Source organism: Cupressus sempervirens, chromosome 1 (genome assembly GCF_028749045.1).
Source record: "Cupressus sempervirens isolate cs-2001-9-10 chromosome 1, ASM2874904v1, whole genome shotgun sequence".
Lineage (NCBI taxonomy): Eukaryota > Viridiplantae > Streptophyta > Pinopsida > Cupressales > Cupressaceae > Cupressus > Cupressus sempervirens.
In genome coordinates this window covers 606197835-606262610 of record NC_143118.1, presented here as the reverse complement: position 1 = coordinate 606262610, position 64776 = coordinate 606197835, and the positions used below count along the sequence as shown (strand labels likewise).

Here is a 64776-nt window from a genome sequence, read left to right as displayed (position 1 = left end):
ACCTTTTAAGCTAGGGAGAGAAACTCATTGGTTGCATCAGTGTAGCGTGCGTGTGGCCTAGAACATCTAAGGGCATCATAGACCTATTATTACCTCAAACTTCCATAGCCTAGGAGGCCATAGTCCCTCTAAGAAGTTGGCCACGAAGGGGAACCTCCGCGTAGCTAGTTAGCAGGCTGAGGTCTCGTTTGTTAACAGAATTAACTAGACAAATCGCTCCACCAACTAAGAACGGCCATGCACCACCACCCATAGAATCAAGAAAGAGCTCTCAATATGTCAATCCTTACTATGTCTGGACTTGGTAAGTTTCACCATGTTGAGTCAAATTAAGCCATAGGCTCCACTCCTGGTGGTGCCCTTCCATCAATTCCTTTAAGTTTTAGCCTTGGGACCATACTCCCCCCAAAACCTAAACACTCTAATTTCTTAGAAGGTGCTGGCAGAGTCCTTAGAGCAACATTCGCCGATGCCTGGTCAGCATTGTTTATGGTTGAGACTAGGACGGTATCTGATCGTCTTCGAGCCCCCAACTTTCATTCTTGATTAATGAAAACATCCTTGGAAAATGCTTTCATAGTGGTTCGTCTTCCATAAATCCAAGAATTTCACCTCTAACAATGAAATACAAATGCCCTCAACAGTCCCTATTGATCATTACTCTGGTCCCAAAGGCCAACGGAATAGGACCAGACTCCTATCACGTTATTCCATGCTAATGTATTTAGAGCGTAGGCTTGCTTTGAGCACTCTAATTTTTTCAAAGTAACAGTGTCGGAACTGCGACCCAGCCAATTAAGGCTAGGAACATGCCACCAGCAAAAGGGACGTAAGGGCCAGTACACACCTAGAAGGTAGACCGACCATGATGACCCAAGGTCCAACTACGAGCCTTTTAACTACAACAACTTAAATATATGCTATTGGAGATGGAATTACCATAGCTATTGGCACTAAACTTGCCCTCCAATGGATCCTCATTAAGGGATTTAGATTGTACTCATTCCAATTACCAGACTTGATGAACCTAGTATTGTTATTTATTGTCACTACCTCCCCGTGTCAGGATTGTGTAATTTGCGCACTTGCTGCCTTCCTTGGATGTGGTAGCAATTTCTCAGGCTCCGTCTCCAGAATCAAACCCTAATTCTTCATCACTTGTCACCACCATGGTAGGCCTCTATCCTACCATTGAATTTTGATAGGGCAAAACATTGAATGAAGCGTCAGCAACACAAAGGCCGTGCGATCCGTCGAGTTATCATGAATCACTGAAATAGCGGGCGAGCCCTCACCAGCCTTTTATCTAATAAATGCATCCCTTTTGAGAGTCAAGATTTGGTGCATGTATTAGCTCTAGAATTAATACGATTATTCGAGTAGCAAAGTACCATCAAAGAAACTATAACTGATTTAATGAACCATCTGCAGTTTCACACTCTGAAATAGTTCATACTTAGACATGCATGGCTTAATCTTTGAGACAAGCATATGACTACTGGCAGGATCAACCAGGTAGCTTCTAACAATGAGGGGACCCCCAAGACCTGCTACAGCCAAGGGATGCCCATTACAATAGGAAACCAAAATTTTCATTCGCTCTATCATGCATCCAAACATAATCCACCACACAAGCAACAAGAATGATGTTCACAGCACATGTAGGACTCACAACGCTCAAATATTTTACACAAGAGGAAAGTGTCCCATCGTCGACCAAAGAGGGCCGAATAGGGAGCCTCGGTTCACAGGAACCTAGGAAGAACATCCCGTATGAAACCCTTTACCCTTGAACTCACTGTCACCACTACTCAGAAAGAAGCCTCGAGTCTATACGAGATGCACCGCACATGTAGCCACCTTAATTGTAAGGCCACTCAGAGACATCCATTTCCCAGGCATATGCCTCCTACATGCTTGTTGAGGTGCACCCATACATAAAAAATCCTTCTCAATCACAACAAACATTTTACCATGACAAAGAGCCGGTTGCCAAATTGCCAACAGAGACCATCGTGCTGAAGGGGGAAGGTTCATGCGAGTCAAAAACATGGCTGGTTATGCGATTGGCGGGGGCATCACTATGCACGTGACCACCTCAATTATAAGGCTACTCAAGGGAATCGTGTATAACACCCCCTCCACACATTTATAGGTGATGAGAGCCCGCCCGCATACACGGACATGTCTAACCTCTGGAAAATATCTCCTTTCCTAGCATAGCCTCGCTAACCATTCCCCATGACACGTGATCTACCAGCACAGGTACAAAAAAGTTCCTATGGGTAAACACTCACACTAGCATTGTTGGACAAGCTTCAATCTCATGCACATGCACATACCAAAGAACTACACCATGAGGGAACCACCTGCGAGCACCCACATCTCGGCAAAAAGCATTCGTGTGATTTCTTCCCCTAGACAGACACATTGGGCCTACACTTGTTGGAGCATTGCAAAGATGAGCGCTCTGGTTTGCAGGAGCCTATGAAGAACATCTCGTACGAAACTTGTTCCCCCAAAATTCTTGAATCACAAACGCTCGCAGCAGAGTCATAATGCAAAGATGTACACCGTGCACGCAACCAAGTAAGGACACTCAGAGACATCCATTTCCCAAGCATATGCCCCCTACATGCTTTTTGGTGCACCCTGTATAAATGGCCATACTTCGACAAGCCCTCCTAGAATTTCACATCTGAAGAGAGATGAAACACCTTGGGATTTTTGTCCATACAATGCAAACACCGAATGCTCTCTTTAGGGGGAAGTTGAAGAAGAGTATCTCCCACAGAACCCATGACCCGCAACCATTCAGAGCACACAGGTAAGGACAGGGCATGGAGAGTTTCCACATCCAAACAAAAATTATTGGTAATACTCTATGCTTCTACCAGCTCGGACCACAAAAGCTGTCACGACAATGGCATGCACTTCTGTAGGATGAGATAGTGAAGACACGAGCATGCACCGAGAATGCACTAGCAAATAAATTATGCGGCAACCAAACCTTTCGCCGGCCCCCCTCTCAATCCTAAGGCTCTACCAATTGGCAAAAACTTAGGGTGGAGAGTGGACGTGTCTTTCTTGAACACCAACACTGATTCTATAGGGGAGGGTCGCCAGAAGCTTTTGTTATCAAAGCCTCCCATTGTAGTCGTGATAGGCACACAAAAATTTGCTGGAACGCCAAGTACCCACCTCATGGCTAGACAAGGGCTCACCATTAGATCAACTTTGAAATGGCTGAACAGACGTGGTGTAGACTGCCAACTGCTGCCAAGTCTCTTTCAAAATTGCGTCGGTCGAGTGATCGAAGAAGGTGATCTAAGAGAGGGTCCAAGAGTAGCCATTCGTTGGGGGATTTGCACCGATGGAAAAAATTTATGCAATACCCAAGCAACACCGTACAGAGGTGCTAGACGAGGGCTACCATTTTAGATCAAGTTTTAAAATCACCAAGTAGATGCGAGGAGGGCTGGCAACCGCTGCCAAACCTTTTTCCAAAATTGTGCTAGCTAAGTGACAAGAAAACATGATCTAAAGGAGAGTCCAGGAATAGCACCCTCAAGGGTGGGCTTCATGCCGCCCTAATTGATCCAACGTTGACATCCACTATTTAAAAATATGACATATCCATCCGCCTTGACAGCAGCATTGAATCAATGAGAGGGGCATGGGAGAGGCTTGCGGCAACCACCTCTCCCATTGTAGCCACGATAGGCACACAAAAAATTTCTAGAGCGCCCAACACCCACCTCATGGCTAGACAAGGACTCACCGTTAGATCAACTTTGAAATCGCTGAACAGACGCACTGTAGAAAGGCAACTGCTGCCAAGTCTCTTCCATAATTGCATCAGTCGAGTGGTCTCTTCCATAATTTCCAAGTCTGTAGAAGGGTAGGCATTCATTGGGGGATTCGTGTAGATAGCAAAAATTTATGCAATACCCGAGCAACACCGAACGGAGGTGCTAGACGAGGGCTCCCATTTTAGACTGAGTTTTAAAATAAAAAAGTAGACGAGGTGAGGGCTGGCAACCGCTGCCAAACCTTTTTTCAAAATTGTGCCAGCTGAGTGACAAGAAAACATGATCTAAAGGAGAGTTGAGGAATAGAACCTCGAGGGTGGGCTTCATGCCCCTCTAATTGATTCAACGTCGGCATCCACTATTTCAAAATCTAACATTTCCATCCGCCTTGACATCGCTGTTGAATCAATGAGAGGGGCACGAGAGAGGATCACGACAACCACCTCTCCCATTGTAGCCAAGTCTCTTTCGTAATTATGTTGGTCGAGTGATCAAATAAGGTGATCTAAAAGAGAGTCCAAGGGTAGGCATTCGTTGGGGTATTCAGGCTGATAGCAAAAAATTATGCAATACCTGAGCAACACCAGACAGAGGTGCTAGACGAGGGCTCCTAATTTAGATCAAGTTTTAAAATCACCAAGTAGATGCGGTGAGGGCTGGCAATAGCAGCCAAACCTTTTTCTGAAATTGCACCAGTTGAGTGTCAAGAAAACATGATCTAAAGGAGAGTCGAGGAATAGCACCTCGAGGGTGGGCTTCATGCCCATCTAATTGATTCAATGTCGGCGTCCATCGTTTCAAAATCTGACATATCCATCCGCCTTGACATCGACATTGAATCAATCAGAGGCACACAGGAGAGGCTTGCGGCAACCACCTCTCCCATTTTAGCAGTGATAGGCACACAAAAAATTGCTAGAGCACCGACCACCCACCTCATGGCTAGACAAGGGCTCACCATTAGATCAACTGTGAAATCGCTGAACAGACGCGCTGTAGAATGGCAACCGCTACCAAGTCTCTTCCGTAATTGCGTCGGTCGAGTGATCCAAGAAGGTGATCTAAGAGAGAGTCCAAGGGTAGGCATTCGTTGGGTGATTCATGCCGATGGCAAAAATTTATGCAATACTTGAGCAACATTGGACGAACGTGCTAGATGAGGGCTCCCATTTTAGATCATAAAATCATCGATTAGATGCGGTGAGGGCTGGCAACCACTACCAAACCTTTTTCTGAAATTGCGCTAGCTGAGTGACAAGAAAACATGATCTAAAATAGAGTCTAGGAATAGCACCTCAAGGGTGGGCTTTATGCCCCTCTAATTGATTCAACATTGGTGTCCACTGTTTCAAAATTTGACATATCCATCCGCCCTGATGCTGGTGTTGAATCAATGAGGGGGGCACGAGAGAGGCTCGCAACAACCACCTCTCCCATTGTAGCCACGATAGGAACACAAAAAATTTCTAGAGCACCAAGCACCCACCTCATGGCTATAAACAAGGGCTCACCATTAGATCAACTTCAAAATCGCAGAATAGACGTGGTGTAGAATGGCAACCACTACCAAGTCTCTTCCATAATTGCATCGGTCGAGTGATCGAAGAAGGTGATCTAAGAGAGGGTCCAAGGGTATGCATTCATTGGGGGATTCCCCCAGATGGAAAAAATTTGTGCAATACCCAAGCAACACTGGATGGAGGTGCTAGACGAGGGCTCCTATTTTAGATCAAGTTTTAAAATCACCAAGTAGACGCGATGAGGGCTAGTAACCGCTGCCAAACCTTTTTTTGAAATTGCGCCAGCAGAGTGACAAGAAAACATGATCTAAAGGAGAGTCCAAGAATAGCACCTTTGAGGGTGGGCTTCATGCCCCTCTAATTGATTCAATGTCAGCATCCATCATTTCAAAATTTGACATATCCATCCGCCCTAACACTGACATTGAATCAATGAGGGGGGCACAGGAGAGGCTCGCAGGAACCACCTCTCCCATTGTAGCCGCGATAGGAAAACAAAAAATTTTGCTAGAGTGCCCACCACCCACCTCATGGCTAGACAAGGGCTTGCCATTAGATCAACTTCAGAATCGCTGAATAGACGTGCTATATAACGGAAACCGTAGCCAAGTCTCTTTCGTAATTGCGTCGGTCAAGTGATCAAAGAAGGTGATCTAAGAGAGAGTCCAAGGGTAGGCATTCGTTGGGGGATTCGCACCGATAGCGAAAAATAATGCAATACCCAAGAAATAGTGGACGGAGGTGCTAGACGAGGGCTCCCATTTTAGATCAAGTTTTAAAATCACCAAGTAGATGTGATGAGGGCTGGCAATCGCTGCCAAACCTTTTTCCGAAATTGCGCCAGTTGAGTGACAAGAAAATATGATCTAAAGGAGAGTCAAGGAATAGCACCTTGAGGGTCGGCTTCATGCCCCTCTAATTGATTCAATGTCAATGTACACCATTTCAAAATTTAACATATCCATTTGCCTTAACACCAGCATTGAATCAATGAGGGGGGCATGGGAGAGGCTCGCAACAATGACCTCTCCCATTGTAGCCACGATACGCACAAAAATTTTTTTGCTAGAGCACCCACCACCCACCACTGCCAAGTCTCTTCTATAATTGTGTCGTTCAGGTGATCGAAGAAGGTGATCTAAGAGAGTGTCCAAGGGTGGGCATTCATTGGGGGATTCGAGCCGATAGCAAAAATTTATGCAATACCTGAGAAACACCGGACGGAGGTGCTAGACGAGGGCTCCTATTTTAGATCAAGTTTTAAAATCACCAAGTAGACGCAGTGAGGGCTGGCAACCACTGCCAAACCTTTTACTAAAATTGTGCCAGCTGAGTGTCAAGAAAACATGATCTAAAGGAGACTCAAGGAATAGCACCTCGAGGGTGGGCTTCATGCCCCCCTAATTGATTCAACGTCGGCATCCACTGTTTCAAAATCTGACAAATGCATCTGCTTTGACACCAGTGTTGAATCAATCAGAGGGGCAGGGGAGAGGCTCGTGGCAACCACCTCTCCCTTTGTAGCCACGATAGGCACACAAGAAATTGCTAGAGCGCCAAGCACCCACCTCATGGCTAGACAAGGGCTCGCTGTTAGATCGACTTTGAAATCACTGAACAGACGCGCTATAGAATGGAAACCCCTGCCGAGTCTCTTCTATAATTGCGTCGGTCAAGAGATCGAGGATGGTGATCTAAGAGAGAGTCCAAGGGTAGGCATTTGTTGGGGGATTCGTGTTGATAGCAAAAATTTATGGAATACCCAAGAAACATTTGATGGAGGTGCTAGACGAGGGCTCCCATTTTAGATAGAGTTTTAAAATCACCAAGTAGACGCGGTGAGGGCAGGTAACTGCTCCAAAACCTTTTTCCAAAACTGTGCCAGCTGAGTGATAAGAAAACATGATCTAAAGGAGATTCAAGGAATAGCACCTCGAGGGTGGGCTTCATGCCCCTCTAATTGATTCAACGTCGACGTCCACAATTTCAAAATCTGACATATCCATCCACCTTGACACTAGCATTGAATGAATGAGAGGGGCATGGGAGAGGCTCGTGGCAACCACCTCTCTTATATAAGCTATTAGTGCGAGGCTCGCTCTACATTAGAAATTAGCGAACACACGGACAACTGCCTTAAAAATCCAAATCCTTGAAAATTCTTACCAAATAGCCATCCACAACCCAATTTTTTATGAGGTCGGTAGAGGATCAAAAGATTGTCATCGGTTAGGAGATGTGAGTTCATGGAGCCAAGGGACTGAAATGGTCATCGAGCTCATCCAATCAACTGGATAAATTTCACCTTGAAGGGGCCCAATCCAAAAGTTTCGAAGGTCATCTCCTACAACTGTCAAGAACAAGGCCCATTTTACATGCAAACTCTACTACTGTGCAAACATAGGTTGCAATTAAAGAGAAATTGCAAGGCCATCACAATGGATTGAGGCCAATGCTCCGACTAAGTCAATTTTCTCTTGCAATCACCATGCCGCCGATCATTGAGATCTCCCCATTCACTTGTGATGCAATGCACAATCCAAGTGCTATACGCGAGCTCACCCTTGAAAGACCACTCTCCAAGACATCCCCTGATGACACATTGGAATGAAAACCACTGTCGAACCATTCCCAATGTTGTACTGATTGAGTTGGCACAAAGGTGACCTTAGGGAGCTCCCGCATAGCAATCGGGATGTGCTTTCATACACATCTCTCACAAAAACCAATGTTAGCTATGAACAAATTTAGAATCCAAGGCTTGTATCCATCAATATCATCAGCACTGGGTCTATATATTCAAAGGCCACAGAGAGGTTCCAAATTTGTGCCGATGAAGTGAGAAAGAAGAGCAGCTTTGGGGAGTCCCACATAGCAAACGGGCTGCTGCTTCATTCTTCTCTTATATAGATTTGAGGTCATTGATTTTGTTTGGAATCCGAGGCTGCATTCATCCTTGCTCACACAAGCAATGGCTCTTCTCATCGAATGGCCATAGGGAGCTTCCGATTACAAAGGCTCCCTTGTCACTCAGGATGTGCAGCCCAACTACTAGATGACGGCTTGTCCTTAGAATGACAACCGTTGCTGAACCATTCCAAAAAATTTGTGCCAAAGAAGTTGTTGGAAAGAGAACCACTCTGGGGAGAGATCCCTCATAAAGAAAAATTAGGATGGTTTCATGGCCCTCCCAATAGAAATGATACTGGTGCCAATATTCCAAATCTGTATAATGTGTCTTTCTCGAACACCAGCACTAATTCTATTGGGGAGGGTCACCAAGAGCTTTTGTTATCAAAGCACCTATTGTAGTCGCGATAGGCACACAAAATATCGCTAGAGCACCAAGCACCCACCTCATGGATAGACAAGGGCTTGCCATTAGATCAACTTCGAAATCACTGAATAGATGTGCTATAGAATGGCTACCACTACCAAGTCTCTTCCGTAATTGTGTCGGTCGAGTGATCCAAGAAGGTGATCTAAGACAGAGTTCAAGGCTAGGCATTTGTTGGGGGATTCGCGCCAATAGAAAAAATTCATGTAATACCTGAGCAACACCGGACGGAGGTGATAGATGAGGCCTCTCGTTTTAGATCAAGTTTTAAAATCACCAAGTAGACGCAGTGAGGGCTAGCAACCACTGCCAAATCTTTTTCCGAAATTGCGCCAACTGAGTCACAAGAAAACATGATCTAAAGGAGAGTCGAGGAATAACACCTCGAGGGTGGGTTTCATGCCCCTCTAATTGATTCAACGTCGGCGTCCACCATTTCAAAATTGGACATATCCATCTGCCCTAACACCTGTGTTGAATCAATGAGAGGGGCATGGGAGAGGCTCACGGCAACCACCTCTCCTATATAAGCTATTAGTGTGAGGCTCACTTTGCATTAGAAATTAGTGAAAAAATTGACAAGTGCCTTAAAAATCCAAATCGTTGAAAATTTTGACCAAACAGCCAATCCACGATCCAATTTTTTATGAGGTCGTCAGAGGAGCAAAAGATTGTCATTGGTTAGGAGATGTGAATTCATGGAGCCAAGGGACTAAAATGGTCCTCGAACTCATCTGATCAACTCGATGAATTTCACCTTGAAGGGGCCTAATCCAAAAGTTCCAGAGGTCATCTCCTAGAACTTTCAAGAACAAGGCCCATCTTACATGCAAACTTTGCTACTGTGCAAACATAGGTTGCAATTACAGAGAAATTGCAAGGTCATCACAATGGCTCGAGGCCAATGTTTGGACTAAGTCAATTTTATCTTGCAACCACCATGCCACCGTTCATAGAGAGATCTCCCCATTCACTTGTGATGCGACGTACAATCCAAATGCTAGATGCGAGCTCGCCCTTGAAAGAAAGACCACTTTCCAAGACATCCCCCAATGACACATTGGAACGAGAACTGCTGTCGAACCATTCCCAATGTTGTGCCAATCGAGTTGGCATAGAGTTGACCTTAGGGAGCTCCTGCATAGAAATTGGGATGTGCTTTCGTACCCATCTCTCACAAAAACCAATGTTAGCTGTGAAAAAATTTAGAATCCAAGGCTCGTATCCATCGATATTGTCAACACTGGGTCTATCTATTCAAAGGCCATGGAGAGGTTCCAATAAGAGAAGCTCCCCTGCTCACTCGCACAAATATCCCAAATGCTAGACACAAGCTCTCACCCTTAGCATTGCTCTCTAGATTGCCACAATGACACATTGGAATGACAACCGCTGTCGAACATCTCCAAAATTTGTGCTGATGGAGTGAGAAAGAAGAGCAACTTTGGGGAGCCGCGAATAGAAAATGGGCTACTGCTTCATTCCACTCTTATATATAGATCCAATATCGTTGATTTCTTTTGGAATCCGAGGCTGCATTCATCCTTGCTCACACAAGTACTGGATCTTCTCATCGAATGGCCATGAGTAGCTTCCAATTACAAAGGCTCCCTTGTCACTCGTGATGTGTAGCCCAACTGCTAGACGACAGCTCACCCTTCAGATCACTGCCTAGGCAACCACTACAATGGCATGATTGGAATGACAACCACTATCAAACCATTCCAAAAATTTTGTGCCAAAGAAGTTGTTGCAAAGAGAACCACTCTGGGGAGAGAGCCGTCACATAGCAAAATTGGGATGGCTTCATGGCCCTCCCAATAGAAACGATGCTGGTGCCAATATTCCAAATCTGAATAATGTGTCTTTCTCGAAAAACACCACTGATTCTATTGGGGAGGGTCACCGAGAGCTTTTTTTATCAAAGCTCCCATTGTAGCCATGATAGGCACACAAAAAATTGCTAGTGCACCAAGCACCCACCTCATGGCTAGACAAGTGCTTGGCATTAGATCAACTTCAAAATCGCTAAAAAAACACACTGTAGAATGGCAACCACTACCAAGTCTCTTCCATAATTGCATCGTTCGAGTAATCATAGAAGGTGATCTAAGAGAGAGTTCAAGGCTAGGAATTTGTTGGGGGATTCGTGCCAATAGCAAAAATTCATGCAATACCTAAGCAACACCGGACGAAGGTGCTAGACGAGGGCTCCCATTTTAGATCAAGTTTTAAAATCACCATGTAGATGCGGTGAGGGCTGGTAACCGCTGCCAAACCTTTTTCAAAAATTGTGGCAGCTGAGTGACAAGAAAACATGATCTAAAGGAGAGTCAAGGAATAGCACCTTGAGGGTGGGCTTCATGCCCCTCTAATTGATTCAACGTCGGCGTCCACCATTTCAAAATCCAACATATGCATTCACCCTGACACCAGTGTTGAATCAATGAGAGGGGCATGGGAGAGGCTCATGGCAACCACCTCTCCTATATAAGATATTAGTGCGAGGCTCGCTCTGCATTAGAAATTAGAGAACAAACTGACAACTGCCTTAAAAATCCAAATCGTTGAAAGTTCTGACCAAACAGCCATCCACGACCCAATTTTTTATGAGGTTGTTAGAGGAGCAAAAGATTGTCATTGGTTAGGAGATGTGAATTCATGGAGCCAAGATACTAAAATGGTCCTCGAGCTCATCCAATCAACTGGATGAATTTCACCTTGAAGGGGCCCAATCCAAAAGTTTTGGAGGTCATCTCCTGGAACCGTCAAGAACAAGGCTAATCTTACATGCAAACTCTGCTACTATGCAAACATAGGTTGCAATTAAAGAGAAATTGCAAGGCTGTCACAATGGCTCGAGGCCAATGATCTAACTAAGTCAATTTTCTCTTGCAATCACCATGCCACCATTCATAGAGAGATCTCCCCATTCACTTGTGACATGATGCACAATCCAAGTGCTAGACGCGAGCTCACCCTTGAAAGACCACTTTCTAAGACATCCCCCGATGAGACATTGGAATGACAATTGTTGTTGAACCATTTCCAATGTTGTACCAATCGAGTTGGCATAGAGGCGACCTTAGGGAGCTCCCACGTAGAAATTGGGATATGCTTTCGTACCCATCTCTCACAAAAACCAATGTTAGCTGTGAAAAAATTTAGAATCCAAGGCTCGTATCCATCAATATTGTCAGCACTGGGTCTATATATTCAAAGGCCACGTAGAGGTTCCGATAAGAGAAGCTCCCCTGCTCACTCGCACGAACATCCCAAATGCTAGACACAAGCTCCCGCCCTTAGCATCGCTCTCCAGATCATCGCAATGACACATTGGAATGACAACAGCTATTGAACAACTCTCGAATTTGTGCCAATGGAGTGAGAAAGAAGATCAACTTTGGGGAGCCGCGCATAGCGAATGGGCTGCTGCTTCATTCTACTCTTATATATAGATTTGATGTCATTGATTTTGTTTGGAATCCAAGGCTACATTTGTCCTTGGTCACGCAAGCAATGGCTCTTATCATCAAATGGCCACGAGGAGCTTCTGATTACCAAGGCTCCCTTGTCACTCATGATGCGTAGCCCAACTGCTAGATGATGGCTCATGCTTTAGATCGTAGCCCAGGCAACCACCACAATGGCACCATTGGAATGACAACCACTATTGAATCAGTCCAAAAAAATTTTGCCAAAGAAGTTGTTGCAAAGAGAACGACTCTAGGGAGAGAGCCCTCCCATAGCAAAATCAGGATGGCTTCATAGCCCTCCCAATAGAAACAATGTTGGTGCCAATACTCCAAATCCGAATAATGTGTCTTTCTGAAACACCAGCACTGATTCTATTGGGGAGGTTTGCCAAGAGCTTTTTTTATCAAACCTCCTATTGTAGCTATGATAGGCACACAAAAAATTGCTAGAGCACCAGGCACCCACCTCATGGCTAGACAAGGGCTCGCCATTAGATCAACTTTGAAATTGCTGAACAAACGTGCTGTAGAATGGCAACTGCTACCAAGTCTCTTTCGTAATTGTGTTGGTTGAGTGATCGAAGAATGTGATCTAAGAGATAGTCTAAGGGTAGGCATTCGTTGGGGGATTCATGTCGATAGCAAAAATTTATGCAATACCCGAGCAACACTGGATGGAGGTGCTAGACTAGGGCTCCCATTTTAGATCAACTTTTAAAATCACCAAGTAGACACGATGAGGGCTGGTAACTGCTGCCAAACCTTTTTCTGAAATTGTGCCAGCTGAGTGACAACAAAACATGATCTAAAGGAGAGTCGAGGAATATCACCTCAAGGGTGGGCTTCATGCCCCTCTAATTGATTCAACATCGGCGTCCACCATTTCAAAATCTAACGTATCCTTCTGCCTTGACATCAACATTGAATCAATGAGAGGGGCAAGGGAGAGGCTCGTGAAAACCACCTCTCCTATATAAGCTATTAGTGCAAGGCTTCCTCTGCATTAGAAATTAGCGAACACACCGACAACTACCTTAAAAATACAAATCATTGAAAAATGTGACGAAACAGCTATCCACAACCCCATTTTTTATGAGGTTGGCAGAGGAGAAAAATATTGTCATGGGTTAGGAGATGGGAATTCATGGAGCCAAGGTAGTGAAATGGCCACCTTTTGGAGATCGGGCAAAATAGCTCAGCTCAGGTGGAATAGCTCAGGTAGGATGACTCGACAATACCATTTGCCTCGGTGCCTTTTTTGAGGTTTACTTGAGAGGAGCGGACACAATGTCAACCTTGATCATCTAGGAGTCTGAGTAGGATGGCATGGTAACAATGGCTCAGCATTTGGAGTGTCTATGGCAGCTGGATGGGATTCAAATTCATGGAGCCAAGGGAGTGAAATGGTCATCGAGCTCATCCCATCAACTGGATGAATTTCACCTTGAAGGGTCCCAATCCAAAAGTTTCAGAGGTCATCTCCTGGAACTGTTAAGAAAAAAGGCCAATATTACATGTAAACTCTACTACTACGCAAACATAGGTTGCAATTATAGAGAAATTGCAAGGCCATCACAATGGCCCGAGGCCAATGCTCTGACTACTAAGTCAATTTTCTCTTGCAATCACCATGCTGCCATTCATAGAGAGATCTCCCCATTCACTTGTGATGATGTATAGTCCAAGTGCTAGATGCGAACTTGCCCTTGAAAGGTCATGTTCCAAGACATCCTGATGACACATTGGAATGAAAACTACTGTCGAACCATTCCCAATGTTGTGCCGATCGAGTTTCCATAGAGGCGATCTTAGGGAGCTCCCGCGTAGCAATCGAGAAGTGCTTTAGTACCCATCTCTCACAAAAACCAATGTTAGCTAAACAATTTTAGAATCCAAGGCTTCTATCCATCGATATCATCAGCACTAGGTCTATATTCAAAGGGCACAAAGAGGTTCCGATAAGAGAAGCTCCCCTGCTCGCTTGCACAAACATCCCGAAATGCTAGATGCAAGCTCCTGCCCTTAGCATCACTCTCCAGATCACCACAATGACACATTGGAATGACAACCCCTTTCAAACAACTCTCGAATTTGTGTCGATGGAGTGAGAAAGAAGAGCTAGATTAGGTCGATGAAAATGGCTAAGCTAGATTGGGTTGGCCAGCATGGCTCGCCCAGATCGGGTCGGCCAACATGGCTCGACCACCATTTTTCGTCGAGAGATTTTGATATTAAAGCTCCCATGTAGCCGTGATAAGTACACCATGACAAATTGCTAGAGCACCGAGCACCCATAGCAAATTGCCATTATACCAAGCAATGCCGAAGTGCTAGACAAGGGCTCACATTTAGATCAAGTTTTAAAATCACCAAAAAGACATGCCATGGACTGGCAACCGCTGCCTCACCTTTTCCAAAATTGAGTCATCGAAAAACATGATCTAATAAAGGAGAGCCGAGGAAAAGCACTCAGAGATCACTTCATGCCCCTTTCATTCATTCAACATCAGCATACACTGTTTGAAAATCCAACAATCCAGTCTGCCTAGACACCAATGTTGAATTAATGAAAGGAGCATGGGAGAGGCTCGTAGCAACCACCTCTCCTATATAAGCTATTAGTGTGAGGCTCCTTCTACATTCAAAATCTATGGTAGCACAGAAAAATCCCTTAAAAATCCAATTGAATGAAAAATGTGACCAAACAGCCATCCACGACACTGTTTTTGGAGCTTGGCAAGATCGGGTCGACGAAAATGGCTCGGCCAGATCGGGTCAACCAGCACTGCTCGCCTAGATCAGGTCGGCTAGAATGGCTCACCCAAATTGGGTTGGCCAGCATGGCTCGGCCACTATTTTTCACTGAGAGCTTTCGGTATTAAAGCTCCCATATAGCCAAGATAAGTACACCATGACAAATTGCTAGAGCACCAAGCACCCATATAAAATTGCCATTATACCAAGTAACGTCGGAGTGCTAGACAAGGGCTCATGTTTAGATCAAGTTTTAAAATCACCAAAAAGACACGCCATGGATCCGCAACCACTGCCTCACCTTTTCCAAAATTGAGTCATCGAAAAACATGATCTAAAGGGAAAAGCACTCAGAGATCACTTCATGCCCCTTTCATTGATTCAACATCAGCATACACCATTTGAAAATCCAACAATCCGATCCGCCTAGACACCAATGTTGAATCAATGAAAGGGGCATGGGAGAGGCTTGCAACAACCACCTCTCCTATATAAGCTATTAGTGCGAGGTTCCTTCTGCATTAGAAATTTGCGATACCATGAACAAATCCCTTAAAAATATAATTCAATGAAAAATGTGACCAAACAACCATCCACGACACTGTTTTTGGAGCTCAGCCACATCGGGTTGACGAAAATGGCTTGTCTAGATTGGGTTGTCAACGGAGACAAAGATTGGCATTGGTTAGGTGATTTGATTGCATCAGTTAGGGGGGTAAATTGATCAATTTTTGGAGACTGACTAGAATGGCTCGACGACCATTTTATATCAGAAGCTACCCGATTTGAGAATTATGACTCAAGTAGAATGGGTCGGGTACCCAATTTATATCGCAAGTTACCCAAATTTGAAAATTTTGGCTCGGCTTGAATTTAGTATCGTAGGGAACCCAATTCTAAAATTATGGCTCGACTAGAATGGCTCAACTTCCATTTTATATCTAAGGCTACCTGATTTGAAAATTATGACTCGACTTTATTTCGAGCACACTGCCTCTCCTATATAAGATATTAGTGCAAGGCTTGCTTTGCATTCGAGAATATGCATTCACATAGATAAGTGCCTTAAAAAAATCAATTCATTCAAAAATATAAGTCAACTGGGTGAGACGACTTGACTCGATGAGGCGACCTAGCGAGCAGACTTGGTGAGTGAACTTAAAGACTCGACTTGGTGGGCTGACCTAGCAGGCTGACTTGATGAATAAACTTAAAGAGTCAACTTGGTGAGAGTACTTGGTGAGAGTACTCGGTGGGCTGACCTGGTCACATGACTTGATGAATGAACTTAAAGAGTCGACTTGGTGGGTTGACTTGGCCGGCTGACTTGACGAACGAACTTAAAGAGTCGACTTGGTGGGTCAAACTAGTGGGGTGACTTGGTGAGAGTACTTGGTGGGCTGACTTGCCAGGATGACTTGATCAACGAACTTAGAGAGTTGACTTTGTGAGAGTACTTGGTGGGCCGAGCTGGAAAAGTGACTTGATGAATGAACTTAAAGAGTCAACTTTGGTAGAGTACTTGGTGCAGTGACTTGATGAACAAACCTAAAGAGTCAACTTGGTGAGAGTACTTGGTGGTCCGACCTGGTGGGGTGACTTGGTGAGAAAACTTAAAGAGTCGACATGGTGAGAGTAGTTGGTCGGCTGACCTGGCAGGGTGACTTGATGAACGAACTTAAAGAGTCGACTTGGTGGGCCGACTTGGCAGAGTGACTTCATGAACGAACCTAAAGAGTCCACTTGGTGGGCCGACCTGGTGGGGTGACTTGATGAACGAACTTAAAGAGTCAACTTGGTGAGAGTAATTTGTGGGCTAACCTGGCGGGGTGACTTGATGAATGAACTTAAAGAGTCAACTTGGTGGGGTGACTTGATGAATGCACTTGAAGGGTCGACTTGGTGGGGTGACTCTATGAACAGACCTAAAGAGTTGACTAGGTGAGAGTACTTGGTGGGGTGACTTGATGAACAAACTTAAAGAGTCAACTTGGTGAGAGTACTTGGTGGGGTGACTTGATGAGTGCACTTGAAGAATCAACTTGGTTAGAGTACTTAGTTCGGTGACTTGATGAACGGTCTCAAAGAGTTGACTTGCTGACAGTACTTGGTGGCTCGACTTGATGAGCAGACTTAAAGAGTCCACTTGGTGAGAGTACTTGGTTGGGTGAACTGATGAACGGACTTAAAGAATCGACTTGGTGGGAGTAATTGGTTGGTCAAACTAGTCGGGTTACTTGATGAACATACATAAAGAGTCAACTTGGTGAGAGTACTTGTACTTGTTCTGGTGACCTGATGAATGGACTTAAAGAGTCGACTTGGTGGGGTGACTTGATGAAAGGACTTAAAGAGTTGACTTGGTGAGAGTACTTGGTGGGGTGACTTGATGAAAGAACTTAAAGGGTCAACTTGGCGGGGTGACTTGGTGAATGGACCTAAAGAGTTGACTTGGTGAGAGCACTTGGTGGGGTGACTTGATGAATGGACTCAAAGAGTTGACTTGGTGAGAGTACTTGGTTGCTCGACTTGATGAACAGACCCAAAGAGTCCACTTGGTGAGAGTACTTGGCAGGGCAAATGGATGAACAAACTTAAAGAGTCGACTTGATGGGAGTACTTGGTGGGCTAACCTGTTGGGGTGACTTGATTAACGGACTTAAACAGTCGACTTGGTTAGAGTACTTATTCTAGTGACTTGATGAACGGACTTGAAGAGTGAACTTGGTGGGGAGACTTGATGAAAGGACTTAAAGAGTCGACTTGGTGAGAGTACTTGGTGGGGCAACTTGATGAATGGACTTAAAGGTTTGACTTGGCAGGGTGACTTGATGAACGAACCTAAAGAGTTGACTTGGTGAGAGTACTTGGCGGGGTGAACTGATGAACAGACTTAAAGAGTTGACTTGGTGGGAGTACTTGGTGGGGTGACTTGATGAATGCACTTGAAGAATCAGCTTTTTTAGAGTACTTGGTTGGGTGACTTGATGAACGGACTCAAAGAGTTGACTTGGTGAGAGTACTTGGTGGCTCGACTTGATGAGCAGACTTAAAGAGTCAACTTGGTGAGAGTACTTGGCGGGGTGAACTGATGAACGGACTTAAAGAGTTGACTTGGTGGGAGTACCTGGTGGGCTGACTTGTTGGGGTGACTTGATGAACAGACTTGAAGAGTCGACTTGGTGAGAGTACTTGGTGGGGCGACTTGATAAATGGACTTAAAGGTTCGACTTGGCAGGGTGACTTGATGAACGGACCTAAAGAGTTGACTTGGTGAGAGTACTTGGCGGGATGAACTGATGAACGGACTTAAAGAGTCAACTTGGTGGGAGTACTTGATGGGCCAACCTGGTGGGGTGACTTGATGAACGAACTTATAGAGTCGACTTGGTGAGAGTACTTGTTTTGGTGACTTGATGAACGGAATTAAAGAGTCGGCTTGGTGGGGTGACTTGATGAAAGGACTTAAAGAGTTGACTTGAGGGGTTGAGTTGGTGAACAAACTTAAAGGGTCAACTTTGCGGGGTTACTTGATGAACGGACCTAAAGAGTTAACTTGGTGAGAGTACTTGGTGGGGTGACCTGATGAACAGACTTATAAAGTTGACTTGGTCAGAGTACTTGGTGGGCCGACCTGGTTGGGTGACTTTGTGAACGGACTTAGAGAGTCAACTTGGTTAGAGTAGTTGGTGGGGTGACCTGATGAATGGACTTCAGGGGTCAACTTGGCGGGGTGACTTGATGAACGGTCCTAAAGAGTTGACTTGGTGAGAGTACTTGGTGGGGTTACTTGATGAACAAACTTAAGGAGTTGAATTGGTGAGAGTACTTGGTGGGGTGACTTGATGAACAAACCTAAAGAGTTGACCTAGTGAGAGTACTTGTTGGGCTGACTTGATGAACATAGTTAAAGAGTCGACTTGGTGAGAGTACTTGGTCGGGTGACTTGATGAACACACTTGAAGAATTGACTTGGTTAGAGTACTTGGTGGGGTGACTTGATGAACGAACTTAAAGAGTCGACTTGGTGGGCTGACCTGGCAGGGTGACTTGATGAACGAACTTAGAGAGTCAAATTGGTGAGAGAACTTGGTGAGTTGGTGGGCCGACCTAGTCGGGTGACTTGATGAATGAACTTAAAGAGTCCACTTGGTGGGTCGATTTGGCAGGGTGACTTGATGAATGAACTTAAAGAGTCAACTTGGTGAGAGTACTTTGTGGGCAAACATAGCAGGGTAATTTGATGAACGAACTTAAAGAGTCGACTTGGTGAGATTACTTGGTGGGGTGACTTGATGAACAAACCTAAAGATCTAACTTGGTGGGCTGCCCTGGCAGGGTGGCTTGATGAACGAACTTAAAGAGTCGACTTGGTGGGCCGACCTGGCAGGGGGACTTGATGAAAAAACTTAAAGAGTCAACTTGGTGAGAGTACTTGGTGGGCCGACCTAGCAGGGTGACTTGACAAACAAACTTAAAGAGTCAACTTTGTGAGAGTACTCGGTGGGCTGACCTGGTCACATGACTTAATGAACGAACTTAAAGAGTCGACCTTGTGGGTCGACTTGGCTAGGTGACTTGATGAACAAAATAAAAGAGTCAACTTGGTGGGTCAAACTAGTGGGGTGACTTGGTCAGAGTACTTGGTGGGCTGACCTGGTAGGGTGACTTGATGAACAAACTTAGACAATCGACCTTGTGAGAATACTTGGTGGGTGAAACTGGCAGGGTGACTTGATGAATGAACTTAAAGAGTCAACTTGGTGAGAGAACTTGGTGGGCCGAGCTAGCGGGGTGAATTGATGAATGAATCTAAAGAGTTGACTTTGTGAGAGTACTTGGTGGGCTGACCTAGCAGGGTGACTTGATGATTGAACTTAAAGGGTCGACTTGGTGAGAGTACTTGCTGGGGTGACTTGATGAACAAACTTAAAGAGTTGGCTTGGTGGGGTGACTTGATGAAAGGAATTAAAGAGTCAACTTGGTGGGGTGACTTGATGAACGAACTTAAAGGGTCAACTTTGCAGGGTGACTTGATGAACGGACCTAAAGAGATGACTTGGTGAGAGTACTTGGTGGGGTGACCTGATGAAAAAACTTCAAGGGTCGACTTGGCGGGGTGACTTGATGATCGGTCCTTAAGAGTTGACTTGGTGAGATTACTTGGTGGGGTGACTTGATGAACAGACTTAAAGAGTCGAATTGGTGAGAGTACTTGATGGGATGACTTCATGAACGGACCTAAAGAGTTGACCTAGTGAAAGTACTTGGTGGGGTGACTTGATGAACATAGTTACAAAGTCGACTTGGTGAGAGTACTTGGTCAGGTGACTTGATGAACGCACTTGAAGAATCGACTTGGTTAGAGTACTTGTTGGGGTCACTTGATGAACAAACTTAAAGAGTCAACTTGGTGGGCTGATCTGGCGAGGTGACTTGATGAATGAACTTAGAGAGTCAACTTGGTGAGAGTACTTGGTGACTTGGTGGGCCGACCTAGTCGGGTGACTTGATGAACGAACTTAATGAGTCCACTTGGTGGGCCAACCTGGCGGGGTGACTTGATGAATGAACCTAAAGAGTCAACTTGGTGAGAGTACTTTGTGGGCAGACATAGCAGGGTAATTTGATGAATGATCTTAAAGAGTCAATTTGGTGAGAGTACTTGGTGGGGTGACACTATGAACGAACCTAAAGATCTGACTTGGTGGGCCGACTTGGCAGGGTGACTTGATGAACGAACTTAAAGAGTCGACTTGGTGGGCCAACCTAGCAGGGTGACTTGATGAAAAAACTTAAAGAGTTGACCTGGCGAGAGTACTTGGTTGGCTGAAATAGTGGGGTGACTTGATAAACAAACTTAAAGAGTCGACTTGGTGAGAGTACTCGGTGGGCTGACCTGGTCAAGTGACTTGATGAACGAACTTAAAGAGTCAACCTGGTGGGCTGACTTGATCGGGTGACTTGATGAATGAACTTAAAGAGTCGACTTGGTGGGTCAAACTAGTAGGTTGACTTGGTGAGAGTAATTGGTGGGCTGACCTGGTAGGGTGCCTTGAGGAACAAACTTAGACAGTCGACTTTGTGAGAATACTTGGTGGGTCAAACTGGTAGGGTGACTTGATGAACGAACTTAAAGAGTCGACTTGGTGAGAGAACTTGGTGGGCTGAGCTGGCGGGTTGAATTGATGAAAGAACTTAAAGACTCAACTTTGTGAGAGTACTTAGTGGGCCGACCTGGTGGGGTGACTTGATGACTGAACTTAAAGGGTCAACGTGGTGAGAGTACTTGGTGGGCTGACCTGGCAGAGCGACTTGATGAACGAACTTAAAGATTCGACTTGATGAGAATACTTGGTGGGCTGACCTGGTGGGATGACTTGATGAACGAAGTTAAAGAGTCAACTTGGTGGGCCAACTTGGTAGAGTGACTTCATGAACAAACTTAAAGACTCCACTTGGTGGGCTGACCTAGCAGGGTGACTTGATGAATGAACTTAAAGAGTCAACTTGGTGAGTGTAATTTGTGGGCTGACCTGGCCGGCTGACTTGATGAATGAACTTAGAGAGTCAACTTGGTGGGGTGACTTGATGAATGGACTTGAAGGGTCGACTTGGTGGGGTGACTCTATGAATGGACCTGAAGAGTTGACTTGGTGAGAGTACTTGGTGGGGTGACTTCATGAATAGACTTAAAGAGTTGACTTGGTGAGACTACTTGTTGGGGTGACTTGATGAGTGGACTTGAAGAATTGACTTGGTTAGAGTACTTGGTGGGGTGGCTTGATGAATGGACTCAAAGAGTTGACTTGCTGAGAGTACTTGGTCACTCAACTTGATGAGTAGACTTAAAGAGTCCACTTGGTGAGAGTACTTGGTGGGGTGAACTAATGAACAGACTTAAAGAATTGACTTGGTGAGAGTACTTGGTTGGCCAAACTGGTGGGGTGGCTTGATGAAAGAACATAAAGATTCGACTTGGTGAGAGTACTTGCACTTGTCCTGGTGACTTGATGAACAGACTTAAAGAGTCGACTTGGTGGGGTGACTTGATGAAAGAACTTAAAGGGTCGACTTGGCGGGGTGACTTGGTGAGAGCACTTGGTGGGGTGACTTGATGAATGGACTCAAAGAGTCAACTTGGTGAGAGTACTTGGTCAGGTGACTTGATGAACGCACTTGAAGAATCGACTTGGTTAGAGTACTTGGTGGGGTGACTTGATGAACGAACTTAAAGAGACAACTTGGTGGGTCGACCTGGCGGGGTGACTTGATGAAAAAACTTAGAGAGTCGACTTGGTGAGAGTACTTGGTGACTTGGTGGGCCGACCTGGCTGGGTGATTTGATGAACGAACTTAAAGAGTCTACTTGATGGGCCGACCTTGTGGGATGACTTGATGAATGAACCTAAAGAGTCAACTTGGTGAGAGTACTTGGTGGGCAGACATAGCGAGGTGATTTGATGAACAAACTTAAAGAGTCAACTTGGTGAGAGTACTTGGTGGGGTGACTTGATGAATGAACTTAAAGAGTCGACTTGGTGGACCGACTTGGCAGAGTGAATTCATGAACGAGCTTAAAGATTCCACTTGGTGGGCCGACCTGGCAAGGTGACTTGATGAACGAACTTAAAGAGTCAACTTGGTGAGAGTAATTTGTGGTTTGACCTGGCAGGGTGACTTGATGAATGAACTTAAAGAGTCGACTTTGTGGGGTGACTTGATGAACACACTTGAAGGGTCGACTTGGTGGGGTGACTCTATGAATGGACCTAAAGAGTTGACTTGGTGAGAGTACATGGTGGGGTGACTTGATGAACAGACTTAAAGAGTCAACTTGGTGAGAGTACTTGGTTGGGTGACTTGATGAGCGCACTTGAAGAATCGACTTGGTTAGAGTACTTGGTGGGGTGACTTGATGAATGGACTCAAAGAGTCGACTTGCTGAGAGTACTTGGTGGCTTGACTTGATGAGCAGACTTAAAGAGTCCACTTGGTGAGAGTACTTGGTAGGGTGAACTAATGAAGAAACATAAAGAATCGACTTGGTGGGAGTACATGGTTGGCTGAACTGGTGGGGTGACTTGATGAACGGACATAAAGAGTCAACTTGGTGACAGTACTTGTACTTGTTGTGGTGACTTGATGAATAGACTTAAAGAGTCGACTTGGTGGGTTCACTTGATGAAAGGACTTAAAGAGTTGACTTGGTGAGAGTACTTGGTCGGGTGACTTGATGAAAGAACTTAAAGGGTCGACTTGGCGAGGTGACTTGGTGAAAAGACCTAAAGAGTTGACTTGGTGAGAGCACTTGGTTGGGTGACTTGATGAATTGACTCATAGAGTCGACTTGGTGAGAGGACTTGGTGGCTCGACTTGATGAGCAGACTCAAAGAGTCCACTTGGAGAGAGTACTTGGTGGGATGAAGTGATGAACAGACTTAAAGAGTCGACTTGGTGGGCTGACTTGGTGGGGTGACATGATGAAGAGACACAAAGAGTTGACTTGGTGAGAGTACTTGTTCTGGTGACTTGATGAATGGACTTAAAAAGTTGACTTGGTGGAGTGAGTTGATGAAAGGACTTAAAGAGTCGACTTGGTGAGAGTACTTGGTGGGGTGACTTGATGAACACACTTGAGGAATTGACTTGGTTAGATTACTTGGTGGAGTGACTTGATGAATGGACTCAAAGAGTCAACTTGGTGAGATTACTCAAAGGCTCGACTTGATGAGCAGACTTAAAGAGTCAACTTCGTGAGAGTGCTTGGCAGGTTGAACTAATGAATAGACTTAAAGAGTCGACTTGGTGGGAGTACTTGGTGCACCGACCTGGTGGGGTGACTTGATGAATGGACTTAAAGAGTCAATTTGGTTAGAGTACTTGTTCTTGTGACTTGATGAATGAATTTGAAGAGTCGACATGTTGCGCTAACTTGATGAAAGGACTTAAAGAGTCGACTTGGTGAGAGTACTTGGTGTGGCAAATTGATGAACGGACCTAAAGAGTTGACTTGGTGAGAGCACTTGGTGGGGTGAACTGATGAATAGACTTAAAGAGTCGACTTGGTGGGAGTACTTGGTGGGCCGACCTGGTGGGGTAAATTGATGAATGGACTTATAGAGTCAACTTGCTGAGAGTACTTGTTCTGGTGACTTGATGAATGGACTTAAAGAGTTGGCTTGGTGGGGTGACTTGATGAAAGGACTTAAAGAGTCGACTTGGTGGGGTGACTTGACGAACAGACTTAGAGAGTCAACTTGGTGAGAGTACTTGGTGGGCTGACCTGGTTGGGTGACTTCATGAACAGACTTAAAGAGTCAACTTGGTGAGAGTAATTGGTGGGGTGACTTGATGAACAGACTTCAAGGGTCAACTTGGCAGGGTGACTTGATGAATGGTCCTAAAGAGTTGACTTGGTGAGAGTACTCTATGGGGTGACTTGATTAATAGACTTAAAGAGTCAAATTGGTGAGAGTACTTGGTTTGGTGACTTGATGAAGGGACCTAAAGAGTTGACCTAGTGAGAGTACCATGTGGGGCGACTTGATGAACATAGTTAAAGAGTCAACTTGGTTAGAGTACTTGGTCAGGTGACTTTTTGAACACACTTGAAGAATCAACTTGGTTAGAGTACTTGGTCGGGTGACTTGATGAACGAACTTAAAGAGTCGACTTGGTGGGCCGACCTGGTGGGGTGACTTGATGAACGAACTTAGAGAGTCGACTTGGTGAGAGTACTTGGTGACTTGGTGGGCTGACCTGGTCGGGTGACTTGATGAATGAACTTATAGAGTCCACTTCCTGGGCCGACCTGGCAGGGTGACTTGATGAATGACCCTAAACAGTCGACTTGGTGAGAGTAATTTGTGGGCAAGCATAGCAGGGTGATTTCATGAACAAACTTAAAGAGTCGACTTGGTGAGAGTACTTGGTGTGATGACTTGATAAACGAACCTAAAGAGTCAACTTGGTGTGCTGACATGGTCGGGTGACTTGATGAACGAACTTCAAGAGTCGACTTGGTTGGCCGACTTGGCAGGGTGACTTGATGAACAAACTTAAAGAGTCAACTCGGTGAGAGTACTTGGTAGGCCAACCTAGCAGGGTGACTTGATAAACAAACTTAAAGAGTTAGCTTGGTGAGTGTACTCGTTGGGCTGACCTGGTCACGTGACTTGATGAACGAACTTAAAGAGTTGACCTGGTGGGTTGACTTGGCTGGGTGACTTGATGAACGAACTTAAAGAGTCAACTTGGTGAGAGTACTTGTTCTGGTGACTTGATGAACGGACTTAAATAGTTAGCTTGGTGGGATGACTTGATGAAAGGACTTAAAGAGTCAACTTGGTGGGGTGACTTGATGAACAAACTTAAAGGGTTGATTTTGTGGGGTGATGTGATGAATGAACCTAAAGAGTTAACTTGGTGAGAGTACTTGGTGGGGTGACTTGACGAATAGACTTAGAGAGTCGAGTTGGTGAGAGTACTTGGCAGGCCGACCTAGTTGGGTGACTTTGCGAACAAACTTAAAGAGTCGACTTGGTTAGAGTACTTGGTGGGGTAACTTGATGAACGGACTTCAAGGGTCGACTTGGTGGGGTGACTTGATGAATGGTCCTAAAGAGTTGACTTGGTGAGAGTACTTGGTGGGGTGACTTGATGAATAGACTTAAAGAGTCGAATTGGTGAGAGTACTTGGCAGGGTAACTTGAAGAATGCACTTGAAGGGTCAGCTTGGTTGGGTGACTTGATGAATGGACCTAAAGAGTTGACCTGGTGAGAGTACTTGGTGGGGTGTGTTGATGAACATAGTTAAAGAGTCAACTTGGTGAGAGTACTTGGTCGGGTGACTTGTTGAATGCACTTGAAGAATAGACTTGGTTAGAGTACTTGGTGGGGTGACTTGATGAATGAACTTAAAGAGTCGACCTTGTGGGCTGACCTGGCGGGGTGACTTGATGAACGAACTTAGAGAGTCGACATGGTGAGAGTACTTGGTGGGGTGACTTGATGAAAGAACTTAAAGGGTTGACTTGGCGAGGTGACTTGGTGAACGTACCTAAAGAGTTGACTTGGTGAGAGCACTTGGTGGGGTGACTTGATGAATGGACTCAAAGAGTTGACTTGGTGAGAGCACTTGGTGGGGCGAACTGATGAACCGACTTAAAGAGTCGACTTGGTGGGAGTACTTGGTGGACTAACCTAGTGGGGTGACTTAATGAAGGGACATAAAGAGTTAACTTGGTGAGAGTACTTGTTCTGATGACTTGATGAACGGACTTAAACAGTCGACTTGGTGGGTGACTTGATGAAAGGACTTAAAGAGTCAACTTGGTGAGAGTACTTGGTGGGGTGACTTGATGAACACACTTGAAGAATTGACTTGGTTAGAGTACTTGGTGGGGTGACTTGATGAACAGACTCAAAGAGTTGACTTGGTGAGAGTACTTGGTGGCTCAACTTGATGAGCAGACTTAAAGAGTCAACTTGCTTGGAGTACTTGGTGGGTTGAATTGATGAGTGAGCTTAAAGAGTCAACTTTGTGGGAGTACTTGGTGGGCTGACCTAGTGGGTTGACTTGATGAAAGGACTTAAAGAGTCAACTTGGTGAGAGTACTTGGTGGGGCAACTTGATGAACAGACTTAAAGGGTCGACTTGGCAGGGTGACTTGATGAACACACTTGAATGGTCGACTTGAGGGGGTGACTTGATGAACGGACCTAAAGAGTTGACATGGTGAGAGTACTTGGTGGGGTGACTTGATGAACAGAGTTAAAGAGTCAACTTGGTGAGAGTACTTGGTCGGGTGACTTGATGAACACACTTGAAGAATCGACTTGGTTAGAGTACTTGGTGAGGCGACTTGATGAATGAACTTAAAGAGTCGACTTGGTGGGCCGACCTTGCGGGGTGAATTGATGAACAAACTTAGAGAGTCAACTTGGTGAGAGTACTTGGTGACTTGGTGGGCCGACCTAGCCGGGTGACTTGATGAACAAACTTAAAGAGTCCACTTGGTTGGCCGACCTGGTAGGGTGACTTGATGAATGAACCTAAAGAGTCAACTTGGTGAGAGTACTTGGTTGGCAGATATAGCAGGGTGATTTGATGAAAGAACTTAAAGAGTCAACTTGGTGAGAGTACTTGGTTGGGTGACCTCATGAATGAACCTAAAGAGTCGACTTGGTGGGCCGACCTGGCAGGGTGACTTGATAAACGAACTTAAATAGTCGACTTGGTGGGCCAACCTAGCAGGGTGACTTGATGGACAAACTTAAAGAGTCAACTTGGTGAGAGTACTTGGTGGGCTAACCTGGCAGGGTCAGTTGATGAACAAACTTAAATAGTCGACTTGGTGAGAGTACTCGATGGGCTGACTTGTTCACATGACTTGATGAATGAGCTTAAAGAGTCGACTTGGTGGGCCAACTTGGCTGGGTGACTTGATGAACGAACTTAAAGAGTCGACTTGGTGGGTCAAACTAGCGGGGTGACTTGCTGAGAGTACTTGGTGGGTCGAACTGGCGAGGTGACTTGATGAATGAACTTAAAGAGTCAACTTGGTGAGAGAACTTGTTGGGCTGAGCTGGCGGGGTGAATTGATGAACGAACCTAAAGAGTCAACTTTGTGAGAGTACTTTGTGGGCCGACCTGGCAGGGTGACTTGATGACCGAACTTAAAGTGTCGACTTGGTGAGAGGACTTGGTGGGTCGACCTAGCAGAGTGACTTGATGAATGAACTTAAAGAGTCGACTTGGTGAGAGTACTTGGTGGGGTGACTTGATGAACAAACCTAAAGAGTCAACTTGGTGAGAGTACTTGGTGGGCTAACCTGGCGGGGTGACTTGGTGAACAAACTTAAAGAGTCAACTTGGTGATAGTAGTTGGTGGGCTGACCTGGTGGGGTGACTTGATGAACGAACTTAAAGAGTCGACTTGGTTGACCGACTTGGCAGAGTGACTTAATGAACAAACTTAAAGAGTCCACTTGGTGGGCCGACCTAGCAGGGTGACTTGATGAACGAACTTAAAGAGTCGACTGGGTGAGAGTAATTTGTGGGCTGACCTGGTGGGGTGACTTGATGAATGCACTTGAAGGGTCAACTTGGTGGGTGACTCTATGAACGGACCTAAAGAGTTGACTTTATGAGAGTACTTAGTGGGGTGACTTGATGAACAAACTTAAAGAGTCGACTTGGTGAGAGTACTTGGTAGGGTGACTTGATGAGCGCACTTGAAGAATCGACTTGGTTAAAGTACTTGGTGGGGTGACTTGATGAACGAACTCAAAGAATTGACTTGCTAAGAGTACTTGGTGGCTCAACTTGATGAGCAAACTTAAAAAGTCCACTTGGTGAGAGTACTTGGCAAAGTGAACTGATGAACAGACTTAAAGAATCGACTTGGTGGGAGTACTTGGTTGGTTGAACTGGTGCGGTGACTTAATGAATGGACATAAAGAGTCAACTTGGTGAGAGTACTTGTACTTGTTCTAGTGACTTAATGAATGAACTTAAAGAGTCGACTTGTAGGGGTGACTTGATGAAAGGACTTTAAGAGTTGACTTGGTGAGAGTACTTGGTGGGGTGACTTGATGAAAGATCTTAAAGGCTTGACTTGATGAGCAGACTCAAAGAGTCGACTTGGTGAGAGTACTTGGTGGGGCGAACTGATGAACGGACTTAAAGAGTCAACATGGTGGGAGTACTTGGTGGTCTGACCTAGTGGGGTGACTTGATGAAGGGACATAAAGAGTCGACTTGGTGAGAGTACTTGTTCTGGTGACTTGATGAATGAATTTAAATAGTCAACTTGGTGGGGTGACTTGATGAAAGGACTCAAAGATTCGACTGGTGAGAGCACTTGGTGGGATGACTTGACGAATGGACTCGAAGAGTCGACTTGGTGAGAGTACTTGGTGGCTCAACTTGATGAGCAGACTTAAAGAGTCAACTTGGTGAGACTACTTGGCGGGGTGAACTAATAAATGGACTTAAAGAGTCGACTTTGTGGGAGTATTTGGTGGGCTGACCTGGTGGGGTGACTTGATGAAAGGACTTAAAGAGTCAACTTGGTTAGAGTACTTGTTCTGGTGACTTGATGAATGGACTTGAACAGTCGACTTCGTGGGGTGACTTTATGAAAGGACTTAAAGAGTCGACTTGTTGAGAGTACTTGGTGGGGTGACTTGATGAACAAACTTAAAGGGTCACCTTGGCAGGGTGATTTGATGAACGGACCTGAAGAGTTGACTTGGTGAGAGTACTTGGCGGGCTGAACTGATGAACAAACCTAAAGAGTAGACTTGGTGGGAGTACTTAGTGGGCCGACCTGGTGGGGTGACTTGATGAACGGACTTATAGAGTTGACTTGGTGAGAGTACTTGTTCTGGTGACATGATGAACAGACTTAAAGAGTCAACTTGGTTGGGTGACTTGATGAAAGGACTTAAAGAGTCCACTTGGTGGGGTGAGTTGATGAACAAACTTAAAGGGTCGACTTTGCGGGGTGACTTGATGAACAGACCTAAAGAGTTGACTTGGTGAGAGTACTTGGTGGGGTGACCGTATGAACGGACTTCAAGGGTTGACTTGGTGGGGTGACTTGATGAACGGTCCTAAAGAGTTGACTTGGTGAGAGTACATGGTGGGGTGACTTGATGAACAGACCTAATTATCGAATTGGTGAGAGTACTTGGTGGGGTGACTTGATGAATGCAGTTGAAGGGTCGACCTGGTGGGGTGTTTTGATGAATAGACCTAAAGAGTTGACTTGGGGAGAGTACTTGGTGGGGTGACTTGATGAACATAGTTAAAGAGTTGACTTGGTTAGAGTACTTGGTTGGGTGACTTGATGAACGCACTTGAAGAATCGACTTGCTTAGAGTACTTGGTGGGGTGACTTGATGAACAAACTTAAAGAGTCGACTTGGTGGGCTGACCTGGTAGGGTGACTTGATGAACGAACTTAGAGAGTCAACTTGGTGAGAGTACTTGGTGACTTGGTGGGCCGACCTGGTCGGGTGAGTTGATGAATGAACTTAAAAAGTCCACTTGGTGGGTCGACCTGGCGGGGTGACTTGATGAATGAACCTAAAGAGTCAAATTGGTGAGAGTACTTTGTGGGCAGACATAGCAGGGTAATTTGATGAACAATCTTAAAGAGTCAACTTGGTGAGAGTACTTGGTGGGGTGACTTGATGAATGAACCTAGAGATCTGACTTGGTGGGCCGACTTAACAGGATGACTTGATGAATGAACTTAAAGAGTTGACTTGGTGGGCCAACCTGGAAGGGTGACTTGATGAAAAAACTTAAAGAGTCGACCTGGCAAGAGTACTTGGTGGGCCAAACTAGTGGGGTGACTTGATGAACAAACCTAAAGAGTCAACCTGGTGAGAGTACTCGGTGGGCTGACTTGGTCATGTGACTTGATGAACAAACTTAAAGAGTCAACCTGGTGGGCCGACTTGGCTGAGTGACTTGATGAAAAAACTTAAAGAGTAAACTTGGTGCATCATACTAGCGGGGTGACTTGGTGAGGGTACTTGGTGGGCTGACCTAGTAGGGTGACTTGATGAACAAACTTAGATAGTCGAGTTTGTGAAAATACTTGGTGGGTCAAACTAGTAGGGTGAATTGATGAACGAACTTAAAGAGTCAACTTGGTGAGAGAACATTGTGGGCCGAGCTGGCAGGGTGAATATATGAACGAACTTAAAGATTTGACTTTGTAAGAGTACTTGGTGGGCCGACCTGCCGGGGTGACTTGATGACCAAACTTAAATGGTCGAGTTGGTGAGAGTACTTGGTAGGCTGACCTGGCAGAGTGACTTGATGAACGAACTTAAAGAGTCGACTTGGTGAGAGTACTTGGTAGGGTGAATTGATGAACAATCCTAAAGAGTCGACTTGGTGAGAGTACTTGGTGGGTTGACCTGGCGGGGTGACTTGTTGAGCAACCTTAAAGAGTCGACTTGGTGAGAGTACTTGGTGGGCTGACCTGGCGGGGTGACTCGATGAACGAACTTAATGAGTCAACATGGTGGGCCAACTTGGTAGAGTGACTTCATGAACTAACTTAAAGACTCCACTTGGTGGGTTGACCTAGCGGGTTGACTTGATGAACGAACTTAAAGAGTCAACTTGGTGAGTATAATTTGTGGGCTGACCTGGCGAGGTGACTTGATGAATGAACTTAAAGAGTCGAGTTGGTGGGGTGACTTGATGAACACACTTGAAGGGTCAACTTGGTGGGGCGACTCTATGAACAGACCTAAAGAGTTGACTTGGCGAGAGTACTTGGTGGGGTGACTTGATGAACAAAATTAAATAGTCAACTTGGTGAGAGTACTTGTTGGGTTGACTTGATGAGCAGACTTGAACAATTGACTTGGTTAGAGTACTTGGTGGGGTGGCTTGATGAATGGACTCAAAGAGTCAACTTGCTTAGAATACTTGGTGGCTTAACTTGATGAGCAGACTTAAAGAGTTCACTTGGTGAGAGTACTTGGCGGCGTGAACTGATGAACGAACTTAAAGAAATGACTTGGTGGGAGTACTTGGTTGGCTAAACTAGTGGGGTGAATTGATGAATGAACATAAAGAGTCAACTTGGTGAGAGTACTTGTACTTATTTTGGTGACTTGATGAACAAACTTAAAGAGTCGACTTGGTGGGGTGACTTGATGAAAGGACTTAAAGAGTTGACTTGGTGAGAGTACTTGGTTAGGTGACTTGATGAAAGAACTTAAAGTGTCGACTTGGCGGGGTGACTTGGTGAACACACCTAAAGAGTTGACTTGGTGAGAGCACTTGGTGGGGTGACTTTATGAATGGACTCAAAGAGTTGACTTGGTGAGCGTACTTGGTGAGAGTACTTGGTCGGGTGACTTGCTGAACGCACTTGAAGAATCGACTTGGTTGGAGTACTTGGTGGGGTAAATTGATGAACAAACTTAAAGAGTCGACTTGGTGGGCTGACCTGGCAGGGTGACTTGATGAACGAACTTAGAGAGTCGACTTGGTGAGAGTACTTGGTGACTTGGTGGGCCAACCTGGCTGGGTGACTTGATGAATGAACTTAAAGAGTCCACTTGCTGGGCTGACCTGGCGGGATGACTTGATGAATGAACCTAAAGAGTCAACTTGGTGAGAGTATTTGGTGGGTAGAAATAGTGGGGTGATTTGATGAACAAACTTAAAGAGTCAAATTGGTGAGAGTACTTGGTGGGGTTACTTGATGAATGAACCTAAAGAGTCAACTTGGTGGGCTGACCTAGCAGGGTGACTTGATGAATGAAGTTAAAGAGTCGACTTGGTGGGCCAACCTGGTAGGGTGATTTGATGAACAAACTTAAAGAGTCGACTGGGTGAGAGTACTTGGTGGGCCGACCTGGCGAGGTGAGTTGATGAACAAACTTAAAGAGTCGACTTGGTGAGAGTATTCGGTGGGCTGACCTGGTCACGTGACTTGATGAATGAACTTAAATAGTTGACTTGGTGGGCCGACTTGGTCGGGTGGCTTGATGAATGAACTTAAAGAGTCGACTTGGTGGGTCGAACAAGCGGGCTGACTTGGTGAGAGTACTTGGTGGGCTGACCTGGCAGGGTGACTTGATGAACAAACTGAGAGAGTCAACTTTGTGAGAGTACTTGGTGGGTCGAACTGGCGGGGTGACTTGATGAACGAACTTAAAGAGTCCACTTGGTGAGAGAACTTGGTGGGCCGAGCTGATAGGGTGAATTGATGAATGAACCTAAAGAGTCATCTTTGTGAGAGTACTTGGTGGGCCGACCTGGTGTGGTGACTTGATGACCGAGCTTAAAGGGTCGACTTTGTGAGAGTACTTTTCAGGCTGACCTGGCGGAGCGACTTGATCAACGAACTTAAAGAGTTGACTTGGTGGGAGTACTTGGTGGGGTGACTTGATGAACGAACCTAAAGAGTCAACTTGGTTAGAGTACTTGGTGGGCTGACCTAGCGGGGTGACTTGGGGAGCAAACTTAAAGAGTCAACTTGGTGAGAGTAGTTGGTGGGCTGACCTGGCGGGGTGACTTCATGAATGAACTTAAAGAGTCGACTTGGTGGGCCGACTTGGCAGAGTGACTTCATGAACGAACTTAAAGAGTCCACTTGGTGGGCCGACCTGGCAAGGTGACTTGATGAATGAACTTAAAGAGTCAACTTGGTGAGAGTAATTTGTGGGCTGACCTGGCGGGCTGACTTGATGAATGAACTTAAAGAGTTGACTTGGTGGGGTGACTTGATGAATGCACTTGAAGGGTCGACTTGGTGAGAGTACTTGTACTAGTTCTGGTGACTTGAAGAATAGACTTAGAGAGTAGACTTTGTGGGGTGACTTGATGAAAGGACTTAAAGAATTGACTTGGTGAGAGTACTTGGTGGGGTGACTTGATAAACGGACTCAAAGAGTCATCTCTGTGAGAGTACGTGGTGGCTTCACTGCAACAGTCTGCAAGACAAGCTGCCAGCTATCACCCAGAGTTGTCCTAGACAACGTTCGGGCCTTTCTTAAATAGGAAATTGTATGCCAGCCGAGAAGGTTCTAGATGCTCGAACTTAATGCCTATGCCTAGAAGACACTGAAAAATACACATAAGTCTGCCTAATACATCTTTGACAAATTATTTTAGAAATTTCTATAGCCCAACTTTCGAAGGCCATAACTCACGAATCGTTGCTCTGATTGGCTATTATAACCACTTTTCAAAAATGCCAGCTCCTAATATACAAGCTTAACAAGGCGAGTTGGTGGGGCAACTTGGTGAGTGGACTTGGCAAGAAAACTTGAAGATTCAACTCATTAAGGAAACTTTGCAAGTCCACCTTGTGACCCGACCTAGGGAGATGACCTGGGGGTAGACTTGGTGAGTGTGCTTGAATTGTCAGCTTGGCGAGTTAACACGGGGAGCCAACCTAGCGAACCGACATGGTCAGTGGGCCTAACAGGGTGAATCAACTTGGTGAGCTGACTTGCTGAGCACACTTAAAGAGTCAACTTCGTGAGGTGACTCGGTGAGTTACCTCGGTGATGTGACTTGGGCGAGCCTACCTGGCGAGCGAACTTAAAGAGGTGACTTGGGTGGGCTGACCTGGTGAGCGAACTTAAAGATTTGACTTGGCAATGTACTTGAACAACTGACTTAGTGAGCTGACATGGTGAGTGGGCTTAGAGAAGCAACTTGGTAGGGCAACTTGGCGAGCACACTTGCTGGGGCAAGGTGGTAAAATGACTAGGTGAGTCGACTTGGTGAGCTGACTTAGGGAGCTGACTTGGTGAGAGAACTTAAGGAGTCAACTTGGTGAGGCAACCTGAATAGTCAACTCAGTGAGCTAACTTGGGGAGCTGACATAGTGAGCGGTCTTAAAGAAAAGGCAACTTTGTGGGGCAACCTGGTGAGGCGAGATGGTAAGTCATCTTGGTGAGCTGGCTAGACGAGCTATGAGCAGACTTAAAGAGTCAATTCTTGATTTGGAAAAGACCACATGGTTAGATGACTTGGTGAGCTGACCCGGCTAGCAAAATTGGCAAGCAAACTTATAGAATCGACTTGCTATCCACAGCCAGGATCGCACACCTGGGTTGACCCAACTTGGGTACCCGACTGGGTCGCCAGAGTAGGTCGACGAGGGAAAAAAAATCATGGGAGGCCCTGTACAACAAAAACCACTAAATTTTGGGCATTACAAAAAAAAAAAAAACTAGTTACTCACTTTTGGATCATGCACAGGTTTCAGTTCACGTATTGCCGAGCCGACTCTAGGCGTTATGCCTACCTAGCCAGATTCGAGGTAGGGTAGCCAAAACGATCCGATTTGAGAATTTTCTTTATAAAAAGAGATCATGATAGGCCTCGTAAGGAAAAAAAGAATGAAATTTTGGGAGTTCAAAGAAAAATGTTACCCAGTTTTGGATTGCGCACAGGGCTCAGGTCACGTAGCATCGAGGTGCCTTAGGTGATATGATTCGAGCGAAAAGTCGACGGTGGCATGAGTCGTGCAAAAACATTGGAGGCCATTAAGGCTCAAGGCACTTCGAGTCAAGGTTTCCTAGGCGGGTCAGGTTGAAAACTTTGGGCATTAACCAAAAAGAAAAAGTTAACCGCTTTTGGATCATGTACACGGCTCAGGGCACTTAGAATCAAGTCGAGCACGGTGACATGAGTCATGCAAAAAATTTGGAGATGACTCAAGTCGGTTGAAAACTTTGGGCGTTAAGAAAAAATAAAAAGTTAATCGCTTTTGGATCATGTACACGGCTCGGGGCACTTAGAATCAAGTCGAGCACGGTGACATGAGTCGTGCGAAAAATTTGGAGACGACTCAAGTCAGGGCATCCAACTCTATTCAAGTTCAAAACTTTGGGACTTCACAAAAAAAAGAAAAAACAAAAAGTTACCCCATTTTGGATCACGTAAGTGACTCGGGCCACTCAAAATCAAGGCGAGTGCGGTTACATGAGTCAAGCAAAAAAAAATGGAGGCGGTTAAGGCTCGAGGCAATTCGAGTCGGGGTAGCTGAGTCGATTCAAAAACTTTGGCCGTTAGCCAAAAAAAGAGTTAATCACTTTTGGATCACATACATGACTTGGGGCACATAGAATCAAGTCAAGCATGGTGACATGAGTGGTTCAAAAAAATTGTAGGCGATTAAGGCTCGAGGCGATTTGAGTCGGGGTTGCTGACACAATTTGGGTTGAAATCTTTGGGTGTTAACCAAAGAAGGAAGAAGTTAACTGCTTTTGGATCACATACATGACTCAAGGCACCAAGTTGAGCACGGTGACATGAGTCTTGTGAAAAAACTGGAGGCAATTAAGGCTCGAGGTGATATGATTTGGGGTTGCCGACACAATTTGGGATTGAAAACTTTGGGCGTTAACCCAAAAAAAGAGTTAACCAAGTTTGGATCACGCACATGACTCGGTGCACTTAGAATCATGTTGAGCACGGTGACATGAGTCATGCAAAAAAATTGGAGGCAGTTAAGGCTCGACGCTATTCGAGTTGGGGTTGGGGTAGTTGGGACGATTCATGTCAGGGTTGCCGACACGGTTCAAGTTGAAAACTTTGGGCATTAACCCAAAAAAAAAATGTTCACCTCTTTTGGACCATGTACATGACTCAGGGCACTTAGAATCAAGTCGAGCACGGTGACATGGGTTGTGCAAAAAATTCAAAGGCCATTTGAGTCAGGGTAGCCAACTCAATTTGAGTTCAAAACTTTGGGCATTAACCAAAAAAATAAGTTGACCAATTTTGGATCACGTACATGAGTCCTCTACCCTCGTAAAAATTACAAAACCCGGGGACCCGCCTAGATTTTGCAATCGGAAGATTTTTTTGCCCTCACAAAAATTTACAAACCCCACTCGCTCAAAATTTGGACTTAGAATATTTTTTCGCCCTCGTGGAATTTACAAACCCCACTCGCTCAAAATTTGGCACTTGGAAATTATGAAACCCTGCCCGCCCAAAATTTGTACTTGGAAGACTTTTTTGCACTCGCAAAAATTACAAAACCCCACCAGCCAGGAATTCGACACTTGGGAGATTTTTCTGCCCTTCCGAAAATCACAAACCACACCAGCTCAGAATTTGGGACTTGCGAGATTTTTTTCCCCCTCATGGAAATTTTATAAAACCCCACTCGCCCGAAATTTGGCACTTGGGAGATTTTTCTGCCCTGGCAGAAATTTCTACAAAATCCCTCCCTCCTGCCCAAAATTTGGCACTTGGGAAACTGGCAGAAAATTGCAAACCCCACCCGCCAGGAATTTGGCACCTGAGAGATTTTTATGCCCTCGCAAAAATTGCAAACCCTACCCACCGAGAATTTGGCACTAAGGAGATTTTTTCGCCCTGGCGAAAATTGCAAACCCCACCTGCTAGGAATTTGGCACCTGGGAGATTTTTACGCTCTCGCAAAAATTGCAAACCCCACCCGCTGGGAATTTGGCACTTGGGAGATTTTTTTTCCCTCGCAAAAATTTTTACAAAACCCCACCCACCCGAAATGTGGCACTTGGGAGATTTTTCCGCCCCAACAAAAATTGCAAACCCCACCCACCGAGAATTTGGCACTTGGGAGATTTCTTCGCCCTCGCAGAAATTTTCACAAAACCCCACCCACTCAAAATTTGGCACCTGGGAGAGTTTTTCTGATTCCCTTTCGATGATCACACAAAGTGCGCCCTTGAAACAGGGTTTCCCCATCTCTTAGGATTGACTAACCCATGTCCAAGTGTTATTCACATGGAACCTTTCCCCACTTTAGTCTTCAAAGTTCTCATTTGAATATTTGCTACTACCACCAAGATTTGCACCAGGGGCCGGTCCACCCAGGCTCACGCCCAAGGTTTTGCAACAACCCCTGCGTCCTCCTACTCATCGAAGCCTTTCACTTGCCCTGACGGCCGAGTATAGGTTGCGTGCTTCAGTGCCATCCATTTTTGGGGCTAGTTGATTTGGTAGGTGAGTTGTTACACACTCCTTAGTAGATTTCGACTTCCATGACCATCGTCATGCTATCTTAATCAACCAACACCCTTTCTGGGATCTGGGTTAGCATGCAATTTGGCACCGTAACTCGACTTTCGGTTCATCCCACATCGCCAGTTCTGCTTACCAAAAATGGCCCACTTGGAGATCATGTTTCTATGGCGCAGCTCAATAGAGCAGCTGTGCCGACTTACCTATTTAAAGTTTGAGAATAGGTCGAGGTCATTATGCCCTCGATGCCTCTAATCATTTGCTTTACCTTATAAAACTCACACATGAGCTCTAGCTATCTTGAGGGAAACTTTGGAGGAAACTAGCTACTAGACGGTTTGATTAGTCTTTCACCCCTATACCCAAGTTAGATGAATTATTTACACGTCAGTATCGCTGCAGGCGTCCACTAGAGTTTCCTCTGGCTTCACCCTGCTTAGGCATAGTTCACCATCTTTCGGGTCCCAATAGGTGTGTTCACACTTGAACCCTTCACAGAAGATTAGGGTCAGTCAGTGGTGCACCCCCCGAGAGGGGATCCAGTCAGCTTCCTTGTGCCTCGTGGGTTTTCCCAACTAGCCAACGCGTACACATGTTAGACTCCTTGGTCTGTGTTTCAAGATGGGTCGGATGGAAAGCCCGCTGGTCAGTGCCATGAGCGCACAGGTGCTCGAGAGCTCACCGTAAAGGCACGTTCTTCGCTCCTCGACCATCGCGATGGAATTGTTTGTGTGACCAGAAGGTCACGCTTATGCTACCGCGACAGCCCGCGCTGGCATGTCCCCCGAACTGAGTGGCGGACTGGCTCACACCGTTCTGCATCCGACCAGGGTACATCGCCAGCCTCCATCTGCTTCCCTCCCGATAATTTCAAGCACTCTTTAACTCTCTTTTCAAAGTCCTTTTCATCTTTCCCTCATGGTACTTGTTCGCTATCGATCTCTTGCCCGTATTTAGCCTTGGACAGAATTTACCACCCGATTAGGGTTGCATTCCCAAACAACTTGACTCGTCGATAGTGCCTTGTGGTACGATAGGGTCTGGGCCCGACGGGGCTCTCACCCTCTCTGGCGCCCCCTTCTAGGGGACTTGGGCCTAGTTTGTCATTAAGGACACTTCTACAGACTACAATTTGATAGGCGCAGCCATTGATTTTCATGCTGGGCTCTTCCCGGTTCGCTCCCCGTTACTAGGGGAATCCTGGTAAGTTTCTTTTCCTCTACTTATTGATATGCTTAAACTTAGTGGGTACTCACGCCTGACTTAGGGATGTGGTAGAGATGCAGCAATGCCTGCACTGCAGTTGGCCACTAAGCCTAGAATAAAGTTCCTCGTGAGGAATCATTTGATCACTGCAAACCAACACATGCCTTTGCGAGCCACCACTCGTCGCGACGGATCGACAGACCTCATGCTCTTTTGAGCCGACTGCATGCCACTTGCAGACATGGATAGCCATCTCTGCTCCTTGCTAGGGAGGGAAAAATTTTGTAGCCTGACGCCCAAGTAGACGTGCCCTGGGCCGAGGCCTCAGGCACAACTTGTTGTCAAAGACTTGATGATTCATGGGATTCTGCAATTCACTCTAAGTATCACATTTCACTACATTCTTCATCGTGGCAAGAGCCAAGATATTCCTTGCTGAGAGCCATGATTTTGTTATGTTTTTGTCTTTTGATGACCCAAGCGTGCAAGGTGCTAGCTCACACTTCTTTCTTTGGATTTCTAAGGTGCACGATGCACCCATGTGTTGGGTGTTGACACATCTTGAACCCTGAGCACCCAATGGGTATGACGAGGAACGTTGTGGTGTGTCCCCGCCCCATTACCTCACAAATGTGGGAGGCGATGCATGGAAGAGCCGTGTCAGTGGACGGGGCCCCTGCCTCGCAAATCATGCGAGTGGACCCATCCTAAACATAGAACGCTCCAAGCAACGAGTGAACACACCTGGGCAAGGCAACGGGGGGTTGCGGCAGTCCTGACTTGCTGCAGTCAAAATGACGGATCCCTGGTATAGCACTACGCACATGATCAGACCATGAAATCTCAATGGGGGATGAGGCCCGGACCCCCTCTGAACTACAACTGAGCAAAGACCTGTCACTTCGACGTGGACAACATTTGAAGGCACCAATCCTAATCCAGATTACATCCGAGTCTCTTCTTCGCCCCACAGGGAAGCCATGCTTTCAATCACAGCATTCGATGTGACCCTCGACCTCAATGGTGCTAGACCCGTAGCTTGGCTGTCTAGCACATCACTGCAGGGCCAAGTGTCTACACATCGCCTACATGATTTAGGGTCTCAAACTAACAATGATCCTACCACATGTTCACCTACGTTAACCTTGTTATGACTTCTCCTTCCTTTAAATGATAAGGTTCAATGAACTCCTCATGAAATTGCCGACAGGAACCACCGTCGTTGCCACAATTTGAACACTTGACCAAATCATTCGATCGGTAGGAGCAATGGGCGATGTGTACAAAGGGCAGGGATGAGTCAATGTGAGCTAATGACTCACACTTACTAGGAATTCCTCGTGGAAGATCAATAGTTGCAATGGTCTATCCCCATCATGATGCAATTTGGCAAGATTTCCCAAACCTTTCAGGCCAGGTAGAGAAACTTGTTGGTTGAATCAGTATAGCGTGCGTGTGGTCCAGAACATCTAAGGGCATCACAGACCTGTTATTGCCTCAAACTTCCCTTGCCTAGGAGGCCATAGTCCCTCTAAGAAGCTGGCCACGAAGGGGAACCTTCGCATAGCTAGTTTGCAGGCTGAGGTCTCATTCGTTAATGGAATTAACCAAAAAAATTGCTCCACCAACTAAGAATGGCCATGCACCACCACCCATAGAATCAAGAAAGAGCTCTCAATCTGTCAATCCTTACTATGTCTGGACCTGGCAAGTTTCCCCGTGTTGAGTCAAATTAAGCCGCAGGCTCCACTCTTGGTGGTTCCCTTCCATCAATTCCTTTAAGCTTCAGCCTTGCAACCATACTCCCCTTGGAACCCAAACACTCTGATTTCTCAGAAGGTGCTGGCGGAGTTCTTAGAGCAACATTCGTCGATCCCTAGTCGACATCGTTTATGGTTGAGACTAGGACAGTATCTGATCATCTTCAAGACCCCAACTTTCCTCCTTGATTAATGAAAACATCCTTGGCAAATGCTTTCGTAGTGGTTCATCTTCCATAAATCCAAGAATTTCACCTCTGACAATGAAATAGGAATGCCCCCAACAGTCCCTATTAATCATTACTCCGGTCCTGAAGGCCAACGGAACAGGACCAAACTCCTATCGCGTTATTCCATGCTAATGTATTCAGAGCATAGGCTTGCTTTGAGCACTCTAATTTTTTCAAAGTAATGGTGCCAGAACCACGACCCAGCCAATTAAGGCCAGGAACATGCCGCCGGCAGAAGGGACGTGAGGGCCAGTGCACACCCAGAAGGCAGACCGACCATGATGACCCAAGGTCCAACTACGATCTTTTTAACTGCAACAACTTAAATATACACTATTGGAGCTGGAATTACCATGGCTGTTGGCACTAGACTTGCCCTCCAATGGATCCTCATTAAGAGATTTAGATTGTACTCATTCCAACTACCAGACTCGATGAGCCCAGTATTGTTATTTATTGTCACTACCTCCCCATGTTAGGATTGGGTAATTTGCGTGCCTGTTGCCTTCCTTGGATGTTGTAGCCATTTCTCAGGCACCCTCTCCAGAATTGAACCCTAATTCTCTATCACTCATCACCACCATGGTAGGCCTCTATCCTACCATCGAAATTTGGTAGGGCAGAAATTTGAATGAAGCGTCACCAGCACAAAGGCCATGCGATCCATTGAGTTATCATGAATCATCGAAATAGTGGGCGAGCCCGCACTGGCCTTTTATCTAATAAATGCATCCCTTCTGAGAGTCAAGATTTGGTGCACGTATTAGCTCTAGAATTACTATGGTTATCTGAGTAGCAAAGTACCATCAAAGAAACTATAACTGATTTAATGAGCCATCCACAGTTTCATAGTCTAAAATAGTTTGTACTTAGACATGCATGGCTTAATCTTTGGGACAAGCATATGACTACTGGCAGGTTCAACTAGGTAGCTTCTAACAATGAGGGGACCCCCAAGACCTGCTATAGCCAAGGGATGCCTGCCGCGATTGGAAACCAAAATTTGCATTTGCTCCGTCAAGCATCCAAACATAATCTGCCACACAAGCAATAAGAATGACATTCATAGCACATGTAGGACTCACAACGCTCAAAGATTTCACACAAGAGGAAAGTGTCCCATCATCGACTGGAGAGGGCTGAACAAGGAACCTCGATTCATAGGCACTTGGGAAGAACATCCCATACGGAACCGTTTACCCTCAAACTCGCTGTCACCACTACTCAGAAAGGAGCCTCGAGTCTGTACAAGATGCACCATGCACGTAGCCACCTCAATTGTAAGGCCACTCAGAGACATCCATTTCCCAGGCATATGCCTCGTACATGCCTATTGAGGTGCACCCACATAGACAAAATCCTTCTCGATCACAACAAACATTTTCCCATGATGAAGAGCTGGTTGTCAAAGTGCCAACGGAGACCACCGTGCTGAAGGGTGAAGGGCCATGCAAGTCAAAAACATGGCTGGTTATGTGATTGGTGGGGGCATCACTATGCACACGACCACCTCAATTATAAGGCCACTCAAGGGCATTGTGTATAACACCCCCTCCATACATTTATAGGTGATGAGAGCCCACTTGCATACACAGACATGTCTAACCTCTGGCAAATATCTCCTTTCCTAGCACAACCTAGCTAACCATTCCCCATGACACGTGATCTGCTAGCGCAGGTACAAAAAAGTTCCTACGGGTGAACACTCACACTAGCATTGTCGGACAAGCTTCAATCTCATGCACATGCACATACTGAAGAACTACACCACGAGGGAACCACCCGCGAGCACCCACATCTCGGCAAAAATCATTCATGCAATTTCTTCCCCTAGACAGACACGTTGGGCCTGCACTTGTCGGAGCATTGCAAAGATGAGCAATCTGGTTCATAGGAGCCTAAGAAGAACATCTTGTACGAAACCTGTTCCCCCAAAATGCTCAAATCACAAATGGTCACAGTAGAGTCATAATGCAAAGATGTACACCATGCACGTGACCGAGTCCACACAATGCCAACACCGAATGCTCTCTTTTGGGGGAAGCTAAAGAAGAGTATCTCCTGTAGAACCCATGAGGCGCAACTCTTTGGATTGCAAAGGGCAGGAAAGGGCATGGAGAGTTTCCACATCCAAATAAAAATTATCGATAATACTCTATGCTTCTACTAGCCTGGACCACAAAAGCTGTCACGACAGTGCCATGCACTTCTGTAGGATGAGATAGTGAAGAGGTGAGCACACACCGAGAACACACTAGTGAATAAATTATGCGGCAACAAAACCTTTCGCTTGCGCCCCTCTCAATCCCAAGGCTCTACCAATTGGCAAAAACTTAGGGTGGAGAGTGGACCCTTGATGAAATTAGGGACGTCGAGCAATGCACCCATGCAACCATCTCTTTCCTTCTTGTTGTCCAGGCAGGATAAAAATGTAATGATAGAACGTGCCAAGAGATGGAGCACTTGGCTAAAAGATAAAACTCCATACACTCACCAACAAGCACATCCCCCGATGACACATTGGAATGACAACCACTCTTGAACCATTCCAAATGTTGTGTCATTCGAGTTGGCATAGAGGCGACCTTAGAGAGCTCTCGCGTAGCAATCAGGATGTGCTTTAGTACCCATCTCTCACAAAAACCAATGTTAGCTATGAACAAATTTAGAATCCAAGGCTCGTACCCATCGATATTGTTGGCATTGGGTCTATATTCCAAGGCCACGGAGAGGTTCTGATAAGAGAAGCTCCCCTGCTCGCTTGCACAAACATCCCAAATTCTAGATACAAGCTCCCGCCCTTAGCATCGCTCTCGAGATCACCGCAACGACACATTGGAACAACAACTTCTATCGAATAACTCTCGAATTTGTGCTGATGGAGTGAGAAAGAAGAGCAACTTTGGGGAGCCATAAATAGAAAATGGGCTACTACTTCATTCCGCTCTTATATATAGATCCGATGTCGTTGATTTCATTTGGAATCCGAGGCTACATTCATCCTTGCTCACACAAGCAATGGCTCTTCTAATCAAATGGCCATGGGGAGCTTTCGATAACAAAGGCTCCCTTGTCACTCATGATGCGTAGCCCAACTGTTAGATGACAGCTTGCCCTTTAGATTGCTGCCCAGGCAACCACCACAATGACACCATTGGAACAACGACCACTGCCAAACCATTCTAAAAATTTTGTGCCAAAGAAGTTGTTGCGAAGAGAACAACTCTAGGGAGAGAGCCCTCGCATAGAAAAATCGGGATGGCTTCATGGCCCTTCCAATAGAAATGATGTTGGTGCCAATATTTGAAATCTGAATAACATGTCTTTCTCGAACACCAGCACTGATTCTATTGGGGAGGGTCGCTGAGAGCTTTTGTTATCAAAGCCTCCCATTGTAGCCGTGATAGGCACACAAGAATTTGCTAGAGCGCCAAGCACCCACCTCATGGCTAGACAAGGGCTTGCCATTGGATCAACTTTGAAATTGCTCAATAGAAGCGCTATAGACTAGCAACCACATCCAAGTCTCTTCCAGAATTGCATCGGTCGAGTGATCGAAGAAGGTGATCTAAGAGAGGGTCCAAGGGTAGGCATTCATTGGGGGATTCGCACTGATAGCAAAAATTTATGCAATACTCGAGCAACACCAGATGGAGCTGCTAGATGAGGGCTCCCAATTTAGATCAAGTTTTAAAATCACCAAGTAGAAGTGGTGAGGGCTGGCAACCATTGCCAAACCTTTTTCCAAAATTGTGCCAACTAAGTGACAAGAAAACATGATCTAAAGCAGAGTCCAAGAATAGCACCCTCGAGGGTGAGCTTTATGCCCCTCTAATTGATCCAACGTCGATGTCCACCATTTCAAAATCTGACATATCCATCCGCCTTGATAGCGGCATTGAGTCAATGAGAGGGGCATGGGAGAGGCTCGCGGAAACCACCTCTCCCATTGTAGCCATGATAGGCACACAAAAAATTGCTAGAGTGCCCAGCACCCACCTCATGGCTAGACAATAGCTCACCATTAGATCAACTTTGAAATCGCTAAACAGACATGCTGTAGAATGGCAACACTGGATGGAGGTGCTAGATGAGGGCTCTCATTTTAGACTGAGTTTTAAAATGACCAAGTAGATGCGATGAGGGCTGGCAACCGTTACCAAACCTTTTTTCAAAATTGCGCCAGCTAAGTGACAAGAAAACATGATCTAAAGGAGAGTCGAGGAATAGCACCTCGAGGGTGGGCTTCATGCCCTTCCAATTGATTCAATGTTGCCGTCCACCATTTCAAAATTTGACATTTCCATCTGCCTTGACACCAGCGTTGAATAAATAAGAGGGGCACGGGAGAGGCTCATGACAACCACCTCTCCCATTTTAGCCGTGATAGGCACACAAAATTTTTTGCTAGAGCGCCCACCACCCACCTCATGGATAGACAAGGGATTGCCATTAGATCAACTTCAAAATCACTGAACAGACGTGCTATAGAATGGAAACCGCTACAAAGTCTCTTCCGTAATTGCATCGGTCAAGTTATTGAAGAAGGTGATCTAAGAGAGAGTCCAAGGGTAGGCATTTGTGCCGATAGCAAAAAATTATGCAATACCCGAGCAACATTGGACGAAGGTGCTAGACGAGGGCTCCCATTTTAGATCAAGTTTTAAAATCACCAAGTAGATGCGGTGAGGGCTGGCAACCGCTGCCAAACCTTTTTCTAAAATTGCGCTAGCTAAGTGTCAAGAAAACATGATCTAAAGGAGAGTCAAGGAATAGCACCTCGAGGGTGGGCTTCATGCCTGTCTAATTGATTCAACGTCAGCATCCACCATTTCAAAATCTGACATATCCATCTACCTTAACATTGACATTGAATCAATCAGAGGGGCATGAGAGAGGCTCGTGCAAACACCTCTCCCAATGTAGCTATGATAGGCACACAAAAAATTGCTAGAGTGCCGAGCACCCACCTCATGGCTAGCCAAGGGCTCTCCATTAGATCAACTCCGAAATTGTTGAACAGACACGCTATAGAATGGCAACCGCTGCCATTTCTCTTCCGTAATTGCGTCGGTCAAGTGATCCAAGAAGGTGATCTAAGAGAGAGTCCAAGGGTAGGCATTTGTTTGGGGATTCACCCTAATGGCAAAAATTTATGCAATACTCGAGCAACACTGGACGGACGTGCTACACGAGGGCTCCCATTTTAGATCAAGTTTTAAAATCACCGAGTAGATGTGGTGAGGGCTGGCAACTGCTACCAAACCTTTTTTCAAAATTGCACCAGCTGAGTGACAAGAAAACATGATCTAAAAGAGAGTCTAGGAATAGCACCTCGAGGGTGGGCTTCATGCCCCTCTAATTGATTTAGTGTCGGCATCCACCATTTCAAAATCTAACATATCCATCCGCTCTGACGTCGGCATTGAATCAATGAGGGGGGCACGAGAGAGGCTCACAAAAACCACCTCTCCCATTGTAGCCATGATAGGCACACAAAAAATTGCTAGAGCACCAAGCACCCACCTCATGGCTATAGACAAGGGCTCACCATTAGATCAACTTCGAAATCGCAAAATAGACACAGTGTAGAATGGCAATCGGTGCCAAGTCTCTTCTGTAATTGTGTCGATCGAGTGATCGAAGAAGGTGATCTAAGAGAGGGTCCAAGGGTAGGCATTCATTGGGAGATTCATGTCGATGGAAAAAATTTATGCAATACCAGAGCAACACCAGACGAAGGTGCTAGATGAGGGCTCCCATTTTAGATCGAGTTTTAAAATCACAAAGTAGACGCGATGAGGGCTGGCAACCGCTGCAAAACATTTTTCCAAAATTGCGCCAGCTGAGTGACAAGAAAACAAGATCTAAAGGAGAGTCAAGGAATAGTACCTCGAGGGTGGGCTTTGTGCCCCTCCAATTGATTCAACATTGACATCCATCATTTCAAAATCTGACATTTCCATCCACCTTGACACCACCATTGAATCAATGATAGGGGCATGAGAGAGGCTCGTGGTAACAACCTCTCCTATATAAGCTATTAGTGCGAGGCTCACTCTACATTAGAAATTAGCAAACACACCATCAACTGCCTTAAAAATCCAAATCATTGAAAATTCTGACCAAACAGCCATCCACGACCCAATTTTTTATGAGGTCGACAGAGAAGCAAAAGATTGTCATCGGTTAGGAGATGTAAATTCATGGAGCCAAGGGACTAAAATGGTCATCGAGCTCATCTGATCAACTGGATGAATTTCAACTTGAAGGGGCCCAATCCAAAATTTTCAGAGGTCATCTCCTAGAACTGTCAAGAAAAAGGCCAATTTTACATGCAAACTCTGCTACTGCGCAAACATAGGTTGCAATTAAAGAGAAATTGCAAGGCTGTCACAATGGCCCGAGGCCAATACTCTGACTAAGTCAATTTTCTCTTGCAATCACCATGCCACCATTCACAAAGAGATCTCCCCATTCACTTGTGATGCGATGCACAATCCAAGTGCTAGACGCGAGCTCGCCCTTGAAAGGCCACTTTCCAAGACATCTCCCGATGACACATTGGAACAACAACCACTGTCGAACCATTCACAATGTTGTGTCGATCAAGTTGGCACAGAGGCGACCTTAGGGAGCTCTTGCGTAGCAATGGGGATGTGCTTTCATACCCATCTCTCACAAAAACCAATGTTAGCTATGAAAAAATTTGGAATCCAAGGGCTCGCATCCATCGATATTGTCGGCACGGGGTCTATATACAAAGGCCACGGAGAGGTTTTGATAAGAGAAGCTCCCCTTCTTGCTCGTACAAACATCCCAAATTCTAGACACAAGCTCCTACCCTTAGCATTTCTCTGCAGATCACTGCAATGACACATTGGAATGACAACCTCTGTCGAACAACTCCCAAAATTGTGGCAATGGAGTGAGAAAGAAGAGAAACTTTGGGGAGCCGCGCATAGCAAACGGGCTACTGCTACTTCATTCCACTCTTATATAGATCCAATGTCATTGATTTCATTTGGAATCTGAGGCTACATTCATCCTTTCTCACACAAGGAATGGCTCTTCTAATCAAATGGCCACGGGGAGCTTCTGATAACAAAGGCTCCCTTGTCACTCGTGATGTGCAGCCCAACTGCTAGACGACGGCTCGCCCTTCAGATCACTGCCTAGGAAACCACCACAATGGCACCATTGGAATGACAACTGCTACTGAACCATTCCAAAAATTTTGTGCCAAAGAAGTTGTTGCAAAGAGAACAACTCTGGGGAGAGAGCCCTCCCATAGCAAAATTGGGATGGCTTCACGGCCCTCCCAATAGAAATGATGTTGGTACCAATATTCCAAATCTGAATAACATGTCTTTCTCAAACACCAGCACTAATCCTATTGGGGAGGGTCACTAAGAGCTTTTGTTATCAAAGCTCCCATTGTAGCCGCGATAGGCACACAAAAATTGCTAGAGTGCCAAGCACCCACCTCATGGCTAGACAAGGGCTTTCCATTAGATCAACTTTGAAATCACAGAGTAGATGTGTTGTAGAATGGCAACTGCTACCAAGTCTCTTCGATAATTGCGTCGGTCGAGTGACCAAAGAAAGTGATCTAAGAGAGGGTCTAAGGGTAGGAATTTGTTGGAGGATTCACGCCGATAGCAAAAATTTATCCAATACCCGAGCAACACCGGACGAAAGTGCTAGACAAGGGCTCTCATTTTAGATCAAGTTTTAAAATCACCAAGTAGATGTGGTGAGGGCTGGCAAACACTGCCAAACCTTTTTCTAAAATTGTGCCACCTGAGGGCCAAGAAAACATGATCTAAAGGAGAGTCCAGGAATAGCACCTCAAGGGTGGGCTTCATGCCCCTCTAAATGATTCAACATCGGCATCCACTATTTCAAAATCTGACATATCCATCTGCCTTAACACTGGTGTTGAATCAATGAGGGGGGCACGGGAGAGGCTCACGATAATGACCTCTCCCTTTGTAGCCGCGATAGGCACACAAATTTTTTTCTAGAGCGCCCACCACCCACCTCATGGCTAGACAAGGGCTTTCCATTAGATCAACTTTGGAATCGTTGTACAGACACGCTGTAGAATCACAACCACTGCCAAGTCTTTTCTATAATTTTGTCGGTCGAGTGATCGAAGAAGGTGATCTAAGAGAGAGTCCAAGGGTAGGAATTCATTGGGGGATTTGCGTCGATAGCAAAAAATTATGCAATACCCGAGCAACACCGGATGGAGGTGCTAGATGAGGGCTCCCATTTTAGATCAAGTTTTACAATCACCAAGTAGATGCGGTGAGGGCTGGCAACTGCTGCCAAACCTTTTTCTGGAACTGCACCAACCAAGTGTCAAGAAAACATGATCTAAAGGAGAGTCAAGGAATACCACCCCAAGGGTGGGCTTCATGCCCCTCTAATTGATTCAACGTTGGCATCCACCGTTTCAAAATCTGACATATCCATCCACCTTGACACCGACGTTGAATCAATCAGAGGGGCACGGGAGAGGCTCATTGCAACGACCTCTCCCATTGTAGCTGTGATAGGCACACAAAAAATTGCTAGAGCGCCAAGCACCCACCTCATGCCTAGACAAGGGCTCACCATTAGATCAACTTCGAAATCACTGAACAGAGGCACTGTAGAATGGCAACCACTGCCAAGTCTCTTCCATAATTGCATCGATCGAGAGATTGAGGAAGGCGATCTAAGAGAGAGTCCAAAGGTAGGCATTTTTTGGGGGATTCGCACTAATAGCAAAAATTTATGCAATACCCGAGCAACACCAGACGGACGTGCTAGACAAGGGCTCCCATTTTAGATCAAGTTTTAAAATCACTAAGTAGATGTGGTGAGGGCTGGCAACCACTGCCAAACCTTTTTCTGAAACTGTGCCAGCAGAGTGTTAAGAAAAAATGATCTAAAGGAGAGTCGAGGAATAGCACCCTAAGGGTGGGCTTCATGCCCCTCTAATTGATTCAACATCAGCGTCCACCGTTTCAAAATCTAACATATCCATTTGCCTTTTCACCAGCATTGAATCAATTAGAGGGGCATGGGAGAGGCTCGCGGAAACCACCTCTCCCATTGTAGCCGCGATAGGCACACAAAAAATTGCTAGAGTGCCAAGCACCCACCTCATGGCTAGACAAGGGCTCACCATTAGATCAATTCCGAAATCACTGAACATACGCGCTGCAGAATGGCAACCGCTACCAAGTCTCTTTCGTAATTGCATCGATCAAGAGATTGAGGAAGGTGATCTAAGAGAGAGTCCAAGGGTAGGCATTCGTTGGGGAATTTGCATCAAAAGAAAAAATTTATGCAATACCCGAGCAACACCGGACAGACGTGCTAGATGAGGGCTCCCATTTTAGATCAAGTTTTAAAATCACCAAGTAGATGCAGTGAGGGCTGGCAACCTCTGCCAAACCTTTTTTTAAAATTGCGCCAGCTGAGTGACAAGAAAACATGATCTAAAGGAGAGTCAAGGAATAGCACCTCGAGGGTGGGCTTCATGCCCCTCTAATTGATTCAACGTCGACATCCACCATTTCAAAATCTGACATATCCATCTGCCTTGACACTGGCATTGAATCAATGAGAGGGGCATGAGAGAGGCTTGCGAAAACCACCTTTCCTATATAAGCTATTAGTGCGAGGCTCCCTCTGCATTAGAAATTAGCGAACACACCAAAAACTGCCTTAAAATTCCAAATCGTTGAAAATTCTGACCAAACAACCATCCACGACCCAATTTTTTATGAGGTTAGAAAAGGAGCAAAAGATTGTCATCGGTTAGGAGATGTGAGTTCATGGAGCCAAGGGAAGAAATGGTCATTGAGCTCATCTGATCAACTGGATGAATTTAACCTTGAAGGGGCCCAATCCAAAAGTTCTGAAGGTCATCTCCTAGAACTATCAAGAACAAGGCCCATCTTACATGCAAACTCTGCTACTGCACAAACATACGTTGCAATTAACGAGAAATTGCAAGGCCATCACAATGGTGTGAGGCCAATGCTCTGACTAAGTCAATTTTCTCTTGCAATCAGCATGCCACCATTCATAGAGAGATCTCCCCATTCACTTGTGATGCAATGCACAATCCAAGTGCTAGACGCGAGCTCACGCTTGAAAGGCCACTTTCCAAGACATCCCCCGATGACACATTCGAAGGACAACCACTATTGATCCATTCCCAATGTTGTGCCAATTGAGTTGGCATAGAGGTGACCTTAGGGAGCTCCCACGTAGCAATCAGGATGTGCTTTCGTACCCATCTCTCACAAAAACCAATGTTAGCTGTGAACAAAATTAGAATCCAAGGCTCGTATCCATCGATATCGTCGGCACTGGGTCTATATATTCAAAGGCCATGGAGAGGTTCCGATAAGAGAAGCTCCCCTGCTCGCTCGCACAAACATCCCAAATGGTAGACACAAGCTCCCACCCTTAGCATCGCTCTCTAGATCACTGCAATGACACATTGGAATGATAACTACTACCGAACAACTCCCAAATTTATGCTGATGGAGTGAGAAAGAAGAGCAGCTTTTGGGAGCCACACATAGTAAATGGGCTACTGCTTCATTCTGCTCTTATATAGATCTGATGTTGTTGATTTCATTTGGAATCTGAGGTTGCATTCATCCTTGCTCACACAAGAAATGGCTCTTCTCATCGAATGGCCACGGGGAGCTTTCGATTACAAAGGCTCCCTTGTCACTCGTGATGCGCAACCCAACTGGTAGACGACGGCCCTCCCAATAGAAAAAATGCTGGTACCAATATTCCAAATCCAAATAATGTGTCTTTCTCTAACACCAGCACTGATTCTATTGGGGAGGGTCGTCGAGAGCTTTTGTTATCAAAGCTCCTATTGTAGTCGTGATAGGCACACAAAATATTGCTAGAGCACCAAGCACCCACCTCACGGCTAGATAAGGGCTCGGCATTAGATCAACTTCGAAATTGTTGTACAGACATGCTTTAGAATGGCAACCACTGTCAAGTCTCTTCCATAATTGCATCGGTCGAGTGATCCAAGAAGGTGATCTAAGAGAGAGTTCAAGGCTAGGCATTCGTTGGGAGATTTGCGCCAATAGCAAAAATTCATGCAATACCCGAGCAACACCGGACGGAGGTGCTAGATGAGGGCTCCCATTTTAGATCAAGTTTTAAAATCACCAAGTAGATGCGGTGAGGACTAGCAACCGTTGCCAAACCTTTTTCCAAAATTGTGCCAGTTGAGTGACAAGAAAACATGATCTAAAGGAGAGTTGAGGAATAGCACCTTGAGGGTGGGCTTCATGCCCCTCTAATTGATTCAATGTCGGCATCCACTGTTTCAAAATCTGACATATCCATCCGCCCTGACATCGGCATTTAATCAATGAGAGGGGCGTGGGAGACACTTGTGGCAACCACCTCTCCTATATAAGCTATTAGTTCCAGACTCACTCTACATTAGAAATTAGTGAAAAATTTGACAACTGCCTTAAAAATCCAAATCGTTGAAAATTTTGACCAAACAGCCAATCCACGACCCAATTTTTTATGAGGTTGTCAGAGGAGCAAAAGATTGTCATTGGTTAGGAGATGTGAGTTCATGGAGCCAAGGGACTAAAATGGTCCTCGAGCTCATCCGATCAATTGGATGAATATCACCTTGAAGGGGCCCAATCCAAAAGTTCCGAAGGTCATTTCCTGGAACTGTCAAGAACAAGGTCCATCTTACATGCAAACTCATCTACTGTGTAAACATAGGTTGCAATTAAAGAGAAATTGCAAGGCTATCACAATGGGTCGAGGCCAATGCTCCGAATAAGTCAATTTTCTCTTGCAATCACCATCCCGCCATTCATAGAGAAATCTCCCCATTCACTTGTGACACGAGGCAAAATCCAAGTGCTACACACGAGCTCGCCCTTGAAAGAAAGACCACTTTCCAAGACATCCCTCGATGACACATTGGAATGACAACCGCTGTTGAACCATTCCCAATGTTGTGTCATTCGAGTTGGCATAGAGGCGACCTTAGGGAGCTCTCGCATAGCAATCAGGATGTGCTTTCATACCCATCTCTCACAAAAACCAATGTTAGCTATGAACAAATTTAGAATCGAAGGCTCGTATCCATCAATATCATTGGCACTGGGTCTATATATTCAAAGGCCACAGAGAGGTTTCGATAAGAGAAGCTCCCCTGCTCGCTCATACAAACATCCCAAATGCTAGACACAAGCTCCTGCCCTTAGCATCACTCTCCAGATCACTGCAATGACACATTGGACTGACAACCACTGTCAGACAACTCTCAAATTTTTTTTGACGGAGTGAGAAAGAAGAGAAACTTTGGGGAGTTGCGCATAGAAAATGGTCTACTACTTCATTTTGCTCTTATATATAGATCTGATGTCCTTGATTTCATTTGGAATCTGAGGCTATATTCATCCTTGGTCACACAAGCAATGGCTCTTCTCATCGAATGGCCACGAGGAGCTTCCGGTTACAAAGGCTCCCTTGTCACTCATGATGTGCAGCCCAACTACTAGACGATGGCTCGCCCTTCAGATCGCTGCCTAGGCAACCACCATAATGGCACCATTGGAATGACAACCGCTGCCAAACCATTCTAGAAATTTTTTTCCAAAGAAGTTGTTGCAAACAGAACCACTCTGGGGAGAGAGCCGTCGCATAGCAAAATCGGGATGGCTTCACGACCCTCCCAATAGAAATGATGCTAGTGCCAATATTCCAAATATGAATAATGTGTCTTTCTCGAATACCAGCACTGATTCTATTGGGGAGGGTTGCTGAGAGCTTTTGTTATCAAAGCTCCCATTGTAGCCGCGATAGGCACACAAAAACTTGCTAGAGTGCCAAGCACCCACCTCATGGCTAGACAAGGGCTCGCCATTAGATCAACTTCGAAATCACTGAAGAGACACAATATAGAATGGCAACCACTGCAAAGTCTCTTTCATAATTAAGTCAGTCAAGTGATCCAAGAAGTTGATCTAAGAGAGAGTTCAAGGCTAGGCATTCGTTGGGGGATTCGCGCCGATAGCAAAAATTCATGCAATACCTGAGCAACATCGGACGGAGGTGCTAGACGAGGGCTCCCATTTTAGATCAAGTTTTAAAATCACCAAGTAGACATGGTGAGGGCTGGCAACCGCTGCCAAACGTTTTTCCAAAATTGCACCAGCTGAGTGACAAGAAAACATGATCTAAAGGAGAGTCAAGGAATAGCACCTCTAGGGTGGGATTCATGTGCCTCTAATTGATTCAACGTCAACGTCCACCATTTCAAAATCTAACATATCCATCCACCCTGACACTGGAATTGAATCAATGAGAAGGGCATGGGAGAGGCTCACGGAAACCACCTCTCCTATATAAGCTATTAGTGTGAGGCTTGCTCTGCATTACAAATTAGTGAACAAAATGATAATTGAATTAAAAATCCAAATTGTTGAAAATTCTGACCAAACAACCATCAACGACCCAATTTTTTATGAGGTCATTAGAGGAGCAAAAGATTGTCATCAGTTAGGAGATGTGAATTCATTGAGCCAAGGGACTGAAATGGTCCTCGAGCTCATCCGATCAACTGGATGAATTTCACCTTGAAGGGCCCCAATCCAAAAGTTCCAGAGGTCATCTCCTGGAACTGTAAGAACAAGGTCCATCTTACATGCAAACTCTGCTACTGCACAAACATAGGTTGCAATTAAAGAGAAATTGCAAGGCTGTCATAATGGCCCTTGGTCAATGCTCTGACTAAGTCAATTTTGTCTTGCAATCACCATGCCACCGTTCATAGAGAGATTGCCCCATTCACTTGTGACACGATGCACAATCCAAGTGCTAGACACGAGCTCGCCCTTGAAAGACCACTTTCCAAGACATCCCCCGATGACACATTGGAATGACAACCATTGTCCAACCATTCCCAATGTTGTGCCGATCAAGTTGGCATAGAGGCAACCTTAGGGAGCTCCCACGTAGCAATCGAGATGTGCTTTTTTACCCATCTCACACAAAAAACAATGTTAGCTTTGAAAAAAAATTAAATCCAAGGCTCGTATCCATCGATATCGTCGGCACTGGGTCTATATATTCAAAGGCCATGGAGAGGTTCCGATAAGAGAAGCTCCTCTGCTCTCTCGCACAAACATCCCAAATGCTAGACACAAGCTCTCGCCCTTAGCATCACTCTCCAAATTGCCGCAATGACACATTGGAATGACAACCGCTATCAAAAAATTCTTGAATTTGTGCTGATGGAGTGAGAAAGAAGAGCAACTTTGGGGAGTCGCGCATAGCAAACGGGCTTCTACTTCATTCTGCTCTTATATATAGATCTGATGTCATTGATTTCATTCAGAATCAGAGGCTGCATTCATCCTTGGTCACACAAGCAATGGCTCTTTTTGTTGAATGGCCATGGGGAGCTTTCGATTACAAAGGCTCCCTTATCACTCGTGATGCATAGCCCAACTGCTAGACGACGGCTCACCCTTTAGATCACTGCCGAGGCAATCACCACAATGGCACCATTGGAATGACAACCGCTGCCAAACAATTCTGAAATTTTTTTGCCAAACAAGTTTTTGCAAAGAGAATGACTCTAGGGAGAGAGCCCTCACACAACAAAATCGGGATGGCTTCATGGCCCTCCCAATAGAAAGGATGCTAGTGCCAATATTCCAAATTTGAATAACGTGTCTTTCTCAAACACCGGCACTGATTATATTGGGGAGGGTCGCTGAGAGCTTTTGTTATCAAAGCTCCCATTATAGCCATGATAGGCACACAAAAAATTGCTAGAGCACCAAGCACCCACCTCATGGCTAGACAAGGGCTCGGCATTAGATCAACTTCAAAATCGCTGAATAGATGCACTATAGAATGGCAACCACTGCCAAGTCTCTTTCATAATTGCGTCGGTTGAGTGATCAGAGAAGGTGATCTAAGAGATCATCCAAGGGTAGGAATTTTTTGGGGGATTCGCGTTGATAGCAAAAATTTATGGAATACCTGAGCAACAGCAGATGGAGGTGCTAGACTAGGGCTCCTATTTTAGATCAACTTTTAAAATCACCAAGTAGATGCGGTGAGGGCTGGCAACTGCTGCCAAACCTTTTTCCGAAATTGTGCTAGCTGAGTGACAAGAAAACATGATCTAAAGGAGAGTCAAGGAATAGAACCTTGAGGGGCATGGGAGAGGCTCGTGGCAACCACCTCTCCTATATAAGCTATTAGTGCGAGGCTTGCTCTACATTGGAAATTAGCGAACACATCGATAACTACCTTAAATATCCAAATCGTTGAAAAATGTGATGAAACAACCATCCACGACCCCATTTTTTATGAGGTTGGTAGAGGAGAAAAAGATTTTCATCGGTTAGGAGATGGGAATTCATGGAGCCAAGGTAGTGAAATGGCCACCTTTTGGCGATCGGGCGGAACAGCTCGACTCGGGTGGAATAGCTCGATTAGGACGAATTGACAATACCGTTTGCCTCAGTGCCTTTTTTGAGGTTTCCCTTAGAGGAGTAGACACAATGTCGACCTTGATCATCTAGGAGTCTAAGTAGGATGGCATGGTAACAACGGCTCGGCATTTGGAGTGTCTATGGCAGCTGGATGGAATTTGAATTCATGGAGCCAAGGGAGTGAAATGGTCATCGAGCTCATTCGATCAACTGGATGAATTTCACCTTGAAGGGGCCCAATCCAAAAGTTCCAAAGGTCATCTCCTAGAACTGTCAAGAACAAAAGCCAATCTTACATGCAAACTCTACTATTGTGCAAACATAGGTTTCAATTATAGAGAAATTGCAAGCATAATGGCCCGAGCCAAATGCTCTGACTACTAAGTCAATTTTCTCTTGCAATCACCAAGCTACCGTTCACAGAGACATGAGTTCGCCCTTGAAAGGCCGCATTCCAAGACATCTCGATGACACACTGGAATGACAACTACTGTCTAACCATTCCCAATGTTGTGCCAATCGAGTTGGCACAGAGGTGATCTTAGGGAGCTCTCACGTAGCGATTGGGAAGTGCTTTCGTACCCATCTCTCACAAAAACAAATGTTAGCTGAACAAATTTAGAAACCAAGACTTGTAACCATCAATATCATTAGCACTGGGTCTATATTCAAAGGCCACGAAGAGGTTTCGATAAGAGAAGCTCCCCTGCTCACTTGCACAAACATCCCCAAATGCTAGACACAAGCTCCTACCCTTAGCATCGCTCTCCAAATCACCGCAATGACACATTGGAATGACAACCACTGTCAAACAACTCCCGAATTTGTGTCAATGGAGTGAGAAAGAAGAGCCAGATCAGGTCGATGAAAATGGCTAAGCCAGATCGGGTCGGCCAGCATGGCTCGCCCAGATCAGGTCGGCCAGCATGGCTCAGCCACCATTTTTTGCTGAGAGCTTTTGATATTAAAGCTCCCATGTAGCTGCAATAAGTACACCATGACAAATTGCTAGAGCGCTGAGCACCCATAGCAAATTGCCATTATACCAAGCAATGCCGGAGTGTTAGACAAGGCCTCACATTTAGATCAAGGTTTAAAATTACCAAAAAGTCATGCCATGGATTGGCAACCGCTACCTCACCTTTTCCAAAATTGAGTCATTGGAAAACATGATCTAATAAAGGAGAGCTGAGGAAAAGCACTTAGAGATCACTTCATGCCCCTTTCATTGATTCAACATCAACATACACCATTTGAAAATCCAACAATTTGATCCACCTAGACACCAATGTTGAATCAATGAAAGGGGTATGGGAGAGGCTCGCGGCAACCACCTCTCCTATATAAGCTATTAGTGTGAGGCTCCTTCTGCATTTGAAATCTGTAGTAGCACGAAAAAATCCCTTAAAAATCCAATTGAATGAAAAATGTGACCAAATAGCCATCCACAACACCATTTTTGGAGCTCGACAAGATCGGGTCGACGAAAACAGCTCGGCCAGATCGGGTCGGCCAGCATGGCTTGCCCAGATTGGGTCGGCCAGAATGGCTCGCCCATATTAGGTCAGCCAGCATGGCTCAGCCACCATTTTTTGCCAAGATCTTTTAGTATTAAAGCTCCCATGTAGTCGTGATAAGTACACCATGAAAAATTGCTAGAACGCCAAGCACCCATAGCAAATTGCCATTATACCAAGCAATGCCGGAGTGCTAGACAAGGGCTCACTTTTAGATTAAGTTTTAAAATCACCAAAAAGACATGCCATGGATGCACAATTGCTGCCTCACCTTTTCAAAAATTTAGTCATCAGAAAACATGATCTAAAGGGAAAATCACTCAGAGATCACTTCATGCCCCTTTCATTGATTCAACATTAGCATACACCGTTTGAAAATCCAACAATCTGATCCGCCTAGACACCAATGTTGAATCAATGAAAGGGGCATGGGAGAGGATCGCGGAAACCACCTCTCCTATATAATATATTAGTGCAAGGCTCCTTCTGCATTAGAAATCTGTGATAGCATGGAAAAATCCCTTAAAAATCCAATTCAATGAAAAATGTGACCAAATAGCCATCCACGACACTCTTTTTTGAGCTCGGCCAGATTGGGTCAATGAAAACTGCTCATCCACATCGGGTCGGCCAGAATGGCTTGCCCAGTTCGCGTCGGCCAGAATGGCTCACCCAGATCGGGTCAGCCAGCATGGCTTGCCTAGATCGCGTCAGCCAGAATGGCTCGCCTAGATCGGCTCGACCAACATGGCTCAGCCACCATTTTCCATTGAGAGCTTTCGGTATTAAAACTCCCATGTAGCCATGATAAGTACACCATGACAAATTGCTAGAGCACCAACCACCCATACCAAATTGCCATTAACCAAGCAACGTTGGAGTGCTAGACAAGGGCTCACATTTAGATCAAGTTTTAAAATCACCAAAAAGACATGCCATGGATCGACAACCGCTACCTCACCTTTTCCAAAATTGAGTCATCAAAAAACATGATCTAAAGGAGAGTCAAGGAAAAGCAGTGAGATCGCTTCATGCCCCTTTCATTGATTCAACATTAGCATACACTGTTTGAAAACCCAACAATCTGAGCCGCCTAGACACCAATGTTGAATCAATGAAAGGGGCATGGGAGAGGCTCGGGGCAACCACCTCTCCTATATAAGCTATTAGTGTGAGGCTCCTTCTACATTAGAAATTTTTGATAGCACGAACAACTCCCTTAAAAATCCAATTCAATGAAAAATCTGACCAAACAGCCATCCACGACACCGTTTTTGGAGCTCGGCCAGCATGGCTAACCCAAAATAGCTCAGCCAGCATGGCTCAGCTAGCATAGCTCACCCAAAACGGCTTGGCCAGCATGGCTCACCCAGATCAGGTCAGCCAGAATGGCTCGCCCAGATCGGCTCAGCCAGCATGGCTCGGCCAGAACGGCTTAGCCAGATCAGGTCGGCCAGCAGGGCTCGCTCAGATCGGGTCGGCTAGGCTGGCCCACCCACCATTTTTCAAGCACATTACCTCCCCTATATAAGCTATTAGTACAAGGCTTACTCTACATCAAAAATGTACATTCAGTGGACAAGTACCTTAAAACCCAATTCAATGAAAAATGTGACCGAATAGCTACCATTTTATATCAGAAGCTACCCGATTTGAGAATTATGACTCAAGTAGAATGGCTCGGGTACCCATTTTATATTGCAAGTTACCCAAATTTGAAAATTATGGCTCGGCTTGAATTTTGTATCGTAGGCAACCCAATTCAAAAATTATGGCTCGGCTAGAATAGCTCAACTTCCATTTTATATCTAAGGCTACTCGATTTGAAAATTATGACTCGACTTTATTTCGAGCACACTGCCTCTCTTATATAAGATATTAGTGCAAGGCTTACTCTGCATTTTAGAATATGCATTCACGTAGACAAGTGTCTTAAAAAAATCAATTCATTCAAAAATGTAAGCAAATAGCCATCCACGATCCCGTTTTTGCTGAATTTCGCAACGAAGCAAAAAATTGACATTGGTTAGGTGGCATGATTTCATGAGCCACGGGAGTAAATTAATGGTGACGAAAGATGGTAAGTCAACTAGGTGAGATGACTTTAAGATGTCACTGGGTAGGGAAACTTGGTAAGGCGACATGGTAAGTCAATGTGGTGACTTGACTTGGTGAGCATTTACTTAAAAGTGAACTTGTTGAGGCGACTTTCTGGGGTGACTTGGCGAGCCCACATGGTGAGATGCCTTGGCGAGCAAAGCTAGCTAGCCTGGTGCTGAGATGACTTGGCCAAAAGACTTGGCTAGCCTAAAGGAACTTAAAGAGTCAACTTGGTGAGACTGCTTGGTGGGCCGACCTGGTGGGGTGACTTGATGAATGAACTTAAAGAGTCCACTTGGTGGGCTGACCTGGTGGTGTGACTTGATGAAAGAACCTAAAGTGTTGACTTGGTGAGAGTACTTGGTGGGCAGACATAGCGGGGTTGTTTGATGAATGAACTTAAAGAGTCAACTTGGTGAGAGTACTTAGTGGGCTGACTTGATGAACGAACCTAAAGAGTCAACTTGGTGGGCCGACTTGGCAGGGTGACTTGATGAATGAACTTAGGGAGTCAACTTGGTGGGCTGACCTGGCAGGGTGACTTGATGAACAAACTTAAAGAGTCAACTTGGTGAGAGTACTTGGTGGGCTGACCTGGCGGGGTGACTTGATGAACAAACTTAAAGAGTCGACTTGGTGAGAGTACTCGGTGGGCTGACTTGGTCACGTGACTTGATGAATGAACTTAAAGAGTCGACTTGGTGGGCTGACTTGGCCGGGTGACTTGATGAATGAACCTAAAGAGTCAACTTGGTGGGCCGAACTAGTGGGGTGACTTGGTGAGAGTACTTGGTGGTCTGACCTGGCAGGGTGAATTGATGAACGAACTTAGAGAGTCGACTTTGTGAGAGTACTTGGTGGGTCAAATTGGCAGGATGACTTGATGAACAAACTTAAAGAGTCAACTTGGTGGGCCGAGCTGGCAGGGTGAATTGATGAACGAACTTAAAGAGTCAACTTGGTGAGAGTACTTGGTGGGCCGACCTGGTGGAGCGACTTGATGAACAAACTTAAAGATTTGACTTGGTGAGAGTACTTGGTGGGGTGACTTGATGAACAAACCTAAAGAGTCAACTTGGTGAGAGTACTTGGTGGGCCGACCTGGTGGGGTGACATGATGAACAAACTTAAAGAGTTGACTTGGTGAGAGTACTTGGTGGGCTGACCTGGCAGGGTCACCTAATGAACGAACTTAAAGAGTCGACTTGGTGGGCTGACTTGGCAGAGTGACTTCATGAATGAACTTAAAGAGTCCACTTGGTGGGCCGACCTTGTGGGGTGACTTGATGAACGAACTTAAAGAGTCAACTTGGTGAGAGTAATTTGTGGGCTGACCTGGTGGGGTGACCTGATGAATGAACTTAAAGAGTCAACTTGGTGGGGTGACTTGATGAACGCACTTGAAGGGTCAAATTGTTAGGGTGACTCTATGAACGGACCTAAAGAGCTAACTTTGTGAGAGTACTTGGTGGGGTGACTTGATGAACAGACTTAAAGAGTCAACTTGGTGAGAGTACTTGGTTGGGTGACTTGATGAGCGCACTTGAAGAATCGACTTGGTTAGAATACTTGGTGGGGTGACTTGATGAACAGACTCAAAGAGTCGACTTGCTGAGAGTACTTGGTGGCTCGACTTGATGAGCATACTTAAAGAGTCCACTTGGTGAGAGTACTTGGTGGGGTGAACTAATGAACGAACTTAAAGAATCGACTTGGTGGGAGTACTTGGTTGGTCAAACTGGTGGGGTCACTTGATGAACGGACATAAAGAGTTGACTTAGTGAGAGTACACGTACTTGTTTTGGTGACTTGATGAATGGACTTAAAGAGTCGACTTGGTGGGGTCAATTGATGAAAGGACTTAAAGAGTTGACTTGGTGAGAGTACTTGGTGGGGTAACTTGATGAAAGAACTTAAAGGGTTGACTTGGCGGGGTGACTTGGTGAACGGACCTAAAGAGTTGACTTGGTGAGAGCACTTGGTGGGGTGACTTGATGAATGGACTCAAAGAGTCAACTTGGTGAGAGTACTTGGTGGCTCGACTTGATGAGTAGACTCAAAGAGTCCACTTGGTGAGAGTACTTGGCGGGGTGAACTGATGAAAGAACTTAAAGAGTCAACTTGGTGGGAGTACCTGGTGGGTTGACCTGGTTGGGTGACTTGATGAAGGGACATAAAGAGTCAACTTAGTGAGAGTACTTGTTCTGGTGACTTGATGAACGGACTTAAATAGTTGACTTGGTGGGGTGACTTGATGAAAGGACTTAAAGAGTTGACTTGGTGAGAGTACTTGGTGGGGTGACTTGATGAACGCACTTGAAGAATTGACTTGGTTAGAGTACTTGGTGGGGTGACTTGATGAATAGACTCAAAGAGTTGACTTGGTGAGAGTACTTTGTGGCTCGAGTTGATGAGAAGACTTAAAGAGTCAACTTGGTGAGAGTACTTGGTGAGGTGAACTAATGAATGGACTTAAAGAGTTTACTTGGTGCGAGTACTTGGTGGGCCGACCTAGTGGGGTGACGTGATGAATGGACTTAAAGAGTCTACTTGGTTAGAGTACTTGTTCTGGTGACTTGATGAATGGACTTGAAGAGTTGACTTGGTGGGGTGACTTGATCAAAGGACTTAAAGAGTTGACTTGGTGAGAGTACTTGGTGGGGCGACTTGATGAACGGACTTAAAGTGTTGACTTGGTGGGGTGACTTGATGAACACACTTGAAGGGTCGAATTGGTGGGGTGACTTGATGAACAGACCTAAAGAGTTGACTTGGTTAGAGTACTTGGTGGGGTGACTTGATGAACAAAGTTAAAGAGTCAACTTGGTGAGAGTACTTGGTCGGGTGACTTGATGAACGCACTTGAACAATTGACTTGGTTAGAGTAGTTGGTGGGGTGACTTGATGAAGGAACTTAAAGAGTCAACTTGGTGGGCCAATCTGGTAGGGTGACTTGATGAACGAAATTAGAGAGTCAACTTGGTGAGAGTACTTGGTGACTTAGTGGGCCGACTTGGCCAAGTGACTTGATGAACAAAGTTAAAGAGTCCACTTGGTGGGCTGACCTGGTGGGGTGACTTGATGAATGAACCTAAAGAGTCAACTTGGTGAGAGTACTTGGTGGGTAGACATAGCGGGGTGATTTGATGAACGAACTTAATGAGTCGACTTGGTGAGAGTACTTGGTGGGGTGACTTGATGAACGAACCTAAAGAGTCAACTTGGTGGGCTGACCTGGCAGAGTGACTTGATGAACGAACTTAAAGAGTCAACTTGGTGGGCAAACTTGGCAGGGTGACTTGATGAACAAACTTAAAGAGTTGACTTAGTGAGGGTACTTGGTGGGCCGACCTGGCGGGGTGACTTGATGAACAAACTTAAAGAGTCAACTTGGTGAGAGTACTCGAAGGAATGACCTGGTCATGTGACTTGATGAAAGAACTTAAAGAGTCAACTTTTTGGGCCAACTTGGCTGGGTGACTTGATGAACGAACTTAAAGAGTCAACTTGGTGGGTCGAACTAGTGGGGTGACTTGGTGAGAGAACTTGGTGGGCTGACCTAGCAGGGTGACTTGATGAAAAAACTTAGAGAGTCAACTTTGCAAGAGTACTTGGTGGGTCGAACTGGCAGGGTGACTTGATCAATGAACTTAAAGAGTTGACTTGGTGATAAAACTTGGTGGGCTGAGCTGGCGGGGTGACTTGATGAGCAAACTTAAAGAGTCGACTTGGTGAGAGTACTTGGTGGGCTGACCTGGCGGGGTGACTTGATGAACTAACTTAAATAGTCAACTTGGTGGGCCGACTTGGAAGAGTGACTTCATTAACAAACTTAAAGAGTCCACTTGGTGGGGTGACCTGGCGGGGTGACTTGATGAACGAACTTAAAGAGTCGACTTGGTGAGAGTAATTTTTTGGCTAACCTGGTAGGGTGACTTGATGAATTAACTTAAAGCATCGACTTGGTGGGTTGACTTGATGAATGCACTTGAATGGTCAACTTGGAGGGGTGACTCTATGAACAGACCTAAAGTGTTGACTTGGTGAGAGTACTTGGTGGGGTGACTTGATGAACAGACTTAAAGAGTTGAATTAGTGAGAATACTTGGTGGGGTGACATGATGAGCGCACTTGAAGAAATGACTTGGTTAGAGTACTTGGTGGGGTGACTTGATGAACGAACTCAAAGAGTCGACTTGGTGAGAGTACTTGGTGGCTCGACTTGATGATTGGACTTAAAGAGTCCACTTGGTGAGAGTACTTAGCAGGGTGAACTGATGAACGAACTTAAAAAATTGACTTGGTGGGAGTACTTGGTTGGCCGAACTGGTGGGGTGATTTGATGAATGGACATAAAGAGTCGACATGGTGAGAGTAATTGTACTTATTTTGGTGACTTGATGAATGGACTTAAAGAGTTGACTTGGTGGGGTGACTTGATGAAAGGACTTAAAGAGTTGACTTGGTGAGAGTACTTGGTGGGGTGACTTGATGAAAGAACTTAAAGGGTCGACTTGGTGGGGTGACTTGATGAATGGACTTAAAGAGTTGACTCGGTGAGAGCAATTGGTGGGGTGACTTGATGAATGGACTCAAAGAGTCGACTTGGTAAGAGTACTTGGTGGCTCGACTTGATGAGTAGACTTAAAGAGTCCACTTGGTGAGTGTACTTGGTGGGGCGAACTGATGAATGGACTTAAAGAGTCGACTTGGTGGGAGTACTTGGTGGGTTGACCTGGTGGGGTGACTTGATGAAGGGACATAAAGAGTCGACTTGGTGAGAGTACTTGTTCTGGTAACTTGATGAACAAACTTAAACAGTCAACTTGGTGGGGTGACTTGATGAAAGGACTTAAAGAGTCGACTTGGTGAGAGTACTTGGTGGGGTGACTTGATGAACGCAATTGAAGAATCGACTTGGTTAGAGTACTTGGTGGGGTGACTTGATGAATGGACTCAAAGAGTCAACTTTGTGAGAGTACTTGGTGGCTTGACTTGATGAGCAGACTTAAAGAGTCAAC

The 64776-nt window shown here is 45.5% G+C and overlaps 1 non-coding gene and 3 pseudogenes across 1 annotated transcript; all 4 read right to left on the bottom strand.

Moving 5' to 3' along the window:
* Positions 1-1518, bottom strand: part of LOC149578906 (18S ribosomal RNA) — a 1811-nt pseudogene extending 293 nt beyond the window's left edge.
* Positions 1519-36931: 35413 nt separating this feature from the next.
* LOC149578905 (25S ribosomal RNA) lies at positions 36932-38690 on the bottom strand (annotated as a pseudogene).
* Positions 38691-38914: 224 nt separating this feature from the next.
* LOC149578904 (5.8S ribosomal RNA) lies at positions 38915-39068 on the bottom strand. Its single transcript, XR_016358199.1, has one exon. It is a non-coding gene; the product is annotated as a 5.8S ribosomal RNA (ribosomal RNA).
* A 667-nt stretch (positions 39069-39735) lies between these two features.
* Positions 39736-41545, bottom strand: LOC149578903 (18S ribosomal RNA; annotated as a pseudogene).
* Positions 41546-64776: the final 23231 nt, after the last annotated feature.